We start from the raw sequence: 72,089 nt of genomic DNA on the forward strand, positions 1-72,089 counted from the left end.
ATGCCGTCATCATTTACTCACTCTCGTGTCCTTCCAAACCTGCATGACTTCTGTGAAACACAAAATAAGATGTATGGAAGAATGTTGGCAACCAAGCCATTTTGGTTAGGCTACCATTTCAAAATACTGTATGAACAAAAAACAGACTCAAATTATTTTATTTTATGCTACACAGAAATAAATTCATTTTGGTTTGGAATGACATTAGGGTGAGTAAATGATCGAATTTTTGGGTTGAACAATCATATTTTTCAAGAGTTAACAAATCATTTAAGTAAGACACTGATATCTATCTTTCATGAGGCTATTAAAGCCCCACTTGGCTACTTTTGCTCTCGGGGTCCCCCTACAGTTTGGAAAAAATAATGTCCTCAACTACTGTCGTAAGCTCAGTCATCCTACAACAGGGGATGCCATCGCGCGTGCATTTGTTGACATGACAACCCTGATAGCCCTGAACTAGTGATGCGTGGGTCGTCTCATAACCCGCGGACCCCGTATGTCTATTTAATGGTCGCGGGTGCGCGGCGTGTTGTAAAAATATATACAGTGGTGCGGTGCGGGCCAAATAACTTCATAAAAGCGTCCCGCGGGTCGGTGCAGCACTTCTGGCGGCACGTGTGAAATGTCTTCATCCCAGGTAACGTTACAGTCAGTGGCTTATGTTTCAGCATGTCATATGAATATAATTTCATGGGTTTTGTTTTTTTCAAACGCCAAATAATCACGATGCTCACGTTTACAAGCCAGCGTCATTATAGTAGTCTATTGGTTACCGTTTTACAGAATCTATATGATACTTCAGTTCAATGTTTGAGTGCTAGCTCACCGTAACAAGCATGACAGCATCGGTCGGGCACGCCTCCTTCAGCTCACGCCGACGAGCAAACGCTGGTCACATGTTGATCCTCGTCCTGCCTTTAATCCCATCATTTTTTCATTTCCTCTTATTGCTTTCCTCCAACAAAACCTTTTCTTTCTTATTTGTCTCTGCTGCTTCGGACATGACTATATTATCCGACGAACAAAGTTGGGCTCGCACGTCCGAATGTAAGGAAGTGTGTGTGTTGGTGGAAGTGACGTATATGCCGTAAAGCAGTCGAATTTTGTAGTTCTTTTCTTTTTCTTTTAAGTTTAAAAGTACGATTAAAAACGATACAGACCCCATCAGGCTATGGCAGACGTGTCATTCAACCTATTGTAAGTCGATTTATCATCACAAGAGTCTTAAAAAATATATTATGAAGGTTGAAAAGTTACTTAGTGCTGCTTTAAATTTCATTAAATCTATTAAAAAAAAGTTAATAAAACTGAGGGAAAAAAGTTTGTCCTTAATTCATGGGATCCAGACTTTAAAACTGTTTCATAGACTATAGTTTAACTGTAGGCCAGTTTCATTTAAATGTAACATCATGGTAGTCACAGGGTAAAAACACAGACTGTAAAATATATATGGTTTCTAAAACTATATAAAACAAGGTAACACTTTACTTGAAGGGGTGTGCATAAGACTGACATGACACCTTCATAATCATGACATGACACGTGTCATGAATATGAAGGAGTTTTTATGCATGTTTATGACAACTGTCATTAAGTGTCATTCGCTTAATTATGTCATTTTTAATGCAATGATGACATTTCGGAGTTGTCTTTGTTATGACAACTTGACATAAACCAATACACCATAACCTGTCAGTGTCTTTGTCATGACAACTTGACATTACCAAGACAACATAACCTGTCATAAACATGACATAACAGATTATCAAATTTAAGAAACTTACTTAGCTTATAGGGTTAACCTTAAACTGTTATGTGGTTGGTTTTGATGTTGACTGAGGCCATTATAATGTCATACATTTTTTTCAGTGGCAAAAGTTTAATTTGTCATTAAAATGTAATTAGGTGTTAATACGCTGTCAAATTATTTTTTAATAACAGCCTCATTAATATTTTTCAGTTCACAATGTTTTTATTTTATTTTTTAAGTTTCCTCCACCAGCTTCAACAGAAGGTTAGATAATAGACAAGTTCAAATGTCTTAAAAATATGAAAAGGAGTTCGAGAAATAAAATCAATCATTTAATTTTTAAGACCTGCCCTCTCACAGAACTGACTCTTAAAAACACAAGGCATGAATTTATACACAGGTGACCAGCACCAATTAACGAAAAAAGGGGAAAACACGTAACAAATAATGGCCATTACACAAAATAAACATATATATATATATATATATCAACATCATATACACACATAAACAAACACAGAAAAATAACACTTTGTCAAATGACTTCACTTTATAAATTATCTTCCGATGTATAAAAATAAGATAAATAGTCTTTAGAGCCCCACCCCGGGCTGAACAAGGAATGGTTACGGCTAGAGCCAAGGCCGGAACATTATATATAGGGCCAACGTTTCCTCCCGAACCCCTTTTGACGGTGCACCAGCACACGGGACTCCGCCATAACAAACAGACAAACAAAGAAATGGTAAGAATAAACTCAAACTATTCGTTAAAGAGTGAGCAAAAGTTTAAATAAAGTATATTAAACCCAAAATAACGTTGTTGTGAATTGTTTTTACTTACTGGAAACTAAATTGACATTAAACACCTAAACAAACTAACCTGACTGAGGCTCTGCCAACATCTGTTACAGCGTACACATAACCAGTGGTGCCACCATAGACATCATAGGTGTCTATGCCACTCTATCATTTTGAGTTATATTAATAGTTTTTAATGACTCTGTACGATTTCCTCTATGATACCATATTTCAGGTCAAGCTAAATATTCATGACATTGTTATAAAATAATTTGACAGAGTATTGACACTTAATGACATGTTAAGGACAAATTCAACTTGTACCACTGTAGTTTAGGTCAAGAAATATATTCATGACAATGTTATGAAATAATTTGACACAGTATTGACACTTAATGACATGTTAATGACAAATTAAATTTATAAAAAAATCATGACATTATAATAGCCTAATGACAGCCATCGTCAAAACCAACCACATGACAGTTTAATAATAATAATAATAATAATAATAATAATAATAATAATAATAATAATAATAATAATAATAATAATAATAATAATAATAATAATAGATTTTATTTATAACGCACTTTTCATTCCGAAGAATCTCAAAGTGCAACAAATGAATAACAAGTAAAAATTACATCTCAACATCATGCCGGACGCTGATGACGCTAGCCTGGTGCAAACTTCAGCCACCATGCAGCTCAAGCCCGAGGGAGACCACCAGTGAGCAGCCGACACCCAGAAGAGAGAGCAGCCGCAGCGAGCAACATCAAATGTCCTTCAAACCAAAACCAACCACAAATTCAAACAAAAACAGAAGAGAAGCGGTGAAGAAACGGCAAACAACGTCCTCTCAGTGGCTGCCAGCAATCAGCAACAGTCCCAATAGTAGCTCTGTTAGACTAGTCACAAACATAAAATAAAATAAAATCTAAATTTAATAGTAAAGTTAACATGATTTGTGGGTGGAGAAGCGGTGAACAGACAACGCCAGAGTCCTCTCCCCCACGTTGCCTAGCAACTAATGTAATGTAAACCCAAAAAGCTAAGTAGTTTCTTAAATTTGATAATTAATCTGCTATGTCATTTCATGTCTGTTTATGACAGGTTATGTTGTCTTGGTAATGTCAAGTTGTCATGACAAAGACACTGACAGGTTATGATGTATTGGTTTATGTCAAGTTGTCATAACAAAGACAACTCCGAAATGTCATCATTGCATTAAAAATGACATAATTAAGCGAATGACACTTAATGACAGTTGTCATAAACATGCATAAAAACTCCTTCATATTCATGACACGTGTCATGTCATGATTATGAAGGTGTCATGTCAGTCTTATGCACACCCCTTCAAGTAAAGTGTTACCAAACATATATAATAAACTATTATATTTGTAAGTTAAAAAAAAAATGTAAACACCTGTAGAAACTACGAAAACAGCCTCTATAAAAGTGATTTATATTCTGCAGTATTAATTTAAGTAATATAGCAACATATTTAATAAATGTTTCTTCCAAAACACCATATTTCTTCACTTAGCTGCAATGTAAATTGTGGTTCTGCTAAAGTGAAACACTTGTGTGTTGCCGTTTTCCACTTTACCTTGTCATGAATACATGCTCGCGGTTGTTTTCAGCTGATTCATCACAGAACCTGTAATGTTTCCATATCATACGATTGTATACATGTTCGGTTCTTTGGGTCACTAAAATAAATAAATAATAATAGTGGTAAAATTCATGGTTATAAAAAGTCTACTTAAAATATTGGGAACAGTAGGATTTATTTAAGCAAAAAATATATAATATATTTACATCATAATGATTATTTTGTTGCGCGATGGTAATTTGGGTATCAGCATGCGCAGTTGCGCCGGAAGCTTCTTTATAAACATACAGAGTAACGTCTATTGTTATTCACAACCCATCATCAGGAGCACACAGCCCGTTGGTATGTAGCGAATTTAGAACCTTTTGAAAGTTCATCATAAGCTACGGTCTGCTGTACTTTAATTCAGGAATGTGTAAAGTTTCATACTTGTGTAATTATCAACATTGGCTGCGTTTAGTCCGTGCTGAGAGACTTGATTCATAGTTAGGTTAGCGCGTGTACTGTTCAGTTCTCTGGGTTGCGATATGTTGGAACGCAGGATAATTCACAAATTACCAAGTGAACAAATGTAACAGACGGTTGTGTGGTAGGCAAAGGAGTTGCATCAATACAGTAAAGCATTGAGCTTCAGTGTTATAATGATTAATGCACTTTACCCGCTGACTCGTGTGATAGTTATACTCTGCGCACGAGCGCTGCGCAGATGCGATGCGCAGTAGCGCTGCGCCGCTATGCGTGATGGGAAATGTAGTTTCTGCGGTGTCTATACAGCTGTGTAGGACTGTATAGGAGATTATATTATAGTGTAATCTTATTTACAGCAGAAATAGACCTAGTTATTTTATTGTAACTACTTCATGGTTGTTTATTTTGCATTATATGTTCAATGGATATATTTGTAACACTGTTTTATTTCTTATTTCAGGTTTATGACCTGTGGTCAGTTGTATAAATAAAACAAAAATACAAGACTAATGACAAACACGAGTCGTGCCATGTGTGCTGCCTGTTGCTAGCCCATTCGGATGGCTGAAAATTTAAAAAGATCCGAACAGTCATAAACCATGTTTAGGCCTGCCACTCAAACATTGTGGCCCTGTTCTGAAGACCAGAAAAATAAATCAGTGACTGGTTACCTTATCTAGTTAAGCTAAAAGCCCATCTATACGGCCTATTCACTTGCTAGTCTGCAAACTAAGAAGCAAATTAACAAGATGGCAGAAAAGGAGACAATAGAGAGGTTACGGCAGAAGCGTTCAGCAGCCCAGACTGCGTTCACTAAAAGAGCCAATCATCTCACCTCCAGGGCCAATGCGCTAGAAGAAAGGGATCTAAAGGCTGAGTGGAGAGAGTTCAAAGGAGATCATACCAGAGTAGAAGATGCAGGATTTGATTTTGCTATGGCCCTACGAGAATTAGAAGACGAAGAGGCCACAAAAAAGGCAGATCAGGTTGACGAGAAAACATTGGAATGCAATCACAAGTTTGATGCAGTTAAACACCTCATCCAAAACAGCTTCTGGACCAGATTTGCTGAGGAGCAAATCTCCACCCTCGTTAAAGAGGCTAACTCAGCCCTCGATCAGGCCGAAGCAACTGACCATATGCAGCTGTCTAGGAAGGAGTGTGAACTGATAAATAGAAACTTAGAACGAGAGGTCTGTGAAGTCAACAGGCTAGTAATTGAGTGGACAGAAATGATTCCTCATGCCGCACTAACGGAATCTAGAGACCGTAGCAGGATGATGAGAAAGCGACAAGAGAGACTGTGGGATAAGTGGGCATGGCAACGCAGCACTTGGTCTGAAGATGAAGAGGAGCAGAAAGAACTGGTGAAACTGAAAGTTACTGGGAAGAAAGACGAGGACGAGGAAAGCCAGACCGGTGAGCAAGCCGCCGCGTCTATTAGTTCTTCTCCTAACCGTAAACTGTCCTATCCCGTAGACCGTCACATCCCTATTAGCGAAGTTCGGCATGACCCACCCATCGCTCCCACCTATCTCAGTTATGGTGGACTTCCAAATGCTACAAGCACGCAATTGCAAGTCCAAGGTGCTCCCAACATGTACCCAGGGCCTTTCAATTTCAAGCCCCAAATCATGCTGGAACGTGCGCGCCTGCCTACATTCTTTGGTAACATGAGAGATTACTACCGTTGGAAAGCTGAATGGGAGGACCTTCAGCAGCTGGGGAACCCTCATGGTTTGGAAAATATAAAAAAGTTCCATCTTATAGGAAGTTTAGATGACAAAGTCAAAAGAGAACTCGTCTTGTCTAGCTGTGGATCTGCTACAGATGTGTTCAGGCTCCTGGACAACAAATATGGAAACAAGCCGAAAATAGTGCTACTTATCTCAAAAGAAGTACATGACCTACCACCTGTAAGGGGAAACAGCCCTAGAAAGACGATCGAACTAATTCAAGCTGTGGAGAGAGCTCTTCGTGACCTCCAAGTCCTGGGGGAAGAAGATGCTGTGAAAAATCGGTTAGTAGCACAGTCGATTGAGAGTAAGTTACCAGACTCCCTGAAAGAAAAGTGGCTAACTTATAAGAACGACCCTGCAAGCGGCTTTTCACCCAGAAATCACTTCGATTGTCTAATGGTGTACCTGAAAAAACAGGAAGACATTCTTGAAGAGTTAGATCAACTGCAGCCTAGCTCAAAAGACTATACTGAGAGGTCACAGGAAAAGAGTAGAGAAAAGAAGGCATTTACCAAGGCTACATCAATCCAAAAGGGCTCTCAACCTAGTTCATGCATAACCTGTGGAGACGAAAAGCACGCAGGTAGATTGTTTGCATGCAAAGCCTTCAAGAAGCTCAACCTGTCAAGCAAGAAAGCTCAGTTAAAGAAGTCAGGAGTATGCCTCAAATGTTTGCGCATCCATAATGAGGATGGCTGCTGCACTGAAAGGTTTCTATGCTCAAAAGAAGACTGTCAGAAAGGAGGGTCCTCAGACCACAACTACTTACTCTGCCCGTTGCCACAGACGAAAAAGAATGATAAAAAGAATGAAGAGCAATGCAAAGTGAGAGTAGAGACAAAGAGACTTGGATTGACAGACAAACAAGAGGAGGTTCTTGCCAAGCTCTCTCCAGAGCTAAAAGCAGAGGTCAAAGAAGCTTTCTCGAATAAGATTTCAACAACAGTGTGCACTAGTTCAAATAGTGAGCCAAAAGAGTACCCCGTAGTAATGATGCTACTCTCCGTGACGACTAACTCGGGTCAGCTAATCGGTACACTAATCGATCTTGCTTCAGATACCAATTATATATCAAATGAAGCCGCTGAGCGTCTTAAGCTGAAAGGCGAAGACATCAAGCTGATTGTGCAAGGAGTTGGAGGAATGGAGAAGATAGTTGCTACCAGAAGGTATACTCTGAGAATAAGAGTAAAAACACAGAAGGGTACAGTGGCGGAGCACAAGCTCCTATGTTACGGCCTGGAGAACATTGCGAAAGTGAACCAAGCAGTCACACCACAGCAACTACTGAAATTCTTTCCTAACATCGCCGCTCACGACTTGGTCCGCCCTGAGAAGATCGACCTTCTAATAAGTCATAGGGAAGGTCGCCTGGTCCCACAGCCAATCAAAGTGGAAGGAGACCTCGTCCTCTGGGATGGTCCTCTGGGAATAACGGTCGGTGGAGCTCATCCTGACCTCTTTGAGCAAGTAGACTTAGCGGTGCACAGGTCCGAAACTCATTTTGCACGTTCTATGAGATCAGCTTCAAAGGCTTATAAAGAAGTCCTTGTTGACCCAACTGAACTTGCCAATGCTAAAGTAGTTAATGGAGGAACAATCCTCAGGAGTACTTTGGTCACCAACAAAGAAATGTTTGATTGGTTCAAGTGGGACAGCGTCGGTGCTGCCTGCGACCCTCAATGCGGTGGCTGCAAATGCGGTAGATGTCCCCCTGGTGGTAAAGAAATGACACTAGGAGAGGAAAGAGAAATAGAAAAGATCAAAGAATGCCTCACCTATGTGCAAGCCGACAAGCACAGCAAGTCTCCTCACTGGGACGCAACTTATCCATGGAAAGGAGATCCTGCGACACTGCCAGACAACCGACGTGCAGTGGAGGCAACTTTCCTCAATACTGAGAAACGCCTCGAGAGGGAGCCGGAATGGAAGGCTGCGTACAGGGAGCAAATCCACGAGATGATCTCTAGGGGAGCTGCCGTCAAACTCACTCAAGAAGAACTTGATAGCTGGAAGGGGCCGAAGTGGTACATCAGCCATTTAATCGCACCAAATCCACACTCCTCCTCTACCCCTGTAAGAATTGTATGGAACAGCAGCCAAGAGTTCTGCGGGGTGAGTTTAAATGACCTTTTGTACAAAGGCCCAGACGTCCTCAATCAGATCAGAGGAGTCCTTCTAAGATTCAGGACTGGATTGTACGCCGCCTTAGGCGACGTGAAGAAAATGTATAACTCTGTTTGGCTTAAAGACGAAGAAGTTCATCTTCATCGATTCCTTTGGAGAGACAACCCAGAGGATGAGATTCAAACCTTCGCTGTCGTCAGAGTTAACATCGGTGATAAACCTGCTGGTTGTATTGCCCAGGTCGCTATGAGGGAGACTGCTAATCTTCCACAGTTTGCAGCCATGGTTGAAGAACGGCGTGTTCTGGTAGAAGACAGCTATGTCGATGACATATTAACATCCCACAATGACATCAAAACACTGGAAAAGATCACCAACGGAGTTGAAAAGATCTTGGAGGCTGGAGGCTTCTCCTTAAAGCCGTGGGTTTTGACAGCCCAAAGTGGGAGGTTAGAAACCGCAGTTAACTCCAGTAACAGTGAGAAAACTTTGTCTGCACCTAAGACTCTTGTGTTGCCTAATCAGATGCGAGACGAAGAAAGTAAAGCACTGGGTGTCGGCTACGAACCAGAGACCGACAAACTTCGGGTGTTGACGTCCATCAATTTCTCAAAGAAGCGAGGCAAGATGAGGACGGAAATTGATTTGAAGGAAGAGGAAGTAAGAAGTGGAACTCCAAACCCCTTAACTCGTCGAGTACTTCTAAGTCAGGTCGCTGGGTTCTACGACCCTATCGGTTTGGGCACTCCAGCAAAGCAGAAAGGAGTAATGCTTGTAAGGGAATCCTACCAAGAAGCAAGTATAGGTAATCCAACTAAAGATACTTGGGATGACCCACTGTCGCAAAAAATCCGGGAGGCTGCTATTAGACTCTTTGAAGAGTACGTGAGACTTGGCAAGATTAAGTTTGGAAGAAGTCTCACACCTTTTGGAGCCATGGGCTGCCCTATGGGTGTCACGTTTTCGGATGGGAGTGAGGCTTCCTACGGCGCCGTGCTTTATCTCCGCTGGGAAACACAAAGAGGAGTTGTTGTGAGGTTTGTTGAATCGAAAGCCAAACTTACTCCTCTCAACCAGAAAGGGGACGTAATCAAGGCAGAGTTATGTGGCGCTGTCTTCGCAACCCGGTTGAAAAGGTATTTTGAGAAGCACTGCCGCCTTGAGGTCAAACGCTGGGTCCACTTCGTGGATAGCCTAACTATCTTAGGGGCAATCCAGAAGGATAGTTATGGCTACCAAACATTCTTCTCCAACCGAATCGGTGAAATACAGATGGCTGGGCCAGTGGACGACTGGAGGTGGGTTGACGGCAATCTCAACATTTCTGACATCGTCACTAGGGGAGCAACTCCTGAAGAGCTCGATGAAGAGTCAGAATGGCAACAAGGCCCTGAATTCCTAAAAAGACCTGAAGCTGAATGGCCTGTGAAGATGGCCAGCGAAATTGTGACCAAAGTTGCTGATAAGGTGAAAAGGCTACAAAGAAAAGCATTCTCAGCTGTAACCACTAGAGCTCAATCGCAAAAGATTGCAAGACCCTGCAGCACTGATAATGGCGCTAACGTTGGAGTTAATATACTACAACCACTGCCTGAAGACCAAGGTCCAACTCAAGCAGTAGAAAGGCAGAGAAGGAAACTTTGGAGTGTGGCTCTTGTGCGCCTGGTGGAGCCCAAACGTTTCAGTATTTTATCAAAACTATGTGGAACTGTCGCTTGGGTTCGACGAGCTGCAGAATCTTGGCTAAGTTTGAAGAACCGAGCCTTGAATTCAGCAAAGTGGGAGGCAAATAGTTCTAAGCTATCTGTAGAAGAGAGAACAGTTGCTTTTCAAGACTTAGCCCTTGCTGCCCAGGACGGCTTGAACTTTAAGACTACAGCCTTGAACCGCCTAGTTGTAACTAAAGATGGAAACACAGGACTCTTGCTCTGTGGCGGTAGAGTACAATCTTGGAGTGAAGACCGTAGAGCAATACCATTGATTCCTTTCCAGTCATGGTTGGGGACTTTGCTGGCTAGAGAAGCTCACAAGGCCAACCATGAAGGTGTTGCTGCTACACTGTTACGTACGAGAAGAAAAGCTTGGGTCATAGAAGGCCGAAGGACAGTCAAGAAGATTATGAACGAGTGCGTTACTTGCAAGAAGCAAAGAGCAAAGCTATGCCAACAAGTAATGAGCGACCTTCCTCATGAGCGTACTAGCAGAGCAAACCCTTTTGAGTACACCACATTGGACCTTTTCGGTCCCTTCGAGGTCAGAGATGCAGTAAAGAAACGGACCAAGAAAAAGGTTTGGGGAGTTGTGTATTGTTGTATGGCTTCCAGAGCCATCCACGCGGACCTTGTTGACGACTTGTCTGCCGAGAGCTTTCTTCAAGCCTACTCCAGATTCACTGCCCTGAGGGGGCACCCTCGGAAGTTATGGTCTGACAGAGGCACAAATTTCATAGGTGCCAAGTCAGCTCTGAGAGATCTACACAAGCATTTAGCATGCTTAGAGAAGGTGGCTGTTGAGGACATAGCAGCAAAAAATGGAACGAAATGGCAGTGGGCTTTCCATCCTGCGGACTCGCCCCACAGAAATGGAGCGGCCGAGGCAGCTGTTAAACTTATCAAAAGAGCTCTCAATAGTCTCGGCGGAACGACCGGTAGCTACACCTGGGGGGAGTTCCAGACTCTTCTCTACTCAGCAGCCAACTTAACTAACGAAAGACCCATCGACGCCAAGGCGCAAGAGCAAGAAGATGCAGTAGAGTACTTGACTCCTAACTCCCTCATCCTGGGACGCACTGGACAAAGAGGAGATATGCACTGTGTTGACTTGGAAACTCACTCCTGGCGTAGATTGAGGGCTATTCAAGCGGGAGTTGACAAATTCTGGTCAAAGTGGAGTGAACTAGCGGGACCAAACTTGTTTATCCGGCATAAGTGGCACAGAGTGGAAAGAAGTGTCCGGGTTGGAGATCTGGTTTGGATCGCAGACCAGAATGCCTTAAGAGGGCAGTTCCGGCTCGGTCGAATCGTTGTCACCTATCCGGACAAGTTTGGAGTGGTCCGGGATGCTGACGTGGCGACCTGTATAGGCCTTCCTGCCCCCCTTGTTGCTAGGACCCAGGCAAAAGATTCTACCTTACTTTCTACTATCATTCTTCGCAGGGATGTGCGGAGACTGGTCGTATTGATTCCTGTTGAGGACCAGCACAAAGTATAAAGTCCTTACCAATGGGTACCCAAGAGACACTTATTGTTTAGGTAGTGGGTAACCCTGGAAGGCGGCTGAGTGGTTCAAGGGCAAACCTACACTCAGTAGGAGGCAAGGTGGTGGTGCCTACCTCCTTAGAGAGTACTTTTGAGCAAATGATAACATTAGAAAGCATTTGTTAATTCTGTGTATGCTGCTAAACTTGACTTTTAAGTTGTTGTTTCTACTGTGAAAAGTCATGTTACTTTGTAGTGGCCTCCTTGGATTTGCATCAGTCGGCCAAGTGGGAGGTGTTCGGTTCTTTGGGTCACTAAAATAAATAAATAATAATAGTGGTAAAATTCATGGTTATAAAAAGTCTACTTAAAATATTGGGAACAGTAGGATTTATTTAAGCAAAAAATATATAATATATTTACATCATAATGATTATTTTGTTGCGCGATGGTAATTTGGGTATCAGCATGCGCAGTTGCGCCGGAAGCTTCTTTATAAACATACAGAGTAACGTCTATTGTTATTCACAACCCATCATCAGGAGCACACAGCCCGTTGGTATGTAGCGAATTTAGAACCTTTTGAAAGTTCATCATAAGCTACGGTCTGCTGTACTTTAATTCAGGAATGTGTAAAGTTTCATACTTGTGTAATTATCAACATTGGCTGCGTTTAGTCCGTGCTGAGAGACTTGATTCATAGTTAGGTTAGCGCGTGTACTGTTCAGTTCTCTGGGTTGCGATATGTTGGAACGCAGGATAATTCACAAATTACCAAGTGAACAAATGTAACAGACGGTTGTGTGGTAGGCAAAGGAGTTGCATCAATACAGTAAAGCATTGAGCTTCAGTGTTATAATGATTAATGCACTTTACCCGCTGACTCGTGTGATAGTTATACTCTGCGCACGAGCGCTGCGCAGATGCGATGCGCAGTAGCGCTGCGCCGCTATGCGTGATGGGAAATGTAGTTTCTGCGGTGTCTATACAGCTGTGTAGGACTGTATAGGAGATTATATTATAGTGTAATCTTATTTACAGCAGAAATAGACCTAGTTATTTTATTGTAACTACTTCATGGTTGTTTATTTTGCATTATATGTTCAATGGATATATTTGTAACACTGTTTTATTTCTTATTTCAGGTTTATGACCTGTGGTCAGTTGTATAAATAAAACAAAAATACAAGACTAATGACAAACACGAGTCGTGCCATGTGTGCTGCCTGTTGCTAGCCCATTCGGATGGCTGAAAATTTAAAAAGATCCGAACAATACAACTAAATTCGGAGTCAAAGTGCCGTATAGAGCAGCATTTAAACGCATAGTACGTTCGTCAGCGGCTGCGCTGTGCGGAATCTGCGGATATTCACCTTTGCAGTTCCATGCGCTCAAATAATAAATAAATAAATAGAAAAAAGCGCCTAATATGGAGGGGAGGTCTCTCTCACTTCGGCTTGGTCAGAAGACAAACCAATGGGCCGCTGTCGCTGCATGTTGTCAGTGGTAAAAAAAAAAAAAAAACACCACTGGCCCCACAGTGCGTCGGCCCACCGGGCAAATGCCCGGTATGCCAGATTACCAGTCCAGCCCTGGAGAAAGTTGACATCTATTGGAATGGATGCTGTGTCTGAATGAGTTAGAGAGACCTGAGACTTATGTTTCTCTGTAAGTCACTTTTTTGCAGCTGAAAATATTGGCTGGAACTGAAGCTGCTAGCTGCTGCCCCATCCTCTTTCAGCATACGTCAGCGGCCGGCCTCAGTGACTCGCCACCGATGTCAGACTGGGGTTTTTCCTCCTGGGAAATAAAAATCAACAAGAATGAATCAACAAAGTTAGGGCACTTGAACTCTTTAAAGAGCCAGACCCCGCAACGACCAACATGTGTGCACAGACGTCACAACAAACCAACTATATAGTTAATTTATAGCTCAGTGGAACAACAAACAGCTCAAGTTTTACCTCTTATAGTCATCTGTTTCTTGTAGTCTACTAACTATAGGCTGTTGAACAAATAAAGTCATTCACATCCTACATGGTTAGAATAAGTAAATTACAGCTTAAGGGAATATAAAACCCTTTGACTGAATTTGATTAAAACCATTCCACATATGGAGTTGAGTTAAACTGACATCGGGATACAACTTCTTATTATAGTTTTTGTGAAAGTGTTGATGTTTTAGTCTCAGTTGGGGGAAAGCGAAGTGGAAAAAAGCGGGTATCATGTCCTGGTCTTGTCTTTGTTCCTTAATGCCAGTGCAGAAGGCCTAGAGAGACTGAGTCTCTTGTGGGTCAAGTAATCTTGCTTTACTACCAGCCATGTTCTTTCAGTCTGGGAGAGAAACCTTTCCCAGAACCTTTCCGATCAGACTCACTGTATTACGCATGTGCTGAAGTTGTACAACTCAACCGTACATTGCAAGCTTATCAAAAATATAACAGGGAGTCATTACCTAAACCAACTGGCATGTGTGTTGGCAAGATCGGCCACCCTACAAAGACTATATCACAACTGCACATTTGTCATGATATGAGAACGTTTTCCTATGATTCCAGTTTAATGACGATCATAATCTTTCTCGGAATATAATCCTTTGGATGATAAGAGGGTATTTCCAATGAGTCACAGATTGACGTGTACATAGAAGTGTTGTTGTAATGTCATATATTAAGGGTGAGAAATATTACACAGAAGACATATTGTGGTTTCTGTGTTTGGGTTATGCATTAATCAAGTGTCTTACCATTTTTTTAATTAAGAAAATGGGGCTTTAATGTACTGTGCTGTGATAGTGAGATGTTTAATCCTTGAGAGGATATCAAATAGGTAAATTACATTGTTGTTAGTTACCAGCGTCTGCTTGTGTTTTGTATAACATGACCTGACATGACTTACGGTAAGCTAAATACTGTAAATACACTTAAAATAAATAATCATTTTCAAAATATGGTGGCAAACATGTACCTTGACCTTTCAATAAAGACTCCAAAAAGTCACAAAACTTCAGGTAAAGCATTAGTGTAAGTGTCAAGTACAAGTGTCAAGTATCAACCAGTTAATCAATCAGTTGACCAGCTGGCCAATCAGTCGACCAACTGACCAGCAAACCAATTTAACAAGCATCTAGTGCAAGCGTGCAATCAATCAAATGATCGGCCAATCAATCAATAGTTCGATCCAATCAATCAATCAGCCAACCAATTGACCAAACATCAGTCCAAGTGTGCAATCAATCAAGCGACCAACCAACAAATCAATCAAACAATCAATCACTTAATTAATTAATCGACCAACCACCAGACCAATCAATAGACCAATCAATCGACATAGCATCAGTGTAAGTGTGCAATCAATGAATCAATCAAATGATTAATCGACCAACCAGTCAATCAATTGATCAACCAATAAATCGACTAATCAATCAATCAATCAATCAATTCAACCAATCAGTCAACCAATCCTAGCGTCAGTGCAAGTGTGGAATCAATTAATACAATTATTGAACGACCAACCAACAAATCAGTTCTCCTCTGAACAATAACCGAATAGTCTATGATTATGATTTAGGCAAACATTACAAGTCAGAAGACATATGAGATCAGAACATTCAGATTATTTGTCCAGTTCCATCTGGTTGAAGATTGGAGTCATCACACTGGAGACTTGTTTGTCGATGAGGCCTTCACAGGGGAGGGTCTAGTTGACACGATCTCTTCAGACACTTTGGGGATGCGTTGTGGTTGTGTCTACGTGCAGGTCCACCATCAGATCTGGATACGGCCCAGATCCGGTTGACTACAGTAAACAGATAAGTAGTGTTAAAATTTAAAGGACAATTATTTTATGGTATAATGTATTGGATATCTATAATGTATGTATGTTTTGAGATGCTTATAATGTAATTTTTATTGTAGTACTGCAGAAAATCAATTTAGCTCAAACCACGCTGTCTTTTACAACATTTTAACAGTAAAAATAACACAAAGCACAAAGTTAAAAACAAGTGCTGTTGGTACTGAGAAGCATCTCCATCAAACAGTTTACAGTTAACTCATCTCATGTTTTTTTTGCAGAGTCATTCTGGGTTATGCAGTATCCATTAAATGAAATGTGTTCGTATGTGATGCTCTCTGGAAGGACATTTATATAGTTTTCTCTGTTTGAACTTTAATGGGTGAACTTCATTATGTACACTCACAGCAACTGTCATACAAACACTGCAGTGGACCTGAACTAGAAGGAAGAAGTGGTATCTGAGCCTTTCAGAGCCCATCCTGCAGACGCCAACATAATCTTCTGAGAATCTCATGCATATGGTGGCAATAAAAGACTTGACAGCCATCAACAGCACCTCACAATAAGCCACCACACCATCAATGGTCCAAAACATTGCTGAGATTCAGCTTGTTGTCTTAAGTAGTGTGTACTCAGTAGTGTGTGTGGGACTATGCGCATTAGCAACATGGTAAAATGCTATACAGGAATAGAAATCCTAAACTGTAACATATGTCTTGTCTTCCCACCATGGATGTGTCATTTTGGGAAAAAATGAGCACATTAAACTGTAAACCAAAAAACAGCATTGTGGTTAAATTTGATCTGAACCATGATTTGACTCATACTCCACCATCAGTCTTTGCATTGTAAACTGTTCATTCAGCATTAAATGCATCATTTATTTACACGAGGAATCATATTTCTACACCACTATTATCTTATACATTCTTAATTATCATACATATGTGAATAAGGCATAGAAAAAATTTATTAAAAGTTACCTCTGTAATACCTTAGTGTTACCTTAGTAATAGTCTTTTCTGATTGGTCAGATGGACTAGTCTGTTGTAATTGGTCTACTTATAACGTGAGCCAGAAAGGAAACAAACATTACCATATCTGAATTTCAGATCTGGAGGCTTCCTCAGAGTTTTATACACAGTGATACAAACTGTAACGATTTACCATATCAATTCAAACCAGTCCTCATCCTTTTAAAATGCATGCAAAGTGAATTTGCTCAGAAAAGCGCAGAAAACAGCGTCCTTTCTGGACGTTGACAACACAAACTAAACTTTTCAATCTCAGCTACAAGTATAGTGTTTGGGGGTCAAAGTAGACATTGTTCTCAGGTGGCCAATAAAGACTATAGGCTGGCATTATGCAAATTTGTTACAAACTTATAGGTTTGTGCTTTGTCTATAATGTGTCTGTAACATGTGGATTTTTGTTTTGTTTTGTTTTGTTTTTTCAAATATGTTCCCAGATCTCAGGTGATTTACTGCAGCTCTTCTAAACCCCAGATACACACCATTTGCTTTGCTTCTGTTATAGGAGGGCCCTATGTGTCTCTAAGGACTTCACCTTTGACCGCTGTTATGTCTTGGTCCTTAAACAGATGTCTGTAAGACATGCAGAAACACAAGGATGTTCCTTAACCTTACTGTACTTTAGAAGTGGCATCTGGATATTATGATGGTTCAAAGACTGTTAATGAGCAACAGGCCTAGATAGTTTTCTACTTTTAAGGAAAAATATTTGCAGTTCTGTAAAACACGTTATGAAGAGCTGCAGGTATTACACATTTTCCTGTTGTAATCTGCTAAGCAGAGACAATGGACTGTGTAGGACATTTAAAGGGATAGTTCACTTTAAAATGAAAATTCTGTCATCCTTTACTCACCCTTAAGTTGTTTCAAACCTGTATGAATTTCTTTCTTCAGCTGAACACAAGGGAAGATATATCAGTAACCAAACAGTTAACTGGAGCCATTGACTTCCATAGTATTTTTTGACTATGGAAGTCAATTGCTCCAGTATATCTTCCCTTGTGTTCAGCTGAAGAAAGAAATTCATACAGGTTTGAAACAACTTAAGGGTGAGTAAAGGATGACAGAATTTTCATTTTTAAAGTGAACTATCCCTTTAAAGGACAAATCCGGCGAATTTTTAAGTTTATCTTGAGTACAGTCTATAGAAAAAAAACAAACCAGATTGGTGCTTGCAACGCGGAGTTATTACAGTTAATGCCCAGACCCGCCCCTCAGCTAAAACGATGCTTTGGGGGCATAGACATAAAGGGTGTCTTTATGCCTCTTAACAGACACAAAATGCAATTAAAATGTCTGTCCAATATGAACAGGGGCCTCACACGACAACGAGATGCGTTTAGCCACTTAGTCATTGTTTAAATTCACCTGTTTTAGACGACTAGCTGTGTCTCACGCTGAAGTCCGGTGGGGACTCAGCGGTAGATGGAAAATAGGCAGTCCAGTTGAGAAGAGTGTCGTGTGTGTAAAGCAAGATTATTTAAAATTATTGCACATCTTTCCTCAAGCCGAGTGTGCCCAAATGGAAGGATAAATAAAGTTTACATTACCTCCACAGTGGCTGCACCCGTCTTTCACCACGGAATGGCATTTTCTTCAACCGGCCTGGCTGTGTTGTGTCTTTATAAGTTAGTCAAGTGTTCGCTGCAAATTTTTACAATTCGGAAAGGCACAAACGTGAACAATTTCTTCTTCACTCGTGAGCCCTTTTGGATCATCACTCTAGTGATGTCCAGTCACGAATGAATCGTTCTTTTTAACCGGTTCTTTTTAGTGAACCGGTTAAAAAGATGAATATAAATATGAATATAAATAAACTAATGTCTTAAATTATATGTTGTAACTCCAACCGTTCACTGAACTGAGTCATGTTTTGCTGAGAGATCTGATGAACTCACGAGCCGCTGATACTGAGCATGAGCGAGTAACTGAACGAGCAGCGGTCCTCTCCTCAGGATCAGCAGTAACGTTACAGAAGCGAAAACTATTTATCTCGGACACGTTCAATACTGAGGACAGACGAGCTGATGAGCAGAGCCTCTTCATAAACACGATGCTCTTCTCGACTCTCCGGCTACCGCTGCGTTCCCACGGGACTTCAGCGCGAGACACAGCTAGCCGGCTAAAACAGGTGAATTTAAACAATGGCTAAGTGGCTAAATGCATCTCGTTGTCGTGTGAGGCCCCTGTTCATGTTGGACAGACATTTTAATTGCATTTTGTGTCTGTTAAGAGGCCCAAAGACACCCTTTACGTCTATGCCCCCAAAGCGCCGTTTAAGCTGAGGGGCGGGTCTGGGCATTAACTGTAATAACTCCGTGTTGCAAGCACCAATCCGGTTCGTTTTTTTTGTGTGTGTGTGTTATTTTTCTATAGACTGTACTCACAAAGATATAACAATCAAGATAAACTTAAAAATTCGCCTGAGTTGTCCTTTAAGGGGTTATTAACTACAGCAGCCATGATTATTGAATCATGAAAAAAACGCCTATAGCTTTATATTTTGATCTACTCCTATTACATAAAAGTAGGGCTGTAACAATTGACTAATTTTCTCAATGAAGTGATTGAAAATCCTGATTATCATCACATGAGCAGATGACTGCTCTTCCAAAATAGAGCAATAGCCGCACTCTTAACTTAAATAGTAATAGTTATTTATTATTATTTTTATTAAAATAATGAATAATATTTATTATTTTTGCCTTTTTGTTATGATAGGATAGTGAGTAGACTAGAAGTGAAGTGGAAGAGAGAAAGGGGAGAAAGGTCCACACTCCGCAACAGCCATTAGGATTGATTGTGATTTGGTCTTAGTGACTTGGAAGTCTTCTTGACTACTCCTAAATTCTCACAAATATAGGATCTTGTTTTAATGCTAAAATGCTTTGTGAAATACTCTTAGAGCAAAAAAGTAGGATTCCAAAAATTAGGACTGACACGCCTATTATTTTTAGGAGTTTCTCCTAAATTGGCACGTTAGGAGCTGCTTTGAGATATTTTGTGAATAAGGCCCTTTTATTTGGGCAAGCAGAAAACATTAAAAGTCCACATTAATTAGTCTTTGATCATTCCCAGTTGTGTCTAGATTGTGTCACCTCTCATTTACATTTACCCCAATGTTTCCCATTTTGGTTTTCAGGTCACAACATGGCATTGCAGCGGAGCAGGTCTGCATTTACATATGGAAAACGAGACATTCCTGCAATATCCACAACAAGTCCTCAGGGTTTTGTACCAGCAGATTTTGTCAGTACAAAGTCCACGATTTCCAGTGGTCCCTGCACTCTCAAGTCCGGTGGTCTAAGAGCTTCCGTCCGGTGGTCTTGCCACTTCAAGATGGTCTCAGAGCTTCCAAATTCATTGATCTTGTCACTTCAAATCCGGTGATCCAAAGTCCTGTTGTCCCAGGGCCTCTCAGTTCAGTGGGCCCAAGTCCTTTGGTCTCAGTGCCTCCAAGTATTTGGTCTTAGCACCTCCAAGTCTGGTTGTCCCAAGTCTAGTGGTCCCGGCACTTCTAAGGGTGCTTTCACACCTGCCTCATTTAGTTTGTTTGAATCGTACTAGAGTTCGTTTCCCTCTTTGGTGCAATTCATTTGGTCAGGTGTGAAAGCAGCAATTGCACTCGGGTACGCACCAAAAGTGGACCAAACAAGCGTACCGAGAACTCCTTTAAGAGGTCTCGGTACACTTTCAAACTTACTCTGGAGCGGTTCGTTTGTGGTGAGAATGTGATCTGACCTCGAACCAACTGCAAGAAGAACTGATCATTTTTGGACTAAACCAGCTGCCGTAGTCAGCTGTGCTGACATTATGTGCATGACATTATTACCTGATAGATCATTGGCAATAATCTCGAAGATGAGCATGTCTGAGTTAAGAATAATTAATGCATGCCTCCGCTTGAAGTGATGAGCGATGCACGCTCGCTGTTTGCAGTGCATTAGAACATTGTTTTCCAGACGCATCCGCACTTCATTATAGAAATGTATTGTTTGCATACTGTGGTAAATACACACACTGGAATGCATTATGGCCAGGGACAAAACCAGCCCATGCACTGCGTGCAGTCGTCTCTCCATAGTTTTGTAGTTTGCTGGCTTTTCCTTTTCTGTTGGAATTTTCCCACACATAAATTCTTACCAATGGAAAAGCAGTTTAGGAACTAAGCCATGGCCAATGCCTGATGTTAATGTTGTCATGTGCCTTCAATTTAGTTCGTTTCAACTGGTTCGGACCAAAGCAATCAGTGTGGTTTGAAAGGGAACCAAAAAATCCTGAAAAATGCAATTTTGTATAATTGTTTGCCCTTGGTTCGGACCAAATTAACCATACTAGAGATGTGAAAGCACCCTAAGTCCAGTGGTACCAGATCTGGTGGTCTCAGTGCCTCCAAGTCCAGTGTTCCCATGTCCAGTGGTCCTAGAACCTCCAAGTCCAGAAGTCCCAGTGCTTCAAAGTCTGGTTATCCCAGGGAGGCAGTCTCTGAACCCTATGCCTGTCCCATCACAGCTAAGGTGGCAGTTTCTGGAGCCTCTGTCTGGATAGTCATGGCCAAGGAGACTATCTCTGAACCCTTTGTCTGCCCTTTCACTGCCAATGAGGCCATTTTTAAACTCTCTGTGGTCACGTTTTTAGTTATTTGTATTTTTGTATTGTTACATTATGGTATAGTAGCTTTTTTTCTCTTTTCTTTATATAGACCTTGAGGAAAGTGAATGTATCAGATAATATTGTAATATTTGGATTAGTTTACTGACTCAGTGTTCCCACGAAAATCTGGAAATAAATAAAACAATTAAAATTAAAAGTGTGCTCAGCTCTAAAATATTTTATCAGCACGTTATACTCCTTGTTATTGTCACAGTCAGAAGAGAGCAGACAAGGTAAGTCAAAATAACAAGTCTTTATTGCAGAACAAAATGAAGCAAAGCGGGAATTCAAACAGCTGAGCGTTAATGCAGATGATAATTCACCAAAGGCTTATCTGGTTATAATATGATCTTTCTTGCTTACAGGAGATGACACATGACTGAAGGCTGGTACAGAGAGAATCCAGATGGAATAACAAGGAAAATGGATGGCCGCAGACAGAAGATGGCTAGCACATGCAGGCAGGCTGGGATATTTGTGTTTGTGTAAGAAAAAGTGTCCATATTTAAAACTTTATAAAGTAAAGTTCCGGCCGATCGTCTTCCATATTCAATGAATGGAAAAAGTCTTGAAAGTCCCCCTGCTGTTCAAAAGGCTTACGCTACCATTTGCGCTCGTCAGACGTAGCTTTACCTACGAGACACAACACTCAAAGAGAATGGGAAAGCGTGTCCAAACTTTTGACTGGTAGTGTATATAGAAAAAGAAATTTAGCATTGGTGCATGTTGATGCATGAAGTCCTCTCAGGGGTTGGAGTCAATTCTTCACAGGTGTTTGTCATCTGAAGTCTTCATAAGAGACTTCATATCCAGACTGAAGGACTCTATAGTTACCTCAGGATGGGCATCCCGAGATAAAGCAGAAAAGCAAAAGGAAAATAATTAGTGTAGCTGCTGTTGATAACATTAAGCAAAGACAATCATGTGTGCTGGTATCACTGAAGTACAAGGTTATGAGATGCATTATGTGAATGCTTGGCTAAAGAGATAAGGAGAGTGAGTCTGAGCCCAGAACATTATCTGGAAGGCAATTCCAGAGTTTTATGAGCCAAATAGGAAAACGCTGTCCCTCCTTTAGTGGATTTGGCAAGAAGCCCAAAGTTTTGTGATCTTAAAGAGCATGATGGATTGTAGGGCAATAGAAAATCGCTTAAATATGCAGGAGCTAAACCAATTAAGCCCTTATAGCCTATTTTAGGATCTTTACCCAAACAATCAATTTCTGTAATTTCATGTAAGCTTTCATCATGACTTACAATAAAGAGATCTATTGTGGAGTGTAGACAGCAACATTGATTACTTCCTTATTTCAAGACATTTTTTTTTGTGACTTTCCAAAAAAGCATATTCAGTATTCAGAAATAAAGTCATGGCCTAATTTTACAAGAAAGAATGATTCAGAAAGTAGGAAACTTTTTCAGTTTCCACAAACACTCCTCCAGTTGTCTGTTTTCCAGCATCACCAGACCTTCTCCCCTCCTTTCTCTTATTCTCCATAGTTCATTTTTTTCATAGAACTCATCATTTCTGTTTTGTTCTACTTAAATCTAGTGTCCTCCTCCATGACAGTCCTGTTCTATCCCACTTCTGCCAAATCATCAATCCATCTTATAATCGGTTTTGAAATTGAAGGAAGATTTTCATAATTTACACAAACCAAAACAAAGTCCAGACTTCTGAGATAAAGGAATATGGGAAAGATATTCTGCAGTTCCCTTCATAGTTTTTAAAGTATGCATTGACTTTACTCACCAATCCCTTTTCAGGAATCCTCACAAATACCAATGCAAATCCTGCAATAATTCAATCTCTTGTGCATGCAGAACAACAAACCTCGGTTCTGAGGTGTATATTCTCATGTCAAAATCTGTCCTGAAAATAGTAACCCTATCTTATAGTGAATGAGCTAAAAAGTAAGAAGTTCAAAACGTTGTTTTTTTTTCCTGTGATTCCGTTTATAAAGAAGATTGCTGACTGCTGCCTTTGGCTAGATTGTTTCCATTATGCCCAGCAATGGGTTTATAACCAAAACGTGAAATAATGTCTCTGAGTCATCACAAATTACATTTTCCAGAGCTGAAGTGTCAAAAACTCAACTCAATCAAATTATCATACAAGTAGGGCATTGCAGCTGCAGTAAAACGTTTGGGAAAATAAAGTGGGACTGTTAAAGATTTTAATTTATAATATGATAACCTTACATCCTAAATATATGATGTTTGCATTCACCATCAAAGATGATGTGCATCACATGAATCACCATTTTTACATTTTTAGTTAACAATACATTTCACCTACATATCAAGATCTGTCCCATTTCAAATGACACACTGCCCCGGACCCGAATTGTATAATTACATGTCCTGTCCTAGATACATCTACTAGCTTTAAAACACATGTTGATCAGAAATAACAAGCAACCATGAAATGCCAGGATAAGAACAGCTTTCTTTAATCAGAGCTGAAAGAGTTATATGTTGTCCAAACTGAAACATTTATATTCAGCTGAGGAATTTCAGAAACTGATTATGGCAGATAATCATACGTCATTCAAAACATCAGTCCACAAGACATTGAAATGCTGTTTGACATTACAATAGATTAGCCCTGAAAACTCTGACAGAGCTTCACTTAGGACAAAGTGCTAAGTTTAAAGGGGTGATGAATTGAGAAATCAACTTTCCCTTGAGTTTTTGATATATAAAAGGTCATGGTAATATAAGAATATCCTCTAAGTTTCAGAGCTGAAAACTTTCTTGTTAGTCAAAGAAAAGCTTTTATAGACACCAGGCTCAGCAAACGGTCCTGTGCTTCATGCTTACATCATTGCGCGATGACACCGCCTCTACAGAATCTACAGCGCGTCTAATCCAGTAGCCCCACCCACCGACTCATGGAGGGCTCATGCTAGCTGGTCAACAACAATAAACATGCCAAAGAATATAGCAAGATATTGCGCTATTCCTGGTTGTGGAAGAGCACAGTCGCTGCATAAGCTTCTTTCGGATCCTAATATTAGGAATGTTGAACTTTATTTTTAATGAAGTTCCAGCTCACATAGGGAAGACAGTGGTGTTCACTTCAGTTCACTGCAGGATCATTTGTAAACAAATCTCCGGTCGATGCTGGATTTGGATCCGACAGGAATGGTGCAACACACTTATGTGAGTAAAACGTGTTTTTATATGTAATAGTATTGCATTGTTATAGATCGTTTTGCTTATGTGTACGTGTCTAACAGACACATACCTTTAGCACGCTGGACTATGAATCTCATTATATTCCGTTCTTGATCTGTGCTGTTGTCTCTCTCTACTTGATATTTGAAAGGCGGCGCACACGTTGGTGTCGACCGATCGTGCGGGCTATGTGTACTATAAAAATAATAGTCCAATCAATTGCGGGTGGATGATAAATAAATCATTGTTTTTGCTTGATAAAGACGTTTACGAGCCCTGTGATCGATTATTATATTCATTATTATCATTATATATGCAGATCTTATCCAATCCTAGCCGTGGGCATTTACTTCCAAGTTTCCAGTGCGGCACGCCCATCATAAAATAGCTAAATACTCATTAGTTATGATGTTTTTGAATGTAAAAACCACACAAACATCATTAGTTGACCTCAGACAACAGAACAAAAAAAAGAAAAAAAGCCAGTTCATGACACATTTAAAGTAAAGATAAGTACACTGAAAACCCTAATAAGTTGATTTAACTCAATTCATTTGAGTAAATTCGTTCCCTCAATTCAATTGAGTAATGGAGTCTCCCAAAACTTGTATATTTAAGTTCACTCAACTTGGTGTTCACGTTCACTGTACTTAAATTGTTTCACCAAACTTGGTACACCAGTTCAGTACACCATGCTGGGTACAACCAATCAAAACTTCCCCATGGGTCCCAACATGCATTGCGGCATGAATAAATTATGCATCTAAATTGTGACAAATTTTTTCTTTGATTCTTATTATTTCCTTTTACTTTTGCTGTTTTGTTCTGATGTTTTTGTAGCCTGTTTTATGTTTAGAGTTGCTCTGTTTATCAGTTTTTTTTTTGTTTTTTTTTTATTGTCACCATTGTAGAGATTCATACGCTGATTCTTGTGTGTGGGTGTGTGTGTGGGTCTAACTAATGCCATAGATTTAAACTTTTAGTGCAAATAATAATTAAATAAATACATTGTTCAATTACCACAACAGTGAAGGATCTCGTGGCTATTAATATTAATATTTTATTGAATTTAAGATTGCATCACAATGAAAAAGTCTCCATCTTATTTTGAATCAGCAGCAGACGAGGCAAAAAGGACCGCCTTTTATAAATGTCCTCCAATCAGTGAATTAGTTCTCGTTGCCAGACAGAACTCCTTGCATGGCCAATCGGCCAATCACATAAATGCAAGACCAGAGTGAGTTTTTTTATGATTAATTATAATTTTAATACAACTTGAAATCTTAAGTTTATGCATTTTGTAGGTTAATAAGTTATTCTAACTTATATTTTTGAGTTTTTGGACTAAACTAATAATATTTAGTCAAGATTACTTGATTTGTTTAAGTAAAGACAGCATTAGGGTTTACAGTGTAATAATATTTGGAAGAACAAAATAGAGAAGAAAGATATAGAAACGGTCTCATTTTGCTCTCATTGCTGTTTAGAAGTAGTTAAGATCTTTTAAGTAAGAAACCACATTTTTCTTTTGTATTAATGTCTTCTAGTGCACATAAAATCATCACCACAAAAGATGTGAGGTTTCTACACACAACACTGTTCTTGCGCTTGCCAGATTTGTTTGAGCGAGTATCTGACCGTTTAACCATCAAGCGCTTTACTTTCCACAACAGCTGTTCAATAAACACAGGTCTGAAGTGTCAGCATGCAAACATTCAGAGATGCCATTATGGTAAACCTGGCAAATTCCTTTTTGTCTCTGTCATGACTCATGAGAGAGACCAGATTAAAGGGCTGAACAGAAGGGCAGGATACAAATACTGTATATTTAACATAATGTCATAACCTTTTTTTTTTTTTAAACCTGTCTACCAAAATAAACAGTAAACAAACATGTCCTAAAAACAATATTGCAGGTTTCCTCCTTTTAAAAAGTTGCTGAGCCAGTTCATTTTTTGCTAACTACCTGTAACAATGTTCAAAGAGGTACTGAAAGGAGGAGACAGGGTAGGCTTGCTGTGGAATGTGTGGGCCGTTTATTTCTCTTTTCAAATAAAACTTTTGCAGTACAATCAACTTGGATGTTTAAGTTATTTCAACTTAAATTATGTCAAACTGACTTTAAAAAATGAGTTACATCTTGTATAACTAATAAAAAAAGTTTAACATTACTTAACTTATTTTGATGAGTTAAAACAATGTAAAAACATATGTTGTTATAACTTAATGAACATATCAATTTTTACAGTGTAAAAACATAAGGTCCTCAAAACAGTTCAAAATCAGCTTTTCCTGATTTGCAGTCCACAGACAGAGCCCTATTTTCCACCCGGAGCCATTGGTGTAATCCAAATGGCGTTGTGAAAGCTGTTTTTTCATTAGACATTGAAGATAAGGGCCTCTGTAAATATCCTTTCGTTAAGTCCAGTGTTGAATAAAAGCGAGCCATACCCAACCAATCATGCAATGCGTCAATCTGAGGCATTGGATATGCATACAATTTTGACAGCATTCACCTTGATATAATAAACACAGAAACATACAGAGCCATCTATTTTAGGTACTTAAACTATCAGACTCGCCCAGTCACTATGAGACTCCTCTATTGCTCCCATATCCAGCATCGGCTCTAATTCTTTCTAAACAACCTTTTATTTGTGTTCAGGTAACGGATATGGCCAACTGCGAACTATCACGCCCCACTCATTCTCAATAAGGTGCTGAATCAAATTAGTTTGTCCAGGCAGGGGTTAGAACAGAGCCGTAAACTTAGTTTGGACTTTTACTAGATCAGTGAGGTGCGAGGGCGAAAGCTCCCTTTGCTCCACTGAACAAACGTGTGAATCATTGTTTTCAATGTGGCTAGTGGGTTCACCAACTGACATTCATTACACAATGCGCACCATCCTTCTTCCGTTCCTCTGCTTTTTTTCCCCCCAAGAGACATCCACTGTTAAACACCCCAATACCTGCTTAAAAGCTGGCCAATTGGTTCCCAAAATTAGCGGATGCCTGAGGTGCAGGCTAACTGAGACCTCAATGCTTTTGTCCCCTGAATCTACCAAAGCTACCAAAGCCTGATAGGTACTAGAGTGCGGATCGGGCTGCATTTTTCTGTCCGAGCCCGACCCGCGTCCGACAGAGCAGTAACCGAACCCGACCCGAGCCCGACAGGCATTCAAATATTTATGTCCGAGCCCGACCCGAGCCCGACAGTTAAAATCTATTTTTTCCCCTCATATACTAATGACACGCACGTTTGTTTGTGTGGAAATCCCGCTTTTATTAAGCAACTGTAAGGAAGGCATTCTGAAATGTTTACAGACGAGCGCATCAGCGCGCACACGGGGCATCAAACGTTACACAGAGCCCAATCAAATAGCCAACTGAAATTAAATGAACAAAGGTCTGCTAAAAATGGCCCAAGCTAACAGAACAAAACATTAACGTAACACAATTTAAATGCTTATTGAAATGAAAGTCATCTTACCAATTTTCTCAAACTGTATGTTTCCTAAACTGCAACATGGGATCTATTTACATAATCTATCCATCAAAGTTTAGGCTAATCAAGGTTTTATGTAGAAAAAGGATTGCATCAACTGCGGATGGCTTCAAGGCTGTCCTGCTGCCAGCAGCGCCAAAGTTGCGCTCACTGGAATGACAGGGATGCCGCGGGCAATATGCACGCACGTGTTGCGAGTTGTTGTCACGGCGACATAAACAAATTTCCGCATGCAGGAAAACGGATGTTAGGGTTATATAATGCATGTATTTTAATCACAAAAAACAACCATTGCATCAAGTTAAACAGGCCCATTGGCTACTTGCATAATAATCAGTTTTAAATTTAAAAGGTTCAATGCCTTTTCGCGCTGACGTGACCGAGCCCGACCCGAACCCGAACGTCATTTCTAAATATCTGTCCGAACCCGGCCCGACCCGTCGGGTACCGTCGGAACCCGTCGGGCTCGGGTCGGGTATCCATCCTCTAATAGGTACCCCCCATAGAGAGTTTGTTCACCCAAAAATAAAAATTAGCCCATGATTTGCTTTCCCTCAAGTCATCCCCGATGTATGAGACATTCATCTATCAGATGAAAAAAAACAGTTATATTAAAAATGTCCTGGCTCTTCCAAGCTAATAAGCTTTATATATATATAACCTGGCTTGATTGGGGGTGGCCTGTGGGACATCCTGGACCCGGACCATCATCCCCACTTCCATCACTGGACACCAATCCATAAAGTGCCCCGGGTCCCCACAATGCCAAAAGGCCAGCCCAGGATGCGGGTCAAGGAATTTACGTGGGAATCAGGGGGAAATAGGAGCGGTAGTGATGACGGAGTTGGTGAGCTGCTGTGCCATCACAAAGGGTCGGCCACCTTCATCCATTTTGAAGGACCTGAAGCACTGCCTATGTTATTCCAGGCTGAGGCCAACCCTATGGAGTATCGCTTTCTTCAGATCTTTATATACCGGGAGGTCCTCGACAGGCAGCTCCTGGGCCTGAGCCTCTCCCGACAGCAATGGAATCACTGACCAGTGCACCAGCCAGTTAGACTGTGGCCACTCACATGCCTCGACGGTCCATTTCGAGATCCGAAAACGCCTCTGCCTAATCCATTGGACCCATTTTGTTGAGGGTCATGTGAGCGGCAGTGGCCAGGTTAGGGGGAGGTGCTGCTGCCCGAACCTCCCGGTTCAGCAAGCTTCGGAACAGCTTGCTGTCTTCTTGGTCCTCTCGGATGGCTCAGCATGCTGGAGGCGGCAATCTCCTTCCTTTGCGGGTTTCGTCACCACTGTAACAATGTTCAAGGAGATACTGAAGGAAGGAGATACGGCTGGCTTGCTGTGGAACATGTGGGTCATTTATTTCTCTTTTCAAACAAAATAAAGCCGCACTTTCAGCGCTCTCAAAACATAAGGTCCTTAAAACAGTTTTTAAAACTGTTCAAACTTAAACCTTTTCCTGATCTGCAGTCCACAGACAGAGCCATATGTTTCCAGAGCCTCTATTTCTTTCTCTCTCTCTTTCTCTCTCTTACTCTCTCTCTTTCTTTCTCTCTCTTGTTCTCTTTCTCTTTCTTCTCCCAACTCTCTCTCACATCACAGACCTCGCTATGTCACGCCCACCTCGCCACACTACCCTTATGGAAAAAGAACTGTGCTTGCTTGTATTGAATGTGCCCTTTAATTCTTTGTAGACCTATATGTTTAGGGATTTTTTTTACAGTCACTGCAGCCACTGTTTCTTAACATAGGCCTAGTTAAAAAGTATCCAATGTTTTGCTTTAAAGTACATTTTAAATCATTATGTAAGAACTGGTTTTACTTCTAAGACAAAAGCTGAGATCCAACGCCCTGCAATAAAGCAATAAAACTCACTAATCTGGAGAGAAGGTCTTACAGAAAGAGTGTGACTGCCCTGCCTAAAAATCTATTGTTTTATTCCTTTCCTGTTTGGTGTCTTTTTAAAGGTCTCAGGCCCCGTCCACACGGAGACGCGTTTAGCTGTATACGTATACATTTTGTACCGTATCAGCGTTTCGTCCACACGGATCCGCCATTTTAGAAGCATGCATCCGATATTTTTCGAAACCGGGTCCCAAAGCGGATAAATCTGAAAACGCTCATCTTCCATCTTCGTGTGTACAGCGAATCCGTATATTTTCTGAAACGGTGATGTCATCACACTACGTCCAGCACGGTGAAAGAAGTAAGGGATACAACTACGGGCACTGGGCATGCACACACACATCAATATCGCGTCATTTAATTAACGTATCTGCATACCTGTAAGGGTATGTTTTGGGTTGGGGTAGGTGTAGGGATTAATAAAACACATCTGTTAAAGCTACACTGTGTAACTTTTTTAGTTTATTCTTAGCTAAAATCACTTAGTTCTTTCAAAAATATATGTGCTCATTAATGTATATTTACTTCTTTCAAGTAATAATGCATTCTCGTAAGTTTATAATATACCATTGAAAATACATAAGTGTTGAGGGTTCGGATGGCGGTCGCCATGTTGCTCCTCCATCTTGAAAGTACATTTGCCAAAGAGGGACATACCCGTAAATTCAAGCTTCGCTTTTCGCGTTTTTACACTCGATGGCACTGTGTCGAATGTGAAGAGGAGGATTGCTTGAGGCTGCTATATGATGAAGGAGGATCACTCTTAAGCCCCTTTCACACTGCACGTCGGACCCGCAATATTCCTGGAACATTGCCGGGTCGCCTTCTGTGTAAAAGCAACCACGTCCCGGCATTGATTAACGTTACCCGAATTCGATATTTACAGAGAATGTATCAGAGTCGCCAAGGAAGCGGAAAAGAGAATTAAGACGGCAACGCAATGGGCAAATCAACAAGACAAAAGTAAATATTGGAGTGGCCTTTCCAAGATGGAAAGAGCTCATGAGGAGCAACGATTTTAAAAAGAACGCCGACGTTGCCTGCTTTCTTCTCGACAGGTAATATTACGTCAGCCTATTTGTGTATATTGGAAGTTTTATTGTTGCTTGGCTAATTATATCATGGTGTGCTGTGCATAACACTAGAACGACGTCTAGAATAGTTTTCCTCGCGTCAATGATGAAAAAGTATTGTTTACCTTATAACATAAATCCGTGTTCTATGACGGAAAACATGAGATTAATATTTTAATTGCATTATAATTTGTTTGCCTTACGCTAGTGATGTTGTACAATATACAGAATAATGATAGCACTGATAAAAGTTACTTTACTAAGAGCTTGCATTCGTCTGGGAACCTGATAGCTGATGTTAGCAATGAACTGGTTAAAAATAACAAAAACGTAAAACTATTATTCATTTTACATAGATTAATTTGATCATAGATCATTTGGTAAATTAAATAACTGCAAATTATAATAGTTTTCAAAAATGACCTCATCACTTGAGTTGACGCAACACTCACCGAAGAGGTCGAACTGAAAGCCATGACTAAATCGGCCACCATAGGAGTTGAAACGAAATCGAAATTGAGAGGAGCAGAAACTATTATTCACTGGATGGTCATATACCTTTTCACCACTAGATGGGGGAAAATATCACACAGTGTAGCTTTAAGTAGCAAATCTATTTATTGTTATTTTATTGTGAGATTTTGCCTCACCTCCGACCACTGCTTTACCCCTTCTAGCCACAACTCTTCTTCTCCGTTTTTAGTGTATTTCTGTGGCAGAATTACAGTGCCACACACTGGCCTGGCATGCAAACTACATCGTTTTTAGTCCCTTTTTGTAATCTCATGTGGACGCAGATATTTCTTGAAACGAGGGGAAAAAAAGATCGGATTGGGAAAGCGCTGGCTTCGTGTGGACAGGGCCTCAGTGCGATTGGTAAATTGGTCTCTATTATTCACTAGTAGGATGAGAAAGATTGAAACGTTTGAGAATTCTGGGTTTCTCTTTCTTAGGTCTCTTCAGATATCTAAAGCCTCTCCCCCGAAACCAGGTGTTGTGTTTGCAAATATTTACAATCCTTTGTTTTGGTGTGAGTATTTAAAGAAGGGTAACAGAGCTGCCATTAGGGAACAATATGTAGCCAGAACCCCCATGTCATGTTGTGTTCGTGTCCTAGTGGCACTCACACACATGGTATGTAGTGTGCCAGATATCATGACTCTTTGAAACTATTTTCATATTACTTTGTATATTTTTATGCTGACATGTGTAACATGGATTCAAGTTTAATGATGCTATTTAAGTTCTTTCTGGCCTAAATAAATAATAATAATAATAATAATGCATTTTATTTAACAGCGCCTTTCAAAACACCCAAGGTCACTTTACAGGGAAAAACAGCAATAACAATATAAATACATAAATCAACACACTTAAAACAAACATGCATCATAGAGACAGAAAAAATAAGTAGTAAATCATAAAAAAGCCTGTGTAAAAAGGTAGGTCTTAAGACGAGATTTAAAAGTATGCAGACTGTCAATATTACGGATATCGAGAGGGAGAGAGTTCCACAAGCGAGGGGCCGCATGGCTAAAAGTTCTAGCTCCCATGGTCTTTAAGCGTATACGTGGTAAGACAAGAGAGAGTGATAGTGAGGATCGTAAAGTGCGTGAAGGAGTGTAAATATGAAGAAGATCAGTAAGATAGGGAGGAGCTAGACTGTGAAGTGCCTTGAATGTGAGAAGCAGGATTTTGAAGTCAATTCTATATTTCACTGGAAGCCAGTGAAGTTGCTGGAGAGTTGGTGAAATGTGCATGGTAGAAGGAGTTCTAGTAAGAACACGAGCCGCAGAGTTCTGAACCAACTGAAGTTTATGGAGAAGTTTGGAAGGAAGACCAGTAAGAAGAGCGTTGCAGTAATCAATACGTGAGGTAACTAGTGCATTAATGAGAATTGCAGTGTTGTTCATTGAAAGGGATAGACGAAGGCGATTAATATTACGCAGATGAAAATAAGCGGTACGTGTAATATTATTAATATGGGCTTCAAATGAAAGTGTGCTATCCAGAATTACACCCAAACTCTTAACCTGTGAAGAGGGATAAATGAGATGTTGATCAATATCCACAGGTATATAGTCAGAGTTTGTCAATGTGGATTTTGTCCCTACAAGTAGGACCTCGGTTTTGCTACTGTTAAGCTTAAGGAAGTTAGCTGAGAGCCAGTCTTTAATTTCAGCCAAACAACGGGACAAGAGAGGTGGTGGAAAAAAGTCAGAGGTTTTGGAAGATAAGTATAGCTGGGTGTCATCGGCATAGCAGTGAAAGTGAATGCCATATTTCCTGAAAATATGACCAAGTGGAAGTAGATAGATAATGAATAAAAGCGGACCCAAAACAGAGCCCTGAGGAACACCAGTAGTGACTGTCGATGATCTTGATCGGAAGTGCTTTAATTGGACAAACTGAGTACGGCCAGAGAGATATGATATAAACCAGGACAGGGGTGTGCCAGTGATCCCAATAGAAACTAACCTGTCAAGGAGTATTTTGTGCGAGATGGTGTCGAAGGCCGCACTCAGGTCGAGAAGGACAAGAATGGTTAATAAACCAGAGTCAGCTGCCAACAACAAGTCATTAGTGATTTTGACAAGAGCTGTCTCTGTACTGTGGTGCGGACGAAAGCCAGATTGAAACTGCTCAAACAGGTTATTTTTGGACAGATGATCATTTACCTGTGTTGCAACACATTTTTCCAGAATTTTAGAGATGAATGGCAAATTAGAAATCGGACGGTAATTATCTAGGTTAGATGGATCTGCCCCTGGTTTCTTAAGGATTGGAATAATAATAGCAGATTTGAAATAGGAGGGTACATAGCCAGAAGCAAGTGAGCAATGGATAATTTTAGAAATTAATGTAGATAAAGATGGTAAACAGGCTTTGACTAAGTGAGTTGGCAGAGGATCAAGCCAACAGGTAGTAGGCTTGGATTCCCGGATAAGACGCAGTATCTCCGCATCGGTTGGTAATAAAAAAGAAGAGAGACCAGAGTGTGGGGACACTTGAAAAACTGAGCAGCAGTAGTTATAACCTATGTTACTAGCAAGTATTTGTTGGTGAATATTTTTAATCTTAGACTCAAAAAAAGTCATAAAATTGTCACATAGTGTGGTAGAATACATGTCTAATGGCAGAGAATCCGGTGGTCGTAAGATATTTTTTACCACAGAAAAAAGAGATCTTGAATTTGTTTCTCTGGCTCCAATTAAAATAGAGTAATAATCAGATTTAGCTTTAGACAGTGCATCCTTATAAAGTTGGACATGTTCAGAAAGCATTTGTTTATGTACAGTGAGACCAGATTTGGCATACAGACGCTCTAACCTACGACCTTTAGTTTTAAGTTGACGAAGTTCTGGGGTAAACCATGGAGCAGAATGAATGAAAGAGACAGTCCGGGTTTTCACAGGTGCATAATCATCCAAAATCTTAGTTAGTCCATTGTTATAATAAGAAACCAGTACATCAGCATCAGTAAAATCAGCTTTGCTGGAAAAGATGGCAAGTTCATCAGAGAAAGAAGACACATCAATGTTCTTAATGTTCCGAAATTGGATAGAACGACACAGATTTACCTTAAAAACTGTCAGTTGGATGCAGAAAGACACAAGTAGATGGTCTGATATGGACAAGTCGAAAACAGAGCAATTATACGGAATAATGCCAGAACAGCAAATTAGATCAAGGATATGCCCTTTAGAATGGGTGGGCAAGTTAGTGAATTGCAGCATACCAAAACTATCCAGACAGGATAGAAAATCACTTGTACTTGTGTTGGTGACTTCATCTATATGAATGTTAAAGTCCCCCAGCATGATAACATTCGGAGACATGGGACATATGTAAGTCAGAAGCTCAGAAAGTTCAGTTAAAAAGAAGGGATTGCTCTTAGGGGGGCGGTAGATAGACATGAGAATGGTAGGAATCGCCCCATTGTCCCATTAAATGTCAATCTTGATTCATCTTGTATCGGTCCGAAAACATTGATACTAGTAGTTTCGCATGAGGAGTTTGTAGGAGTTTCAGCAAATCTTTCTGTCAGGACAGATTCATATGGAGGACCCCATGAACTGGTAGCCTGGTTTTACCAGACTCTCGTACATTTCATTTGTACATAGAGTCTGGCCACTCTCCATTGACAAGGGTTTATTTCCGCGAAGGCGGGCACTCTGTTGAGGTTTAAAACTATTGGATCTGCCCTGAGCTACTCTGGATCTGCCATAACCAATCGCTAACGTTTGATCGTGACGTATGTCATGCGCCCTTCGCCTGTTTCACTCATGGACATCCGACAAAATAAAAGTGCACATGTGCATGCCACCTCAGTAATAAAACTATAGGATAAAACCTACAACTTGTGCATTCGGATTGTGATTTATTCACGCCACGGTGGACAGGAGAGTTTTGTTATCGGGAACGCGCCGCTCACGTGGTCGGTAACATCATTGTATGCTGTAAATAAAATGTCATATGCTTGGTATGATAATAAATGCTGCAATAAATAACGGACCAGTTCAAGTGTTTAAGTGCTTTTATTTTCATTTGTTTGAGCGGTGATGAAATATATTGCTCTTGTAAATACTTGCCAGCATTTTAAGGAAATACACGTCTATAAATGCATCCTAATAACAGCAAAGCAACCGTATGGTGTTCTGCAGGGGTCAAAAATGATTACAAACAGTGAATTTTGAAGTGATATATTGTTGAAAACTCAGAGATGTGGATTCGGACAGCTATTACATCAACACGACCTTGCGTTTGTCAAAAGCAGTAGGTAACTCGGCCGGGGATTTTTACGCGGGTGGTGAGAGATGGACGGCAATAAAATAACTGACCAGTCCCTGTAACTTAAATGATGACAATACCTTCCGACCCCACGAGAAACAGTTACCGTCCGAATTGCTTCAGCCAACTCCTTCATCACTAACGAAGCGATCTGGAAAATCAAACTTTTCCCGAATTTACCCTGTTGGAGGGCCACCAACAAACCCGAGCAAAGACTGTTATGCTCCGGCTTTAACTTCTGGATATTCGGCAGCGGTGCCACAATGCAATGAATGGTTTAGTTTGCATCTTTCTCCGCCGCCATTACTGAACTACATCTCAAACTAGCGCTCGACATCGACGTCATCGTTCTCAGCCACTCCCTCTGTTCGCTGATTGGAAAAAATTTGTTCGGAGAAAACCTAAGACTACACAGCAGTTCCAGACGTAGTACTGAAGGAAAATGAAAATTGAGCGGAAGTACGTAGGAGGGCAGAGCCAGGCTAATGAACTGGAGCATAGCGCAAAGCATGAGGGGCAATCTGATATCTGACTGTCGCTGTTATTAATACGTTGCAGTTCCCGAGATTATTGTTCCAATTACACTTTTTGTTATGAGTAAGCATGTGCGACTCACTTAAAGGTAAAATAGTTCACTCTGCAATCCTCTATTGAAACAGAACTGGCTAATTTGTGTCTGGGAGGTAATGTAATTAATTAATTAATTTCACGAGCATTATCCTCTGAGCGACTCCTGGTCCCATGGAGGAACAAATATTGAAGATAAGTATTACTTAGAGTATCAACTATCTAAATTAAATCACAACTAAAATGATGATCAGCTGTTTAGTTACAAACGTAACAAATTGAACGAAGTCACATAGAATTGGAATCAGATAAAAATGATTAATGGAGTCAGATTTAAAATTCGATATGAATAAATGAAGTGCTTTTAACAGAAATGCTGAAAAGTCTTACACCAGAAGTCCTTCGACCAGGCCGTTAGATTCTGTCCTTGGGCTTACAGATGGACCTTACAATTATATTTTAATAACCTAACATACTGAAGCACGTGTTATTTGAAGGTTACATTTAAAGGTAATATATTACATGTAAAAAATTGCAACATTATAATTATAAATAAATAACTGATATATTTAAATATGCTGCATAAAAGTTTCAATAGAAAATATGTCTTAGTTTACATAAATGCTTCAGTAGCATCAGCAGTAGACTAAACTTTTAACTATTTCAAAAACAAGTAGCATTAGGAAATTACATATAAAACATATACTTAAATCCTACTTAACAAAAATATGCCTTTAAGTTCAACTAATTGCATTAAATATATATTTAAACTATTATTCTTATGGATTATACTGGTTTCACAAACAAGGTTTAAGCTAGTCCAAGACTAAAATGCATGTTTGTGATGTTTTTCTTAATCCGTAAAGTTGGAGTTGGCCCATCCATTTGTGAGGTCAGACACTGATGTTGGATGAGAAGCCCTGGCTCGCAGTCTCCGCTCTAATTCATCCCAAAGGTGTTCTATCGGGTTGAGGTCAGGACTCTGTGCAGGCCAGTCAAGTTCCTCTACACCAAACTCACTCACCAATGTCTTTATGGACTTTGCTTTGTGCACTCGTGCGCAGTCATGTTGGGACAGGAAGGGGCCATCTACATTAAATTGTCCAAAATATCTTGGTATGCTGAAGCATTAAAAGTTCCTTTCACTGGAACTAAGGGCCCAAGCCCAACCCCTGAAAAACAACCCCACACCATAATACCCCCTCTAACAAACTTTACACTTTTATGACTGCACAATGCAGTCAGCTAGGCAAGTACCATTCACCTGGCAACCACCAAACTCAGACTCGTCCATCGGATTGCCAGACAGAGAAGTATCACTCGTCACTCCAGAGAGCACGTCTCCACTGCTCTAGAGTCCAATGGTGGTGTGATGTAAGGCTTGGATGAGCTGCTCAGCCATGGAAACTAATTCCATAAAGCTCTCTACGCACTGTTCTTGAGGTAATCTGAATGCCACACACAGTTTGGAGGTTTGTAGCTATTAACTCTGCAGAAAGTTGTCGACTTCTGCGTACTGTGCTGACTCCGCTCTGTGATTTTACATGGCCTCTCAATTTGTGGTTGAGTTGCTGTTGTTCCCAATTGCTTCCACTTTGTTGTAATACCACTTGTAGTTGACAGTGGAATATTTAGTAGTGAGGAAATTTCACAAACGACTTATTGCTCATGTGGCAACCTATCACTGTACCACGCTTGAATTCACTGAGCTCCTGAGAGCGACCCATTCTTTCACAAATGTTTGTAGCAGGGATGGAAATTAACTTTTTTGTCCACCGGCCACAGTGGCTGGTGGATTTCAAAATCTACCAGCCACTCAATGTTTTAACCAGCCACTTTCTTGTTTATAACCGACAATGTGTAACTGCACGTGAAAATTAATACTACAAGCTCTACAATACTTAAGCTGTTTATTTAATCTCAATGAAATACTGAAATTTTTTTCTTTCACTCTAATACACACACAAACCATGAACTGATATACATTTCATTAAATGAGTAGGGCTCTGTGTGCTCTTTTTTTTTTTTACCTGGATGTGGCATTTGGATGATTTGTGATCTTTTATGGCTTCCAGTTTTAGGTTTTTAGTACCAACAATGAAACGACTAGTTTTGGCATCTCCTGAAGCGTGTTGACGACACATCAAGCAGAACATTATCAGTAGGGATGCACCAAAATAAAATTTATTGGCTGAAACCGAAGCACTAAAAGAAATTTAGCTAATTATCCATTGCATTTATGGCTAATGCTATGACTGTGATTTATTATTTGAAACTTTAATATTAATTAATGCAATTGCAATGCCTTGATTTTTAGTAAAGTTACAATTACAAATTATGCAAATATTTATTTAGCACATTGCAACAACCCACAGTATAAAATTAAATTCAAACTAAAATGTTTAACTTGACCTCACACGTGTACATTAAATAATAATGTACAGGTCTACTGGCCTGCAGAAATGTACAGAAATTGAATAAAGTAATCAAATGTAAAATAACTGCATATTTAACTGTTTAAATGAAAGATTAATCCTTAATAAACTAACAAAAGCTATTCAATCAAGAGCAGTGAGTGATGTCCTTTTGTTTGACATTAAACAGAGTAAAGGCGACTTCCCCTTTAAGACCTAATAGAGGGATATGCGTCATCTTTCACGACTGTATAAAGTTGACTTAAGGCATATTCAGACTATGTCTGCTAGAATACTCAACAAGATGAACATGTTGGCATACTTTTTGTGTGAGTTTGTCTGTTTAAGCACAAGACTCGAAAGATAACTCAATATTTGCGCGCTGTGAGACGGGTGCGCGCTTCCGGATGACAGTGACGGACCTTCTCTCAGCGCGAGCGCGAGTTCTTATTCGCGTCTTCTGGCACTACATCCGGGTAATGACGGCGAAAACGACTGGTCATATTCGGACATACGGCCCCACTCGCATGCACTGAACACAGTTTATAAAGAGGGGAAACAGTATGCTATTTTTATTTACCCGCCACGGTGGCCGGTAGGTGAAGCGAGTTTACCCGCCACAACTCAAAATCACCCGCATTTGGCTGGTGGCGGGTGCTAATTTCCATCCCTGGTTTGTAGAAGCGTCTGCATGTCTAGTGCTTGATGTTATACACCTGTGGCCATGGAAGGTAACACTTGAATTTAATGATTTGGAGGGGTGTCCCAATAATTTTGACAATCTAGTGTATCTTAAAATATATCATTGCCTTTGTTTTGTCTCAAGATGCACACCAGGAATGTTTTTTTCCTAAGGCATGTTTATAAATGGTATTTAAATGTCCTAATGGAACTAAGGCCTAATCCTGGCTTAATCTTAGCCGTCTGTGAAACTGGACCATTATCTGTGTTTGTTTTAGTTTTGGATGGTTTATCATATGTCTTTGTTGTGTGACCTAGTTTTCAGTTACCCATTGAGTGATTATCTGTTGCACACGATGTTCCTTTCATTAATTAGTTTGCTCTTGTATTTAATCCCTGCATTTCTTTCAGTTAATTGTCTGTCCTCGTCAAGATTATGTTGATTGTTCTGTTCGCGGTTCTTCTAATTCAAGTATCCTGAGTATTTTTATTGTGTTTAATAAAAGTCATCTACTGGCACCTTTCTTTATTGCTGCAAACATGTGAATATTATACATTTCATTTTAAATATGTATTATTATTTTTTTAAGTGTCTGAAAACATTACATGCATTTTGCACTTGTGCATATTGTCTACTCAGTAATAAGCACCTAAAAAGTGTCTCTTTTTAAGGTAGGCTAAGGGTATTCCTGATTATGTTTAGTTGCAGTTTATACATTTAGCATTGCTTTTGCCTTTTGTGTCTCCATCATCGCATGTCCTAAGTGAATTCACAGAGTTAGTCAACATATTTTGTTGATACTGGAATAACATTCCTGTCCAAAGATGTCATCCTAATAGGGTGACTATGTTTTAAATACCGAAAACTAGGACACTCAGCCCGGCAATGAAATACTCAAATGATACTCAAAGTTTACTCAAAGATTTTTTATTAATTTGAATACATTTAAAGTATCCCCCCTCTGTATGGATAGAAAAGTGTTATATTAGGGCTAGAGCAGGACTTGGAAAACAGGACATTTGGTCACCCTTAATCCTTACCCTACCCCTAAAACCAACCCTAATCATAACTTATCCCTAAAATAAGAGGGAAATGATAAACAAACATCACTGATGTACTGTAGAAGCACCTAACCCTAGTTGTAAGCCTATACTTGAAAAAAACTCTAAACTTGACCCTCAAATCTGATTGGTTGATTAGAATGTTGATAGGTCTAGGAACATGTTTTACTACCTGCACTGGGCCAGAGTTTGTCATAAAACATGCATCTTCATGTGCTTAGACGACCTGTTTTATAAACTGTTCAGTAAGAATGTGTTCTGACAAAGAACCTAGCTGCCATTCTCGCTGAGAACTGTTCATCTCAGATTTTAGACAGGCCTCGTTTTGTGTAGCTCTCTTCCAACAATGTACTTGCTTTCAGGTATTTGTATCAAGAAATGAACCTGTTGAGAATCCAACGATCCCCCTAACCGAAGTCTAATTCATTTATATGGAAATATCTGTTCTTTGTATACTAAAAAAAGAGCTAGTGAAGTGTCAGTGGTGTGTGAAGAGTTGACCAGTGCTTGTGTGGTCTAAGGGAGTTTTTGATATGGTTCTCAACACATCCTGTTTATTGGACAGTTTAAAAAGATTCCAGTGACCTAAATAAAATAAAAAATGTTCTGAAGCAAAAGACAGACACCATCTTAGTATCATAGATTTTATTATTTTCAAAAAACTATTATCTTCTGGCTTTATAAAGAAACATAGGACATACACTTTCATCCTTTTAAAATACTGACTTAAGCACAAATAATAAGTACAAATCTGAATATTTACACAAACCATTTTTAAAGACTGTACAAACATCATACTCAAATATATTGCTGCACTGAGGTAACCAATTCAAGAAAGTGAAAAAAGTAAAAAGCAGCAAAACGGAAGCCTTCAAAGGGATTATTCCACATACGAACATCTATATTTTGTCTAAATCCTGGATTAAGATAAGACATACACATACTGTAGACAGCAGTCTCTTTCCTTTCGGAGGCATTACATGCTTTCAGCGTAAGCACCTTTTAATTTTGTTGCAGTATAAAAGTGGTTTAAACAAATCGATGTTCAGCCGCCACTGTGCACTTGTGAAATAAAGTTAAACTTCTAATGAAATTGCGTTTGGTATTCATGTCAGGCTGTGGGTTGTATATAGCACTTAACCAGACCGGTTACACATTTGATTCTCAAGTGAGCACATATCATGTGTCTCATTCATAAATATTTGGTTCTGTTCCACGGAATTTGCAAATCTGAGCAGGGGTTGAAAGAGGCATAATAATAAATAACAAAAATTAAGGTGCCATAATGAAAGATGAGCCTAAACATGCATTCAGTGAAGCTGAATTCTCTTGGGACTGCACATTGCTTCAATGTTTTTGCACCTTTAGCATAATGACCGAGTAGTGTTGACTCTGGAAGGCTCACACACATTATTAAGGGAAGGTCTCTTTTGCTTGGAGGTCTGCCTCCTTTTCTTTCCCATTTCTCTGCATAGCATCTGTTTGCCCAGTCCAGGTCCAACGGATCCTCACTATACTGTATATACTAAGCTACTTTTGATAAAGAGTGCAGTGGTTGGGTTATGGAAGTAAACATCTCATTCATTTTCTTCACAGGGAAATTGATTTGGTTACACTTTATTTTAAGGTATCTGTGTTACAATGTAATTATCCATTTAAGTAGTGAGTAATAATAATTTACTACATGTACTTACTTTATGGTTAGGGTTAGGAATAGGGGTTATTTTATTATTAGCTGCATTTAATTATACACAATTTATAGTTATTACTACACTAACTATGTGTAACGGACACTTTAGAGAACAAATAAACGGACAAATAAAGTGTTACCATTGGTTTTAACAATAAGTCTTTGAGATAGACATATTATTAGCTTTTATATTTACATATTAGATGTAGTGATTCATCTTGGAAATGGGTTGTTTGGTTCATGACTGAGGATTTTTTTTTCCCTACGGATTGAATGTGAACAATAATTCTCGGAGCAAAACCGCAAAATAAAAAGTTACTTTTGCACTCTATTCCTGCTCTGGCTTCCAAAAAAACTGATTTGAAGTAAAGCAAAACAATTAAAAACGGACAACAAAAACTGTACAGATTAAATACAGTGTAATCAATATGCATTCTGTATGGAAATGAGAGATTTCCATACAGAACTAATAGAATATTATCCCCAAAAAATGTATTAAAAACAACAACGATTAAAACCAGCACCGCTGTTAAAAATACCTTTTCTACCGCACTGCATTTTGTTAAGTGTTGCATGTGTGGTCAAAATATTATTCACAATTGAATATAAAACATTTGGAAGCCCGTCGATTCAACTAGCAGTGAGTTTAAGAAGACTTTGGTCTTCTTTAAATGTCTCTTTCCTCTAAAAGTCAGAGAAAGATGGAAGGGTTTGCTTTCCACTTTTGTCTTTCAAGAGTAGACCTTTTGTGTCCCATCAGTGGAGTCTCACTCTCTAACTGTGAAGACACGGAACGAACCACCTTCTGTATTGGTTTTACTGCAAGACAGAAACAGGAAAAAACAAAACAATTAACAAACCTTAAAAAAAAAAAAAAAAAAAAAATTAATTAATTAAGAACAGGCCCTTGTGCAACACATTTTTTGTGCAACGCATGTTAATTTATATGAAATAAAAGTGTAGTTTATGCATAAATGAACTAGAAGGGGGGTTTTTTATCCCTGAAAAGTAGGTCTTAAAGAGATAGTTCACCCAAAAATGAAAATTCTGTCATCATTTACTTGCCCTCATATTGTTCTAAACCTGTACGAGTTTCTTTCTTCTGCTGAACATAAAGCAAGATATTTTGAATAAAACCAAACAGTTAATGGTCTCATTGACTTCCATAGTATTTTTTACCCAGATTCTTTTGTGTTCAGCAGAAGAAATACATTTATACAGGTATGGAACAACTCGAGGGCGAGCATTTGATGACTGAATTTCCCTTTTTGGTTGAACTATCCCTTTAAGTACATCTTTATCTGTAAATTCATAATTACCTCTGCTGTCTTTGAAATATGATAAATGTTGCAATTTAGTAAACTTAAAAATGTTTACTTTAAATGTAACGTCTAATATACATGATTAAAACTATGATTTAAAATGCATTTTCAAGTAAAGCCTTTATTTTGGCATTATTACAAAGTGCACTTTTTAAAAGTGTTTTAAGAAATATAATCATATTTAAGTACACTTAAGTGGCCTTTTATAAAAATGTACAGTTACACTTTATTTTAAGGTGTCTTTGTTACACTGTAATTGTAAATGTAAGTATTGAGTAATATTATTAACTATGTGTACTTACTATAGGATTAGGATTCAGGTTTGGTTTGGTTTAGGGTTAGTTTCATGTACTTATGCACAATTTATCGTTATTACTATAGTAATAACTATAGTAAATGTAGCATTGAAATGTAACAATGACACTAAAAACAAAACATTAACAAATATACTTTTAACATTTGGAGGACACTAAAAGTGCACATTCAGTGAAACTTCTTTTTCACAAGGAAGGACAGTCAGAATGGAAAAGATAGGGATTCAGCTTTGGGTCGGCCAGGTCTGATTATCTCCTTAGATGTTCAGTTTAAGAGTGTCAATGCCCTGTAATCAACTACAATGATTTGAGTACCCGCTAGATTTAGATTCGCTCTGGAAACCATGACATTAACACTTGCTCAGTGCTCGTCTCGTGCTGTGGCTCCATTCAGGTTTCTTCCAGCAGCCATTATTGATTACTGTTCTTGGCCTGACCTTGACCTTTTCATTTATTCATAAATGGATTGGCCTTCAGGTGCTGGTGTAATGAACATTTTGCTTCATTGGCATCAGATGTGCTGTAATTATCCTTGACCGGAACCACTGAGTCAGACACCAACAACTTTTCCCTCCAATGGTAATATGGAGAGCACGCAAATACTTCCCTGTTAATAAAGTTCTCACGACTGGCTGCCCCCAATTTCCCCTAGATTGCATCATATGAATAGTGTGCGGCGAGGAGAAAATCTATCCAAGCTGTCAGTAAATGGCTTTACTATGCTCTGTCTATAGGCTGGTCAAGGCCGGCAACCGGTGAGGATCGATTCCTTCAATGATGGTGTTTGATTCAGGTGTTAGATTTCATTACACTGGAGCCGATTCTGTCGATTTAAACACTTTGCGTGCAGCAATGGAGAATAAGCAAAGGGCCCCTGTGTGGTCCAACCTCGAGGAGAAACCACACCATTACTCTTTAACCACTAACGTGCCACAGGCAGATTTGGCTCATCATGGCTTTTGACCGCTGAATTGAGTTACTGAGAGAAAGCAATGGGAAGAAACGAGAGCTGAGGTGAAGCAAGATACTGGACGTGTACCTCTCGGACTGGATGCCATTCTTCATGGTCCCAGTGTAACTTTTCCTCTTATCCAGAGCCAGGAGGTCCACATATCCCCCGCTGGCTTTGATCACTCCAGCGTGGATAGCTGCTCGGCAAATACTGGAGCCCTGGACATGAAGAGACAAAAGAGTATTCTTTTAGTCTGCATGCTTCCCTGTGCCATTCTCTCATAGAGAGGCTTCATAAGTAGTTCCGTTGATTGATATCATGCTTCCTCAAAGCACACACTTGCACATGTTTTTCAACTTGCTTCTGAAAGACGACCAATGTGTGTTCTAAAGTCAGCTTAGATATCAGGATTTTACATCGAATCATCTGAAGCCTGTGCCCATCATACACTACGAAACTTCTGTGAAGTCTGTCGACACAAACTCTTCAATCTTCAGATTGCTCTGACTTTTGGCAGCTGGTGTCAATACCTCTGTAAATCAAAGCAAAAAACTGGACCAGAGTTGTAAGTACGAGCAGCAGTAATAGTGATGCTTGCCATGCATAGCACTATGCAACTTTGTTTTCTCCTCTCAATTCCACAGTCCTCGAGATATAAACAGTCTAAAGGAGCCTAGACAAATGACATCACTTCTGTGTCTACAGTACGCACAAGAGCGAGGCCAGAGCTCAAGAGCTCCAGAAAAGGCAAGTTAGCCAGATGCCTGGCAGCTTAAGTGTGTGCATGATCTCTCTGGAACTTCATGTACCTACGGTCTTTATTCTTTTAACCTGGAACAAAGGTTCAGCTCTGTCTACCAAACAATTCAGTATAAACTTAGAGGTTGCTTGCAGGCCTTCACTGTCTAAAGTAAAGAATGTGCACAGCTCATCGCACACGTCTGGGTGGCATTATCTTATAATACTCATCCAATTGCTCACGCATTATAAGTGCACTTTCAATCAAAGGCTACCTTTAAACATTACCAAGTCCAAACCACTGTATGATGAGGGTTAATTAGTGCTTGCTGGAGAGCGTGCTCTGATCTGAGGCCAGCTCTACAAACGCTCAGCTTTTACAGAGGAATGTGGTCGAAACAAGCCAAAAAGGCCAAAAGGCAACAAGTTCATTTGAGTTCACACACCACTAAACAGCCAGGCCATTCCACACTAGGTCTCTTCTCCGGTGAGATTATTATCTGCAAGTAAAGTTTATGTTTTATTTTTTTAATTAACTTTTAATATTTGAAGTTCACTACAAGTGCACATTCAAAACAATTAAGCAAATGTTTCACATTGGCTGGCAAACAAATTTGTGCCATAATGTTGATTAATTAGTTAATAAAGAACCTAAAGGATGAACTTACAGTGTCTAAGCTTTTCCCTAAACAGTTAAGCGGTCCATAAGGCCAAGACCTGACCTCAGGCATGCATGAGTCAGTGTAAGAGAGCTGCTCTCCAGCTCCACTCACACAGCTGCTGCTCTGTGGTCAGTCTACACTCTGGGAGAAAAATTAGTGGCGACAATGGAGCCCACGTCCACCAACAACTCCCTTAAGACTCACACAGACAATTCCCGCGGTCCACCCTCGCCGCAAGAGTGGCACGCTCACTTTAGCACACATAAGTGCTTGACTAGGAACGCCTGTTCTCCCTCATTTCCCATCTCTCAGCCCTGTAATGCTCACGGACAGAAGCAGGTACTCACATCAGCGTAGATGTTGCTGCCGACCACTGGAGCCCAATATGAAGGTTCGTTTATGCAGTTAGCTGGGCAGACCACTCTGATGGGATAGAGGTGAAACTGGTAAGGTGCATTAGAAAGTACTTCCAGATGACCAATAATAATAGAGTGTAATCTATAAGGTGAGCATTACAATACTTTAAACCGTACCTTGGACAATGAGAGGTGGACGTCTTGAAGGGACAAATCTCTGCCACTGTCGTGTAACAGTCTATTGTTTGCTCTAAAAGGGAAAAAATACATTATTGGTCACCCAGAACTTGTGTCAAAGATATTATTAGTATTAAAATAATATTATGATTAAAATAATTTTAATATACGGATTGTTGTAAATATAATAACTACATTCATATAATATAATAATAATATTAATAACGAATTATAACTAATAATAGTCTGTCAGTGTGGTTTTAAGACAGTTCAGTGTTGATTCAATTCCAATTATTAAAAAAGTTAGTTTCATCTATAAAGCAGTTTTGTTGAAATGATCCAGCTCTCATACAAGGGTGTCAGTACAGTCAGATCAATAATATGAGTACTTATTGCGGACATGAATATAAAACTTAAGTGTGAACCTGTCTTACACCCTTTTCTGTTAATTGCAATATATTAATGTTTAAATCTATATTAAATGCAATTAGTGGTACATGTTTATAAGGAATTTCATAATTACTGCTATTGTCTTTGAAATAGAGTTTACTGCTGTATTTATGGTAATCTAAACTATACTTTAATGTAATTTCAATTGAAACTCGTCATGTGTTTAAATATAATTGCAGTTACACATTTGTAGTGATGCAATTTAGTATGTTTAAAATATAATAACTTGAAATGCAATATCCAATAACAGACAACTTCTGATTTCATTCTGAAACAATTTATCAATGAGAATATTTGCATTTACATGAGAACTATTAAAAATACTCACCCTCCACTTTTGACACCATAAATGCATTGCCAGGTTTGTATTTACTACAAAAAATAATCACAGAACACAGATTAGATTGATATAACTAATATCAATGTAGATAGTTAATTGTGGGCAAACTTAAATGAAATGACTATACCATCATAACATTCAAACTACCTGAATGACTCTACACCATTCTTGGTTGCCTTTACAAAAAACGGGAAGCTGTCTTTTCTTGTGATGTCAACAAGGCCTCCATTGTTGTCAATTATTCCATGGTGGATAGCAGCACGGCAAATACTTGATTGCTGCAATGACATGAGCAAATAAATGGAATGAATCTAAGTCTAACATCATCTAATTAAACAGAACCATGAGAAATCTAAAAGTGGCACTTACAACATCATAGTACAGCGTTCCCCACACCTTCCCCTTCTTATTTACGCAGTTGGCTGGGCAGTTGTACCTATGAAAGAAGAAAAGATCACCAGTAAATTTTCAGAACTTATCATCTATTAAAATCGTCAAAGAAACATCTACTGCATTCAGACTGACCTATTGCAGGTTGCTCCTTTACACTTGTCCCTCATTTTTGTTTCACACTTAATATTTTGAGCTGAAAGGCAAAAGAAAGACATTAACATGAATAGATAAATGTACGTTATTACTAATATTATTTGGAAAGTTTTCAAATATTATGAATGCTAATAAATGATCAATTATTATTAATAATAATTCAGTTGTTTTTTTGTTTTGTTTTTCAAGTAATATTATTCACACTAACCTAGATAGGAAGTTCTTGTAGTCCTGGGTGAGGAAGGTCTGGCATTTGTAGTTTTTTTAGGAGAGAAAGGCTTTGTTGGGATAGCTTGAGGCTGTACAGGCTCTTGGGGCTTCTCCACTTCATTCATATCTGGAGACTCATGACGTTCAGCATCTCCTAAAAACAAAAAAACTCAGAAATTAGACTTTAACCTTGAAGAAATGTTTTATAGCCAGTCACGGCTTGTCTGTAAGGGCAGGTGGGGCAGAAAATGGGGCAAAAATGTATCCAAAACTTAGGCCCTGTTTACATCTGGTAATAAGATGCGCTTTTGGTCAACCGGATTAAAAGTGGATGATGCCACAAAAGCCAAAAAAAGCCTACTCTCAGTCTACTGACCTAATGTGTAAACATTATGGGAAGCGTACTAGCCAGACGGGATTTAAACGACGTCAGTTTGGTTTGAAGATGAAACGTACCAAACAATGTTCTCTCATCATTCCTGATTTCTAAGATACAATTGCAGTGTTTGCTGTGGTCTTACGGCTATCAGAGCAAAAACGATAGCTGCTGCTCTCTGTGTTTTCACATTGTCTCCGGTCGCGTTCATATGTAAATGGTGTGAGCTTATTTCATCCGTTACATGGAAAGATCTGAAAAAGACCATACATTTACCCGCCCATAGAACCTCCCCTCAAAGAAATCAAGACAGAAGTGGTTGAAAGTGGACAAAAGAGACATATTGCATATACCATATTAAGCCGTAACATGAGCAGGATATATTAAAATTAAACGTATAACAGGCATGTATTACGATACTAAGCGGGCAAAGTGTGCCTGAGTTCTCCCCAGCTCTACAGCACCCCACACATTTCCAATGTAAATCTGTGGTGAAAAATAGAACTGCAGCACTGCAGGGGAGTAACGTATCAAATAATGAAAAAGCATAATATGCTCATGTGACTATATAGTCCTGTTGTGTTGTTTCATTTTTGAGGCTGAATAACGCAACTTTTGCCAAAAGTGTTCTGCGTGTGTTCAGTGATTACAATTCAAGCTTACAAAACGTTAATCATAAACTGGCATTAACAACCAGAATCTGCCCTACCAAAATGTACGGTCACCCTCACCTTTGTAACAGAGATTGTCTCTGCAGCCTCCTCCGTAGCTTGGTGGACACTGGGAGCAGGAACGGCCATGTTGGTACGGGGCTTCCCCAATCCAGTTACCCCTATAAGAGGTTCAGGTTCAGCATGAGTTTGGAAATTACTGCACACTCTCACGGATCTCAGAACTGATTTGGGAAAACAGTCCCCAGCTGCCAAATTAAATTATTAGCTTGGAAAAGAATAGCATAATCTCTCAGTGTTTTCCTTTCCTAAAATCCTTCATTTACTTTTCCATTTTCCTAAGGATAAATCTTTGTTTATAGCCTCTGTTTTGAAGGATGGAATCTTTGCTTTAAAAAAGCTCTATATAGGATAATCATCAGGAAGAGTAATTAGCCATCTGGTGTTAAGGGAATAAACGTCAGCAGAAACAGCACAGTTACTGGTCTTACTTTGGTGAGTAGTTGCAGACGAGATAGACAGCGTTCTCCCAGACATCTCCCCACACGTTCATACGTGGACACGTGTGTACAGCACATCCAACTCGATTGGTTGTGGCCCAGACCAGCTACAATCAAAGAAAAATACAATATTATTAGTGGTGTTTGCTCATACTCAGGGTTAGGATTTTTTTCATAAATAACCTTGACATGTAACTTTAAGGAGTGATGACCTCAAATAATCTGGCTTGTTAAAGAGAAGTGCAATAAGTCTTTTGCAGTAAGCGATCTTGTAATTGCAATTTTCACCAGCATAATGATCGAATGGGAAAAAAAATCCCATAGACATAGATTAAAAATGGACTCAAGCCAAGAACTCTTTTGAGCTCAACCATAGTACTTAAAAATACCAGCATGTAATTACATCTGTAATTAATTTTTGTAGTAATTGCATGGTTAAGCCTACCCTTACCCATTTAACCCACCAAACTAGTTCCTAACCGTAATACCAGAAAATGTGGTTTGCAATACAACAAGAACACAATAAGTTACATTTGTACCAAAAAATTACCGGTATTATTACTACTATTGTAATTACATGCTTTTTATTTGACATCTTATAAAAAGTGGGACCAAAAACGTAGATCTCTTTGCTGTTGTTGGTGTTTAAAGCATAAAAAAGACCATATCAGCTCCCCCTGGACCGGAGGAGGAAGTGTTCCCCAGCAGGAAGTGGTCGGCGTTCGGGGGCAGCAGCAGTAGATTGATGGGACCAAAGGGGCCGTGAATAGAGACTGCCCTCTTTCATTCTGCCCTGAAGGGCGGAAGGAGAAGCACCTCAAGTGTGACCGGGCCAGTTTCCTGAAAAACGTGTGTGATCCATCCCTTCATCCACTCTTATCCACACAAACAAAATAATGCCTGCGTGCAGCCCATTGAGTTGTGGTCAAGGCACTCGCTGATTCGTTTAAACACAATAGGGTTCAACGGGTGCAGCCCTGCAGCGCGAGCCAAACCATTTGGCTGTGAAATTAAAGGAAAGTGCTTAGTCAGGCCTCTTTTTTTCTACATACATACAGTTAAACCATAGTGGGGTTTGCATCCAGCCCCATAGAGCATAAGCTGAGGGAACACGTCTCAATACTCCCTTGGGAATGCACTTCCTGCACGGAGGCAAAAAAGTTGCCACAGGCGGTGTCAGCCATGGGAAAATGATACAGCAAACTAATCAGTCTCAAAAAACACAAACTCAGGTTTATCCCTGATGGATTGTTTGGCACAGAGAAGATTGCGGGGCCCTTGCAAGAATTGCTGCATGGATTTGGCGCAGATCCCCGACGACTCTGCATCTTCAAAAGAATTCGGGTCAAACAGGAAAATGATTCAGGAGTAAAGGAACTCTTTCCAGATGCTTGTGACCTGCTTTTGGAGGGGAGAATGTGGGACAAACTCATCCCAGTGAAAAAGTAAAGTCTGAGAGGACATTAGACCAATCTCAGGACTTTGGTTTGCCTATCTTTCCTACTTTGTGCATTGCATCTGTTTTGATCTGGCATGTTCAATATGTTTGGGCAGTATCAACATACTTTTCCAAATACCATCTTTTTTTTTTATTGGGAAAAGGATCTGTTAGTGTAAAATGAAACAGAATGAGGGCTGCAGCAAACCACTGGTTACTTAGAATTACCTATGGTGGATCCAAATAGTATTTGGACACTAAAAGGGATAATTCACCTAAAAATAAAAAAATATGTCAACTCAACTCATGGCGTCCAAACGCAGACTTTCATGCATCTTCGAAATGCAAACGGAAATATTTTTAATGAAACCTGAGAGATTTGTGTCCCTCTATTGACAATCCAAAATTTGACAATAAGAAAAAAGTAATATATTTTAATAAAAGTAATCTATATGAATCAAGCGTTTTAATAAAAAATTATTTGTCACAGGAACTCTACAAACTCCAACCCCCCAAAAACCTTCAACATTTCCTGAACGTTGAAAAAGTACTACCTCACGAGCAGGAATTTTTTGAGGGGGAAATGTTTTCTCTGAACTTCATTTAGACCCTGGTCCCTGCAGTCAAAAACCACATCGAGTACCACCCCAAAGACCCTAGTTCCTGGGGAAAGTACCTGTGGTAAAACACGCCTCAGGTTTTCTGAAGAAATGACATCACTTTATATGATGAACAGATTTAATTTACATACAAGAACTGATCAACGAATATACACAGAGAAGCCGAATCTCATACATTACATGCTTGGTGCACGAGAACAAACCTCAATGCACTGCCAATGGATGGACAAAAATCAGAGTCAATTCATTAAAGCATTTTAATTTTTTGGTGGAACTATCCTTTTAAGCCTAATTTACAATATATATTTTTTTGGTGAAGCTTAGGTGTCCAAATACTTTTTGGGGCCATTATTACACGTGTGTTAAAAGACACTGTTCTGTGGGAGATTAATGAACACCAGTGGTCAAGGCTGCAGTCTATATGCTGTTTTTAAAGGCACTTCTATTTTAATGCAGGTCACACATGCTACTTATTAAACACAGCTGGTGAGGACAAAACCCAAACTGGCATGTGCACACCTTCGCACGCAAGTTTTCAAATCATAAACATGGTCATGTTGTTTAGTCCCACTGGGATAATTGTTTGCAAACTGTTAGGTAACTGATATTTCTCACTCACTTGTGTGTAGTGGGTGCACATGGGTCCAGAGCAGCGCTCAGGGCACCAGGGGTTGCACTCATGCGGGTAAGGGTAGGTGTAGTCCTTCACCTCATCATACCAGGCCTGCACATGGTACGCAGGAGAGCGATACCTATAAGGAAAAAGACACAATTATTTAATATGATTATGAGTATATACTCTTTACACAAAGGCAAGTCATGGCCTTAATGGTTAGAAAGTCAAACTGGTAACCAGAAGTTTGTGGGTTTGAGGTGTGTTTACTGCTCTGGGTGTGTATGTTTGCCATGTGTGTGTTTTCACTACTCACTGCTCCTGATGTGTGCACACTAACTTGGATGGTTTAAATGCAGAGGACAAATTGTGAGTACGGGTTGCCATACTTGGCCTTCACGTCATGTCACAAAGCAACTGTAAAGCACATTCACACTAAATGTTTTATAGCATGATTGACATGACATTTACATTAAGGTTTCCTATAACAATGCATTTCCAAGTTCAAGACTAATGGATAAGGATTAAAAAATATAATATAATATATTATATTTTATAATATATTATATTATTATGAATAATAATAATAATAATAATACATTTTATTTGTACCAGTGCTCTTCCTACCTGTATAACAACTTAACAAGTAGGAAATATACATAAATTGTTAACAGTTTGCACTGCATAAGTTATGAATTATATATAGATTAATCCTTATTAAAGGTACTGAAGTTATTTACTCAAGAGCAGAGCATATTTAGTGAGCAATTAATACTTTTGGTCTCTACATTGTCATTATAAGTGATTACTGTCACTTTAAAAGATCTTCCACTGTCGCATATGTTGAAGTCGCAGTTACAAAACTTACAAAACGTGTGACTTTCCCCCACCTGCTCCTCTTCAGAAAATGAAATTCGCTGTCCCATTGATCAGGGTATTTACACGAGGGTTTGGGTTTATTGGCAGGAGTGCCTTACGTCTGTTTTGTTTTTTCCCCGCGTTGTCACTCGTCATCTGACCTCACACACTATCCTCGTGACAACGGCCACCTGTAGGCTACTGCAGATGGCAGTTATCGAGAGGCTAGTTACCGAGCCCACATTGGAAATGTGTTTGTTTTTTTTGCTCCGGTATTATTATTTTTTAATAACGCAGGTTAAAATACGGGAGATTTATGGGAAAATACGAATACGGGAGGATGGCAGGAAAGAAGGGTAAAATACGGGACTTTCCAGGCTAAAGCGGGATACTTGACAGGTATGGGCAAATTACTGGCTAATTCGTACGACATCTCATTCAAATATTTTTGTATGATCTGCTGATGTTTATGTTTACGGGTGAGGTTAGGGGTACATTTCCGTACTATTCACATTGTATGAATTCATACAAAATCATTACCACTTAAAAAAGGATGGTGTATGTTTTTTAAAGAGATTGGTTAGCTTGACTTTTTACCTTTGGATAAATACATAAAAGAGAATTTTAAAGCTACACTGTGTGATATTTCCCCCCATCTAGTGGTGAAAAGGTATATGACCATCCAGTGAATAATAGTTTCTGTTCCTCTCAATTCCGATTTCGTTTTAATTCCAAAGGTGGCCAATTTAGTCCAAGATGGCTTCCAGTTCTACCTCGTTCATGACTGCCATCGAGTGTTAAAACGAGAAAGGCGAAGCTTGAATTTACGAGTATGTCCCTCTCTGGCTAATGTACTTTCAAGATGAAGAGGCAACATGGCGACCGGCATTTGAACCCCTCACCCGTATGTATTTTCAATGGCATATTATAAACTTACGAGAATACTTTATTACTTGAAAGTAGTAAATATACATTAATGAGCACATATATTTTTGAAAGAACTAAGTGTTTTTAGCTAAGAATAAACTTAAAAAAAGTTACACAGTATAGCTTTAAATAAGACAAAATTTGAACAAATGTCAAAAATACAACAGAAAATGTCCCAATTTGAATTAATAACTTCAATCCCCTACTTTTTAATGCTTAAAATCACAATTTTAAAATGCTAATACCCATGTTTTCCATTTCTGTGGCCATTATCACCTTGCACGACTGATATGGTCTTTGTAAATGAGTGTGTACTCATACCTTCCCCAGTGCACTGCCAGGTTCTGTCCGATGGACATCAGAAGGTCTTGAGGTCCATGTTCCCACTGGCATTGTTCCGCCCAATATGTTGCCGACTTCTCCAGTTCATCATCCCAAACCTGGTCATACACACACAAGCTTAATCAAACTCCCAGCAGACATACCATATTCATAATTCTCATTTATTTGCACTGAGACTTAAACAAAATACTGAACATGCTGAGTTTTATTCCCAGATAATTCCCTTTGCCTTCCGCTCACTCTTCATCTTCGCTATAGGACTGGGAATCAGGCCCAATACAACTGAAATATTGGCTACATGCACACACTTCAGAGTTTGGCTCACATCCATTGTAAATCCCCAGCAATCAGGGTTAAATTAGACAAATTTCCCCATCTTATTTCTCCACCTGTAGGGAGAGAGGACTCACTTTGCTCTACAGAACAGGGTTCTTCACCTCTGAGGAACTCTCAGTAAATTTCCAACTGCATTATGGGGACAAACAGTCACACATTCTGTAACCTCCGTTCTAAACTTGCTGTTTTGGGACTAAGCCACGTTTCTGAAACCCTTACTTGTTCGCTGTGGCCTGGCAGCAGTTCTGAAACCCCTGCTTGTGGTAGACTCCTGTCTTTCTCAAAGGCATCAACCCAACTACATTAACCATAAGGCTTTGCTCTGTATCTTTCCTTTAAAAACTCACTATATCAACATTACATTCACTTTCAATGTACCATACTCAAAGGTACACAGGGATTGGAAATTAAGTTTGAAGACCAAGCTCTCAATAGGTCCCCAGGACACCTATGTTTAAAGTTTCATGTGAAAAAGTTTGTTAAAACTCAATTTCCCACAATGCACTGCAATGGCATACAATTAATGCTGCCTTCTTGTGCTATCATAAATAATCGTAAATACAAGTTTCCTAGTTAAATAATTAGACACACCCTCTGAAGTCGTATTTATCACTAGGAAGCTCTGGGATAGTTTTGACACCCAGGTTCCCAAGTTGGGTGAGCCCATAGACAGTAAAAGAGATGGACAGAGCGATCCCATTGACTTCAATGGTGGAAAATGAGGTCAATCAGAGGCACTCACTTCCTGATGGCTGAGCGTACTGCGCAGGCTCAGACTGAGCTTGACGACGTAGATGTGATGTGAGCAACCTGTCTGACAGCTGCAAGTCTTCTAGTAGTTGTGGAAAGTAAAATCTGAATTACGTTGTTTAAATGTTTTGTCCCGTTGCCTTTGGCTCACAATGGGCTTCTCCCCATTCTTCTCCCTTGACTTTATCGGACTTTATGTCTCCACGTCCCCTCGACTGTCTTATAGACAGTAAAAGATTGCCTGCGAGCGTCTCCTCAGGTCTATACGGTAATTTCTCAACTGTGCGACAGAGTCACGTTGGTTATGACGCAATCGTTAGCCTATTTTTACAAAAACAGCTTCTACGGGGCGATAGTGTAAGATACAAGGTATGGAGCCTTTTATGCATTGTCGTGTTTCTTTAGAAATAAACAATGGACAAATGGAGTCTTTAAACGCCTCAGATGTAAAGTTATTCACTGTCAAAGTGACTCAAAAATGAATGGGAGTCAAAGGGATGCTAACAGCAGGTGATGGCTTGGTTAGCAATGGCCGCCCCTATGGGTGGAACGCTTTCCGAGTGCTAGATTACCCCCTTGGGTGAGCCATAAACTTTAAACATGACGGAGGGAAGAACGATTACTGCTGTGACTCCTATTTTGTATTCGTTTTTTCCACAACAGCTGCATCGCATTGTCTTTTTGTTAAAGTAGTGCATATTTACATATATGATAATGAGCATGAGTAAATGATAATAGCAAAAGAAAGCACCTAAATAAATTGAACGTGCACTTGTAACATACTTTGAATCTTAAAAGTGTATTTTTAAAAATAAAATAATATTAGTATAAAAAGGCCTACTTAAGTGTACTTAGAGTACATTTTCATGACTATGTTTCTTAACACACTTATTTTGATGTGTTGACTAAGATACTAAAGCACGTAAAATACTTGATTGTAATTTTAACTGTAGTGTGCTAATAAATATATTTAAAGTTAACATATTCTAAATATACTTAATTTTACCATCATTACAAATGTGTAATTACAAATATATTAAACACATCACATACATTTAAGTAAATGACATTCAAATATGATTTAGTTTAGCATAAATGTTTTCAGTTCATTTAGCAGTGCATTTCAAAGGCAATAGAAATAATTATGAAATTTCATATAATGTTGTACTTAAGTCCTGCTTAAGTGGGTCAAAAACACTTAAGTAAAACTAAATGCACAATAATACATTTACATTCATTTGCAGTAAAACAATACATGCAGTTTGCACTTAAGTATATTATTTCTGCAATAAGCAAAAGTATGCTTAAGAGTACTTATTTTTCATAACGTAATTCTTTTAACAAGTGCAATTGAAGTACCTGCCATTTTTTCACATAACTGAAGCCTCTTATCTGGTCCAGTAATGTCACTAATCTTTGGCTCTGTTTTCTACCCGTCATGACTCCTGTCTCAGCCGGCTAACTGAGTGGCTAAGCTGCACTGCAATTGTCTCCACCACAGTAAAAAAGCACCTCACCACGCTGGCTACTCGGCCTCCCATTGAGTTCATCTTTTCCAAGCAAGATTACACTTGTAAAATCAACGTGCTCTTCCCATGAAGCTTGTATTTGGCACCTAAGCAAACCTAAAGATATTTACTGCACCAGAGAAAAAGATGACTGATGCTAACACAAAATGCAATTAGTATAAATCTGGGTCATTAACACAGAGCCAAGTGTTGGATTGGTATAGCTCTCAACATGTGTGGTCGACATAAAAATGCCTTTGCTGCTGAGTTTGCTGTTTTGCTGGTCCCCAGTTTTCTGGACCAGCTACACCAAGTCAATTTTGTTTGAGAACAGCATGCTGGTCCACTAGCTACTATACCACCACTCACCAGCTTGGACCAACATGGAATTCATGCTGGTTTATGCTGGATTTTTTCAGCAGGGAGCAGATTACTAATAAGCAGAACAACCCTTGTGGAAAAAGAAGTGTGCTTATACTAAAGTGTACTTCACATTTTCACAAGGTAATACTACCTTAACGGATACTAGGTTTTTGGAAAAGAACCTTCTGTGTTTTCAGGTTAGGGTCTCTGTACAGACCCTTGATATTACAGTAAATCACAATAAAGTTGGATGTGAGTGTAAAATGACTTGAACTATGTTCCAATCTCACCATGTACTCCATGTTGGAGGCAGTGGGGTACACCTCTCCTCTTAGCTTGTTGTGCAGTTGCAGGATCTCCTCCCTGTCCGTCCACTTGATGGCTCTGCGAGTGCGTGAAGGTACGTCAGCATTTGTGCTGTTGGGCTCCAGCTCATCCTGGTAGCGTTGCAATAACTGCCTCAGCTCCAGGGAGTCAGGAAGGAAGAGGGAAGCAGACAAGCTGGCACCCAGGAATAGCAGGGCGATGGAAACGAGCCTGTTCATGGCAGCGGCAAGAGCAGCGTTGATGCTTTCAGGGTCGGACAGTAGACTGCCTTGTGTGAGCGTGTCTTCAGTGCTCTTTTCTGGAAAATCTGGAAGGAAATATGGTTTCCATGAGGATAAGTGTTGAGAAAGTTGTTGGAGAATTCAAAGGATAGTTAACACATGTCCAAAGTCAATGTCAAAAAGAGAAATAAGTGCTTCAAATGAGGAATTTGCTAAATGGTTTCATTAATCACTCTTATTGCATCCTGACTAAACATACACCACAAAGAGATGAATCAATAACAACAGAATCTGAGATTTGCTATTCTGGAACAACATAAGATTCATCCATCTATGTTGTGCAGTACTGCTGCTTTGTTTAAACTCTGCTTGTCCATTAGCATTTTTTTCTCAGTGCTGAATTTCTTTACTGTAATGCCTAATCATTTTAACTGTCACTATATTAAAGTAAAAAAATTGAAATACAATGTTATTTTTCACATTTAAATCAGCATAAATTGCTTTACTGCAATACCTTAAAAATAACTCTATCACTACATTACAGCAAAAATATTGAAATAAAATGTTTTCCATTCACATCAGCATAAATTAAATAGGTGATTATTTTACTGTAATGCCTAAAAAGTTAACAATATCACTATATTATAGTAGTAAAAATACAGAAATGCAATATTTTAACATTTAAATCAGCATACAATAAAAAGTGATTATATGTACTGTAATTTCAAAAAATGTAAACTGTATGACTAATATTACAGTAAAAAATATTAAAATACAATTTTTTATTTAAATCTGCAAACATTTTAAAAGTACAACAAATACTATTACCATAGTGTAAAACTACTATTTTTTTATTTATTTTTTCAAAAAACTTTTTTAAGTAATGTTTTCCCTTAATCGTCATGAAAAAAAGAAAATAATGTCAAAACACTTAACAGGTTCTAAAAAAAGTAAATCCCTTGTTTTTTTTTATTTTGATAGTGCAGTGAAATATGACAGACAGGAGTTTTTATAAACAGAATTTTCTCCCTGCAGAATATGAAATTTGCCATCTATCCTCACTCGAGTAGCACTCACGCGTGAGAAAATGAATTGGCCTACATTGAACCAAATTAAATGTATAGTTTGTGCTCTAATTTGAAGACTGTTTATTGTTTGTCATAGTCAGTTCACCCCAGCTAGGACATGTCAAGGCCTCGCCATTACAGTGAAAACGATCAAAGCCCCTCATAACAAAAACCCCATTGTAATCTTCATTACTACTCAAAAGATCAAACTACTAAGCCCGATCTCCTTCGATTAGATTTGTTAGTTTGATGGACCAGCAGGTCTGTTTGATCTCTGCATGTTCAGCATCCATCCATACGCTGAACTTTGTTTATCAAACTCATTAATATCCTGAGGTGACAGTGGGACAAAGGATAATTCATTAGCAGTAAGGAGAGAGCGGAATAGATCCACACTCAGCAGCTGTTTCACTCGCACATTTATCAAAGCAGATCCTTCTCTGTCCTAGACTGATTTTCTCTGAGAATGGATTTGTCCAGGATTGGACAGCGACTGGAGGGGGTGTGAGAATGGGAGGAAGAGCAAGTGAATTTGGGTTATTTAGTGAGGGAAGGAGATGGAAGAGAAAAGTGGCCACTTTCAGCCCACACATCTAAATGCAGATAATGAGCCAAACACATGAAACAACAAGCCCCAGAAACGTCATGCTTATCAGTATCTATAGAACGATCCAAATCCCTCTCATTGCTCCCTAATTTACTTCTCGCATCTCTCACTCTCTCTCTGCAGAGCCTTGACATCCAACACCAAGTCTGAGTAAACACAGGCACTGCTTCAGTTCCAGCTGCCTCTCTTTCTTTAGTTCACATTCAGTGCTGCTCATCCCTCTCCTGAATTTTTATACTAACATGACAGACAGAGCAGCCAGGAAAGTGCCAACCGGGCACCTGGTCCACGTAAGCACGAGCCAAAACATTGGCAGGTGGTCCATCTGCACTTTATAAGGCAAAATGCTTTTTGGTTTGTGCACATTGTGCTTTGCACAAATATTTAAGTTTAAAATGGCAAGAGATAGTTAGCATGACAGTCGAACCACATGCACATTTTCCACTAATCACCTGAGCTCTCAAATCTATATGCTGATATTAAACACAGTCTTCAAAAGGAGAAAAAAAACTTATCTCTTGATACTAAACTTTAATGGACTAAATGCATCAAAATGCAATTAATCAAAAAACACCTTAATAATTAAACTCCATTGGTAATCAACTATATAATACAAAGTCAAAACATAGTTTACCTAGAGTCTGAATCTTCTCCACAAGCTATTCCAGAAGTTGCTGCAGCTCAGTGTCTTGCGGCTGGAGTGTTTTTCTTGAAAGTCAAACAAGTGTGAGTAGTTGAGGCTGTTTGGCAGCTGTGGACTCGGACTGACTCTGTGGAAGAAGCTCAGCTCCTTTTATAGAGAAGGAGAGGAGGAGAGGAGGAGGGGGAGGCTGAAGAAGGCTGAGTTCTTGGCAAAACTCTGTCGCTCTGACGAACAATGTTGAGATGAAAACGTAAATCATCTCAAACCACGTCCAAAGACTCGGAGGATTACTCAACATCACACAACAGCAGGATGTTTGTGGATGAGTTATGGTTTTGTAATATGTCATTAGCTCTGTCAATACATGAATGGTTATATAAAGACTTATAGTTATTAATTAGTTATGACACTTTTTTTTACAAAAAGACTTATAGTTATTAATTAATTATAACACATTTTGCTCAAGCTTTTATTTTTTATACTTTGCAGTATTATATGGCTATATATATATATATATATATATATATATATATATATATATATATATATATATATATATATATATATATATATATATATATATATATATATATATATATATATATATACACACACACACACAAGTCTGTTTTCTACATTGATAATAATAAGAAATGTTTCTTGAGAAGCAAATCAGCATATTAGTAAGATTTCTGAAGGATCATGTGCCAGTGAAGACTGGAGTAATGATGCTGAAAATTCAGCTTTGCATCACAGGAATCAATTATATTTTAAATTAAAGCTGCAAACAGCAATGAAAGGGCCCTCACACATGGGACTACCGGCACGTGGTGGCCTCACAAAAACAGCAATAGTGGGCGACATATATAGAAGACAAATAGCAGTCCAAATAAATGGCGGATAAATGGCTATCCACCTGTCAAAGTAACCACGCCCTTAATTATGCAGGACTTTAAGGCCTTATATAACGTAAATTAATGAGTTATAAAAGAAATTCACAGTTTTTGAGCATGTTTAAGCTCCCCAAAATATGATTCATTAGGGAGAAGAATTATAATAGGCTGAGCAATTACAATAGGTGTCCCCACACCATCTGTGCTCGGGCCCTAACTAAAGCTGCAAGCAGTGATGAAGGGGCCCACACTCCCATGCCACCACCACCTGGTGGCTTTAGGAAAGCAGAGCACAGTGGGCAATATGCATATAAGTATAGGAGGAAATAGGTGGACTATGTCACTCATTTGCATTTGCCACAATCCCTGCTACCAGCTGGTGGCGCTATAACTACATTTTGGCATGTAGATGTCTTCAGGCAGGGGAGGTGAAGTTTGAGGCAGATTGGACACTGTATGCTTGGGTTACAACCACTTCCTGTTTCATGATGATAAGAGCATACTTTAACACTTAGCTTAGTGCTGTTAGCATGTTTTAGATGTTTCTAGCATGTTTTCTGCATATTTTAGTATGTTGTTAGTGCATCACAATGATAAAGACGTCACTTCCTGTTTGCGAGCGGGTGGCACTATTACTATAACGGACTATTGTCATGTAAATGTTTTCAGAGCATGGACTCTTCTCAAACATTTGAAGTCTGTGGCAGATCAGGCATTGCATGCCTGAGTTACAACAACTTCCTGTTTTGTAGCTTAAATCACACACATTAGCACTTAGCCAAGTGTTGGATGATGTAATGTGTTTCTAGCATGTTTGACACTTCATGTTATATTTAAATGGGGCACGTCAGACATTGTATGCCTGAGTTACAACAGCTTCCTGTTTCATGGCGAAACATCAAACTTTGTGAGACTGCCATGGACACAATTTAATGTCGCAAAAGGCTTTATATTAGACTGAACAAATATGAAATTGATCGGATTATATTTCTAGGAGGAATTTGTAAAAGTACAAAATCTGGAAATTACAAAAACTGCAATATCTAAATATTGGACTTCCTGTTAGTTTTCAGATTAGGCTCCCAGAGACTTTTTTTGTTTGTATGGGGCTGTGTCCACCGAATTTCATACTTGAACATGAAACGTAGCGCAAAATGAGCTTAATTGAAAATTTTGTCTGTGGTGCTATCGCACACCTAATTCTGAAACCCATATCAGACGTATATTTTCACCACTTCTGACACATGCGCAAAGTTTCATGTTCAAAGTGCATAGTTTTCAAGCAGGTTTAGGCCCTCAAAGATGTGATTCATCTTGGAGAAGAATAATAATAGACTAAGCAATTGCAATAGGGTCTTCACACCTTAGGTGCTCAGGCCCTAAATATATTCAAATAGACAATTTCTTTTAAATTATTCTCTGATATCTACATAGAGGGTATGTGACTTATTTAAAGGTTAAAATCCAACAAAAGGGATTGCCTTATGTATCTACAGCTGGATTTTGTAGATTTATATCTACAAACAACACTATATCTATGACAACAATGGCAGGAAATAATCTTAACCTTTGTCATTTGACATTTGTAATACTGTTATGTATGTTACTTGAAGTTTCCTATTGAAACTTTCCATTTAATCAGAAATTGTTTAGACAGTCAATAAGTGGATAAAATCACTACTTACTGCTCGCGGTGATATAGTTTGAATTCCTGCTTCTCCAGTATCAGACGCTGAGCGAAGCCTGTTTGATATTGTCCCAGGTTAGTCTGTGGTGAAATGAGCCGAGTAAACTTAACAACTTTGTATTAAATTGTTGCAGTATCCAGTTATAGATAAACATCAACCATGCCTGTTGACAGTTTTGTTCTGTGGGAAGGGTATGAAAAGTCCTCACATCCCCTGCACAGCCTGGAACACAACGTTTATTTCCATCATCTGCCATGTTCGCCATCCTCGTTTGACACTTGTTTCTTTACAATACCTGCAGAACTCCCGATGATTCGGCTGCGCAGTTCTGCCTGGCCTTGGACATGTGCTGGCATATGCAAATGCACATATTAATGATTCTGACTTTTGCGTCACAGTCTGTGTTGAGATTCGCCTATTTTTATGTGGTGTTTTTAATGCACGAGATTTACATATGAAGGAGGAAGCAATGATGTTTGAGACTCACTATATGTGATGCCCATGCACTGAACTCTTGTTATTCAACTATGCCAAGGTTAAATAAGTTTTTCTTTTTAGGGCACCTTTAACTCAATCTGCTTGCAAATCACATCATTCTCTATAGGGCACAGCTGATTCCTGCTGATTCCTGGTTCCTGCTGTTTTAGTAGCCAATGAGCTCGCTGCTCAACCTTCAAATACTCAACATTTGCTATAGCAGTGCAGGGCTTTTCAAAAAACCCTGCACCTTCCCCAGCTCCACCTGTATAGATCTACTACAGATAATTCATGTATGCTACAGTGTATTGAATAGCAGCATCAGCTTGTCTTACTTTGCTCACAGCGATTGTGTTGTGTATGTTTTGGCAGTAGCAAGAAGCAGGTCTATTCCACAGCACCAAACATATCAACACTGTCATATCCATTACCATGCTAAACACTCCTAGAATTGTCAAGACTCATGACAGAACTTTACTTCTGCTAAAATTTCATCAAGATACATTGAGCCATTGAATGCATGATCCATTACTGACTTATAAATGTCTATGTGTGTGCATGATGAAAACCAAACTGTGCTCCTGCTCTTTACAAGTCTTCAGAACTTATACAAGAGGGAATAAAACAGAGTATTAGAGTGATTTCTTCAGCCAATATAGCGTTTTATATTGTTTTTGTTATATAACTTATTTTCCTTAAGAAATATTTCCAAGTGGGGCAACAGATAACTATGTTTCTCTCTGCCAGTACATGTTACATATCTGTCATTAAATTTATTAACTCATTCAGCAACAATCCCTTCAAGCAGCAATAGTGCTTTAAAAACGTCTATATTCTTGTTTTTACTTGTAAGCTCTAGAGTGACATAAGCATGTCAATAATGGACATGATTGTGAAAGTCTAAAATAAAACTCTGAGAAGCTTTTGTCACGGAATAGATGTGGCAATAGCCAAAGAGACCCAGCTGGTTTGGAAAAAGCTGAGTCAGATGGATTTGCTTGATGTTTGCCCACCACCAAATATTTCACATCCTCGAATCAAGCGATATAGGGTTTAGATATTTGGCACAAGGGTGCGCAACTTTGGATCATATAAACCAGAATAGGATTAGTAACTGGCTGACAACTTCTAAATCCAAAGCATCATGTGGATTGAAGACATCTTAACCCTATGAAGCCTACTGTATCATATTTGATAAACATATGTTTAAGGCCTCTAAATTATCAACATGATCAAACTTTGCTAAAAATAAATGATAAAATAAAAAATAATTTGATTGATAGTTTATACGTTTTAGCAAGTAAAAGACCTTTTACTATCATTCTAAATTATATACCATCAGGTCGTGGTTCACATATCTTTTGTGAATTGTATATGGTTACACTGTAAAAAAATATATGACTAATAAGTTATGACAAAATGTTTTTATATTTGTAGTGTTAGCTCAAAGGGGAAATATTATTAATTATTCATAACTCATGATTATTCATTATGATTAATTATGAATATTTGAATCAGTTGATGAGATTAACTTGATGTAGCTACATTAGCATTACAATCAATCAGTCAGTTCATCCTGTGAATCCTCAGTTTTGATTATTAATTAATTCTAAGAGAAGGGTATTTTTCATGGCAGCAGAAAAATAATTCTTCCTTCGCATTTACAGCACTTAGACCGTGACAGTTTATTTGCAGACAGGGAGTCACAACCAAATAGGTATTGTGCAAACATTTTATTAACTAATTCACAAACACAAATCACACATACATGGGTAGGATGGAAAGTGCCAGAATGAAACCAGAAAATGGGAGTGAAGCAATGGGAAAGAGTCATTAAAGGGTTACTTTAGCGATTAGCATATGGCCTTGTATTAGAAACCCTGGAGTATATTCAAATGATTGTGCTTTCCCCGCTCATATCCCCCCTGAGACAAGAGATTTATGCATTTTATTTCTGGAAAAATTCCTCCTATGATGCAAATTGACGATATTTGCATCCTAGGAGTAATGTTTGGTCGAGGGCTAAAGACTACAGCCAGCAGAGGGAGCCATTTCCGCATGTTTTGAACCCGCGCATGGGGGATGGAGATCACACTCAGAGCTCAGCTGGCAGCTACGGACACTCATTTAAACGGAGCTATGGTGAGCAATGGAAGTCTTTTAACTTCTCAAATTAATTTCTATGAAAGTTAAGCTTGCAAAGGCATGAACTGAAACGCGCCAGACTGAACTCGCGTTGTGAATGTATGAGTGTAGTCGCGATTACCTCAGCTCTCATCACTCCTGCAGTTAGTGCTCAGTGCTGTGATACTTGCGCGGTGACTCACTCATTATATTGAACAGACACGTTCAGTTTTTAATTGTAGTGTCTTCAACTCAGTCACAGTAATCCAGTAGGTGGCTTTGGAAATGGCCTCACAGGGCAGTGAAGCATTCTGGGAATTGTAGTCCTTCATCTCCATGAGACAAAAATACATTTTCTGTCTTTTCTCAGTCTAGAAAAGATTTTTAATTCTAAAATAATTTCACATTTCTACTTCATTGATGACCCAGTTTAAATACAGATTCATCTTCCCAGCGCTGAAGTACCCCTTTAACCATGAAAAGAACCATCAGTTTATTATCTTCAAAGCACCTTTGATAATAAAGGGGTTCACAACTTTAGCTAACCAGTGATTTAGTGTATCATACGTTACTTGCATTTGCCTGACAGTTGAAAAATTGTCCGGACGTATAGTCGCATGAGAAAGTTTTGATAATTTAGTCTGATGGTGTTAAAGTTGCAATCGATTTCTTCTGCGTTGACTGAAGAAGATATGATGAACTTGCTCTGTTAGTTCAACTAGTAGTCATGGTCGAGGAAGCTGCCCGTGGCTTGAGGTGTTGGACCTGCCGGCCTGCGACCATGTGGTTGGAGTGGGTTTCCAGTACCACAAACACACAGCGACCAGAAAAAGCAAGAAGAGGAGGAGATGAAGGTGCACATGGCTCGATGTTTATGAAGGCCTGCCAGCTTGGCCAGGTGAGAGCCAGTAGATGCTCTCTTGCCCCTACGACCGACATACTGTGAGGTGGATCTTTGATAAAAGGTCTGGGAAAGGTTAAAATCCGAAGTCTTTGTTAGTTTGACATGTTTACCGGGTAATGACCACTGCAATCAAATTTTACCTCAGATAAAGTTCTGGCAGTGTCAGAAAATTTGGTGCACAATCCTGCAGCGTGACTTGTCCTGCGGCGACCGTCAAATGATCTTCGTTTTTCAAGACAAACTTTGACCAAAATGAGCACTTGAGATTTCTTTGTCGCCACCATTTCAATCCCGAGTGTAATGCAGCTCAATGTCATGGAACCTGTCATTGATTGATGATATAAAACTCCAGACTTGTTTTCTTGCATGGGTTCGTTTTTAACACATTGACTGTCGTACAGTCTGAAATGAATGACAACTGAAATCTTACAGCGCAGCATGGATCATGTTTGTACAGTCTGAGATAAGGAACAATCGTCAGGACTATTATAAATCTGCGGCTTAAAGCTACACTCTGTAACTTTTTTAGTTTATTCTTAGCTAAAAACACTTAGTTATTTCAAAAATATATGTGCTCATTAATGTATATTTACTTCTTTCACGTAATAAAGTATTCTCGTAAGTTTATAATATGCCATTGAAAATACATACGGGTGAGGGGTTCAAATGCCGGTCGCCATGTTGCCCCTTCATCTTGAAAGTACATTAGCCAAAGAGGGACATACCCGTAAATTCAAGCTTTGCTTTTCGCGTTTTAACACTCAATGGCAGTCATGAACGAGGTCGAACTGGAAGCCATGTTAATATTGGACTAAATCGGCCACCGTAGGAGTTTAAACGAAATCGGAATTGAGAGGAACAGAAACTATTATTCATTGGATGGTCATATACCTTTACACCGCTAGATGGGGGAAAATATCACACAGTGTAGCTTGTGAGTCATGTTTTTGGGAGATATAGAGTGACAACTGATATTTATATGCATTTTATGCAAGTAGACTTATATGCTATAAAGAATGATTTACATTAAAAGCTATTGGAACATCTTTCTTTTGGTGTGTATGAATATCAGTAACTGCACCAAATTGCATATTTTTGTTCAGTTTGGAGCTCTGAATAAAATTTAAGGATTAGCTCACTTTAAATTTAAAATAACCCTATGATTAACTCACCTTCAAGCTATCAGGTGTGTATCAATTTCTTATATCCATTGAGTTTGAAGTTCAAGAAAGATCCTCCATCCATCCTAAACGTACTGCACACGACTCCGAGGTGGTAAATAAAGGCCTTCTGAAGCGAAGCGATGAGTTTAAGAAAAATATCCATATTTAATACATTATAAAGTAAAAAGTATCTAACTTGCACCAGACCACCTTCCGTATTCAACTTATGTAGAAAAGTGTGAATTGGGTTACTAAAATGGAGACATTTTTTCGACATAGACATACTGGCATAGCAAAAGATCCTCGTACAGCACAGTCAATAACTGCATTTGGTCTGTCAATGTCTTGTTAACATGAAATGTTACGTCTGGCTCTAGTGACTAGTATAGTAATGCTGACTTAGCAGCTGCACACTACCTTTTTCCAAACCAGACTAATTCTCTACTTTGTGTATTCAAATCCCTTTTTCTTTTATGGGAAAACTGAGCTGTGACACTCTGATGTCCAAGCACAACAATCCAAAAGCTCTGTGGTGAGAGCGGAAGCCATAATCTCAGGCTTATAGCTGAGTTTGAGGCTCAGCCATTGCTCTATTAAACATGATGCTTTTTAATGAGGGGGGGAATACGGGGAGAAGCGCATCTTTTTGCGTCACCTGAGAAACCTTCAGTAAAAGTCGACCGTTCAAACACATTGACTGTTCTTTTTTGGCACTCAGACGGCAAATGTCCTTGGTGGTTCCTTTTCATTGTGTTTATACTGGCTCCTTTGGATCAATCTGTGATTCATGGACAGCCGCACATGGCAACATCTCAGTTGTGCATATAGAGATGTTTTATTGGCTTTCAGGAGCATAAAAACAATAACTACGTATGATTGGTTTGAATTACGTTGACGTTTTATCCAGCAGTTTATATGTTCAGCCAATATTTCAAAACCTCCCCTATAGTGAAAGTGGTTGAGAATTATAGTATGTTTACTACGATGTGCTAAAAAAAGGTATTTTGTGTTTTTCCGCATACAGATGACAATGTTTTCAAAATGATTCCAGTTCACAGAGATACACGAAAACAACTAAAAGCACTGTATTAGGCTGTCAGACCAGTAGTTGCTGTTGACTTTGTAAACACTAAGCTCCTGAACACGTAATGCACATGACGTCACATTTTCACAAATTCGTGTTTTTGTGGTTTACACTGAGACCATAACAGTACACTCTAAAAAATGCTGGGTTAAAAACAACCCAAGTTGGGTTGAAACTGCACCAACCCAACAATTGGGTTGTTTTAACCCAATGGTTGAGTTGTTCTTACCCAGCAATTGGGTTGTCTTAAGCAACATTTAACCCAACCACTGGGTTAAAACAACTCAACCATTGGGTTAAAACAACCCAATTGTTGGTTTGGTGCAGTTTCAACCCAACTTGGGTTGTTTTTAACCCAGCATTTTTTAGAGTGTAGTGTTTTCAAAAACGTGCACTTTTGAAGCCTGTCAGGCCCCTAAAATGCTGTTGTTGTGTAAATGAACGGCCAAAACACTTAAAACGTTTTAAGTTGAAAAACTAAAGTGTGCCACACAAGTCCAGAAAAGCGAAGCCAAACATTTTGATCGCCCCCAGGTGGTTGGACCCAGTATAGCTCATAAACCCTACCCATACTAATGTTAGTATAAAAACAGGGCTGTGATGTCATGATTGACAGCTGAGATTGACAACTTCTTTAAGAGAAGTAGTCACTGAGGCACCAACAGTCTTTTATCGGGATCTTCAGGAGGAGATTTGAGAGAGATATGTAAACAGTACACTACCTTTTATTTTGGATGTGATTAATCACGATTAATCGATTTGACAGCACTTGTTATAGCAATGCCTTGTGGAAAAAGAACGTTAGCATACTTAAAGAGTACTTACAGTGAGGAAAATAAGTATTTGAACACCCTGCTATTTTGCAAGTTCTCCCACTTAGAAATCACGGTGGGGTCTGAAATTGTCATCGTAGGTGCATGGCTACTATGAGAGACAATCTATTAAAAAAATCCAGAAATCACAATGTATGATTTTTTTAACTATTTATTTGTATGATACAATTGCAAATTAGTATTTCAACACCTGTCTATCAACCTTTAAAATGTCCACCTCCACTCCATTTATTATCCTAAATTAGATGCACCTGTTTAAGGTGGTTAGCTGCATAAAGACACCTGTCCACTCCATACAACCAGTAAGAATCCAACTACTAACATGGCCAAGACCAAAGAGCTGTCCACAGACACTAGAGACAAAATTGTACACCTCCACAAGGCTGGAAAGGGCTACGGGGAAATTGCCAAGCAGCTTGGTGAAAAAAGGTCCACTGTTGGAGCAATCATTAGAAAATGGAAGAAGCTAAATGTAACCCCATCATCTAACAAGAGATGAGGAGAACTCAAAAAGGGCAACAACCACAGTGTGTTTCTTTGCACATATAACAAGGTTTATTATACAACATTCACAAATAGCCCCACAAGTAACCAGAACTGGCAAAGGGTCAAAACAATAAAAAACAAAGAAACAAACTTATAACCATTACAGACAGGGTTCCCAATCATATTCAATGGAAATCGCTCTGCAAGTAAGTGCACACTCAAATCACCAATAAAACACCTCTTCACTCCAAACTCCAAAGCAAAAGTAAATCAAATCAAACCACTACAAATTGCTCCCTCCCATCTTAACAGAGTAAACCATATATAAGACACTGGGAACCCCACTGGTTATGAGTACAAAACAAAAGACAACAAAACAAAAACACAAACACTTTGCCACTTTGATACACAAGACACCAATCAATATTAGTCTCTCTTCAAATACTCATTTAGCCATAAACACTTTCAATAAAGTAAACGGCAATCATGCATCATCTGTAAAAACAAAGAAAATACAAATCATGATTACCCTATAAAAGATTAGGAATTAAAACCCTTAAAACCATTACACATAAAACACAAATTACAATATAAAAACCTTAAAAACAAATCTCCCTATTCAGTAAATTAACTTAATAGAAATACCTGTGTTGCTAAATATATCTGCTTAATTCTCTGAGGCACCAGTCAACACCATTCCCTCAAGGACACTAAAACAAAGCAAATACAAATGTTAAAACTAGATATTCTCTCTATCTATTCATCATAAATCACAACCCTTACCATCACATTTCAGTTCTATGCTGCTCAATCACTGGTCTTTTCATCTGCCATTATACAAGCATGAGAAGCGGTGATGTTTTTTCAAACCTAGCACATGGTACCACAAAGAGGAAGCACCAACATATCCGATTTCCTTTTATAGTATGTTGACTCATGGGGTTCGTAGTCCATCTAATTTGTAGTCCTACAACTACCCCATTACAATTCACCCCCCTAATTTAAATCGACGGCCCGACGATGGAATTTCTACGACCATGGTCGAAAAAACAGGGTATTTCTAACGTTGGAGAGCTCTGTCATAGGGAGAGAGGCATGAACCTTTTGCTGGACTTCTCTACACACTGCCGACTGAGGAAGGTGGTATAGATTTGTATGCTGCCCCGCTGTGGACCGTGCTGTCCGTCTCAGTGAGCCCACCTCTAACTGCAAAGGCGGTTCATCTTGACATGGCTCTAAGATCAATTCACGGTCAAGGCCACGTTCTTCTGCTAAGGGGGGCATAACATCTTCATCCTCCACAGTTACACGAGGCACTTCACCTGACACCATGACTGTCACATCCCCTCCAAAATCTTCATAATCGCTGCTCAAAGGGGGCAGTCCCAAATCCTCTGCTTGTCCATCTGATGGGACATAAACTGGTCGTAACTCACTACGGTGGATATGTCTCACTTTACCCCCACCAATTGGAACAATAGAATATACTGACCCTTGACCTTCAGGGCATCGAACAATTCGGTATTTGGTTGGGTTCCAGGCATCCTGGATTTTACTTCTGCCTTTGTAACCATGGGCTCTCTGATATACCAGCTGGCCTTCCTGTAAGGACTTATGACACACCTTAGCATCATTTGCACGGGCACGCTGAGTTGCAGCCTTCTGAAGACGAGCTCGAGCACTGTTAAAAATCTTTTCCAGATTATCTCTATGATCAGCTATCCAATCAAAGTTCGTTTGACCATTATCATCCAATCCTAGCATAAAATCTACAGGTAGATGTGGTTCTTGTCCAAACATCAAAACATAAGGACAATAGCCCGTAGACTGGTGCTCTGTGGTATTATATGCAAAAACCACCTGAGACAAATGTGATGGCCAATCACTTTTTTTCTCAACAGGAAGGGTACGCAGCAAGTCGTGCATAGTTCTATTAAACCGCTCACACTGACCATTCCCCTGTGACCGATATGGTGTAGTATGAGTCTTGGTAACTCCATAAATTAGACAAAGTTCTTGAATCAAACGGCTCTCAAAGCACCTTCCCTGGTCTGAATGTAACTGTCGTGGGACACCAAACATATAAAACCACCGTTCCACCAGTACCCGAGCCACCGTCCTAGCAGTCTGATCTTTTGTA

The 72,089-nt window shown here is 39.3% G+C and overlaps 2 protein-coding genes across 2 annotated transcripts; one reads left to right on the top strand and one right to left on the bottom strand.

Annotated features, from left to right (window-relative positions):
• Positions 1-4,263: 4,263 nt before the first annotated feature.
• On the top strand, positions 4,264-11,718 carry LOC137082607 (uncharacterized). Its single transcript, XM_067447902.1, has 2 exons — positions 4,264-4,516; positions 5,103-11,718. Exon 2 carries the CDS (start codon positions 5,392-5,394, stop codon positions 11,716-11,718), a length of 6,327 nt encoding a protein of 2,108 aa, XP_067304003.1. The 5' UTR covers positions 4,264-4,516; positions 5,103-5,391.
• Positions 11,719-40,919: 29,201 nt separating this feature from the next.
• crispld2 (cysteine-rich secretory protein LCCL domain containing 2) lies at positions 40,920-60,412 on the bottom strand. The gene is made up of 15 exons (XM_067448586.1): positions 60,289-60,412; positions 57,723-58,066; positions 54,455-54,573; positions 52,355-52,487; positions 49,669-49,784; positions 49,238-49,338; positions 48,129-48,284; positions 47,900-47,960; positions 47,744-47,810; positions 47,522-47,652; positions 47,363-47,406; positions 46,585-46,657; positions 46,399-46,474; positions 44,739-44,869; positions 40,920-42,882 (listed from the first exon to the last, which is right to left on the bottom strand). The coding sequence occupies exons 2-15, from the start codon at positions 57,975-57,977 to the stop codon at positions 42,831-42,833; spliced, it is 1,515 nt and encodes a 504-aa protein (XP_067304687.1). The 5' UTR covers positions 57,978-58,066; positions 60,289-60,412; the 3' UTR covers positions 40,920-42,830.
• Between the last annotated feature and the right edge of the window lie 11,677 nt (positions 60,413-72,089).

This window comes from Pseudorasbora parva, chromosome 1 (assembly GCF_024679245.1).
Source record: "Pseudorasbora parva isolate DD20220531a chromosome 1, ASM2467924v1, whole genome shotgun sequence".
Classification (NCBI taxonomy): domain Eukaryota; kingdom Metazoa; phylum Chordata; class Actinopteri; order Cypriniformes; family Gobionidae; genus Pseudorasbora; species Pseudorasbora parva.

Coding starts and splice junctions, on each gene's coding strand:
- LOC137082607 (XM_067447902.1), top strand. CDS start 5,392: ATGGCAGAAAAGGAGACAATAGAGAGGTTACGGCAGAAGCGTTCAGCA.
- crispld2 (XM_067448586.1), bottom strand. CDS start 57,977: ATGAACAGGCTCGTTTCCATCGCCCTGCTATTCCTGGGTGCCAGCTTG. Junction 47,811..47,899: donor AAAGGAGCAACCTGCAATAG/GTCAGTCTGAAT, acceptor CTTCTTTCATAG/GTACAACTGCCCAGCCAACT. Junction 46,658..47,362: donor TATGGTGTCAAAAGTGGAGG/GTGAGTATTTTT, acceptor TTTCCCTTTTAG/AGCAAACAATAGACTGTTAC.